The 72,089-nt window shown below is 34.6% G+C and overlaps 1 protein-coding gene and 1 long non-coding RNA gene across 2 annotated transcripts; both read right to left on the minus strand.

The window, feature by feature from the left end:
- Positions 1-12,752: 12,752 nt before the first annotated feature.
- On the minus strand, positions 12,753-13,295 carry LOC109185557 (nuclear polyadenylated RNA-binding protein 3-like). The gene has a single exon (XM_019335495.1). It carries the CDS (start codon positions 13,293-13,295, stop codon positions 12,753-12,755), a length of 543 nt encoding a protein of 180 aa, XP_019191040.1.
- Positions 13,296-24,166: 10,871 nt separating this feature from the next.
- On the minus strand, positions 24,167-46,232 carry LOC109185591. Its single transcript, XR_002054986.1, has 4 exons — positions 46,152-46,232; positions 32,932-32,937; positions 25,658-25,665; positions 24,167-24,177 (listed from the first exon to the last, which is right to left on the minus strand). It is a non-coding gene; the product is annotated as an uncharacterized LOC109185591 (long non-coding RNA).
- Positions 46,233-72,089: the final 25,857 nt, after the last annotated feature.

The raw sequence follows: 72,089 nt of genomic DNA on the forward strand, positions 1-72,089 counted from the left end.
AAAGCCACTACACTGGGAAAATGCCATACTCCAGCTGCCACCCATCCAACTTTTACTACTTTAATTTACACAACATTTTACGTCTAAAATTTCAAAGTTATTAACTACTTGGTCCCGAGTAGGATCAATTTTAGACACTCAATTTTTAGTTTTATTGTCTAGTATTTAAGGCATTTGCTAGATAGGTTGCAAAAAATTGCTATATGTTAGAATTCAAAGGGAGTTCTACATACACAACATAATCTTTGTACAATTGTCGTCATGATGAAGTCACAAGCAACAGAAGTTGATAGCATCAGGACTCTACAACGTCAAGAGTTTGGAGGTTGACATAGATACTGACATCAACGCACGATCTGGAAGCCTTTTAAGAAGCACGGACACTATGAGTGTATGGTAGAAAGAAAATCTGTGCCGTGTTATAATAACACTACCTTAAAAGCGTTATTTGCCCGGTAACGGTGCAGTTAGAACCCTGGCACGCTTTCGACAGGCTACACAGACCTACTACGGATAGCTTGCACTAGCAATCACACAGGCGAACCTCACTTATTGCTCAGACTTTAGAGGCATACGAGAGAGGAAGAAGGGAAATTGGAATATTCTTTTCCTTGCATTTAGACAGTGTTGTATTACCCCTTTATATACTACAAGATAAAGCCACCACTCTTTATTCTAGCCACAAACCAACGCATAACAAGGGGAGTGGAAAAAGCATGTTGCCACACTTTTGCACACAAATGACGGAAAAACTAGTTTGAAGCCGAAATAGTTGCTGCCTCGTTTGAATGGATTTCCAACAATCCCCCACACATTCAAAGTAGAGGCTAGAAGAAGGTAATGTCTGAGCAATACAAATGAGTTGATCTTAATGTCAGTGTTTGAGAACTTGAACTGACACGTAGTGACACTGAGTAATTTTCTTCCCGGGAGTGATGTGAATCTTGAATTCACTGGTTAGATAAATTTTGAACTCGAATGCACACACCAACTCAAAAAGCAGGTCCTACAAAAGTCAAACTCTTTGACTTCTTATGAACACCCTTAGTATTAAAGAATGTTACGTCTGTCTCAATATGGACTTCTACCCTGTCAAAGTCTATCTCAACATAAACTTTTAACTCTGACAAGTCTTATCGAATTACAGATTTTATGTCTTGTCAAGTCCATCTCAATATAGACCTTTAACTCTATCAATTCTATTTTAGTATAGACCACCATTAAGGCTTACACAGTAGTTAAAGACATAAATCAGTTGTAAGACTTTTCTTTCTATCAGAGGCACTGTTATTTGCAATGCAAATGATAGTTTGTGAATCACAAGGTGGTGAAGGTGTTGGACACCCCCACAACTGCACGGTTATCACCATGTTTCTTAGCCACTCAGCTTCTTGGGATAACCTCATTATCTTTCATAAGAGGCGCTTAGCCCTTTTCTACTCAAGTTAGGGATCTCTTTAGGTCTACCTCAACATAGACCACCCCAATTGAGTATAAGTCACCAAGAGCACTTTGTACTCATGTCATTATGCGGTGAATTCATTAGGTTTGTCTCAACAAAACCACCCTTTCTCAAAGAGTTATGAATTCATTAAGAGTTGTAGCTCAACCTCACAAGTACACACACTGTTGGAATGACCAACTAGTGTACTATTTTGTAACTCTTTTCATGGCTTCGTTTGACCACAGAAGTGGGATCCACCACGAATTCATTACCACTTGGACTTTAAGTCCTTCCAATGAGTCAGTGACTAATCCTCATAATTAGCCCTCAAGTAAGTTGATTCTCTTGATCAAACTTACTTGCACTTTGACGAGTACTTCGTTTACTCGTAAATAATCCCTTGAGATTTTCATGTTTAACATGAAACATTCTCTTTCATCATTATTCTCAATACCACAGAGAAACTTTTGATGAAAATATAAGGAGTTTATTACCCCCACAATGCAACACTTACAAATATTTTTGTCAAATGTATTTGATCTCTTACCCAGACTGATCTTTGATGCCCAACATTAGCTCCTTTGTAGACTGAGTTTTGCCGATTTGCTTTGTGGAGCATTATAGAAGCTTCGCACTCTGCCTGATACATGCTCAACAGTTGAATATATTTCAACAAACTTGGTTATGTCAATTGATCACAATTACCCTTTAACTAGGAATTATAGGTAATATGACTCAATCAAGAGTTTAAATAATAATATATATACAAATGCTCATTGTTAGTAAGCCATAGAAATAATGTTGTCTACATGTTACATCAAGTTGAACAACATAATCACAAGTTTCACATCATATTCTTATTATAAATTAATCTCATACACAAGGAATATGTCCGAGCTCATATTTATTCGGAAATATCTCTCAACAATGAGACTTCAGAGTTGCCACTTGCACAATTTTCCTTCCCTTGAGGAAATTAAAACTTATATAAAGCATTCATAGGATGCAGATCAATATTACTATTGCAGTACTTCAACAATTTCTATTACAAGGCTTTCATTGTTTAACAACATCTGAAAGTCAACCTCATTTTAGGTGAAGATCAAGTGGCGCTCTAACTAGCCTGCATGATCAATGCCCTACTTCTTAATTACTCCCAGGTCGAGTGGTGAAACCGAAGTTTACTTAAAAACCACCTTCCTAGACAGAGTATTCAAGAGTGATGACTTTTCCATGTTCTCATTAAATTACAATTGAAGCATATGATATATGCTCTTATTTTTATACAAATAATTTTAGTAAAAAGTTTGAGCAATATCTTTGCACAAATTATTTCAATCAATGTCATTAGTATTCAACATACTAAAGAAGCAAGTACTACTAAGTAATCAAAATCTAGGCAACTCAACTAGAATTCAGTACTAAGACAATCATACTTCATGCGAATTCTTAGAACTAGAGCAAATATAGTTACTCAAAAAATAACTACTTATTTAAAGAGACTCAATACTCATCTTGTTTTGTCAGATTGACTTTTGCTAGTTTTGCCCTTGTGATGGTAGCACTGGTGTGCTCGGTGTCCTTGCTTTCTGCATAGAAAACACCTTCCTTTGAACTTCTTGATTTTTCTACTCCTTTCGTTGTAGATGGTTCTGACACTTTGATTTTCAGTTTCATTGGCACCGTACTTTTCTGACAGTGATTCCCAAATGACTTTTGCCGATTCTTGTTTGACATAGATGTCGAACAAATCGTCATTCATTTGTGACAGCTGGTATCCTCTGGCTGCCGCATTGTCATTTCTAAATTGCATCAGAGTTACACCCGGTTCTTGACCCGGAATGTAATCTATTTTAGGACTGCTTTCTCTCGATTCTTCACCCGGAGTGTAATCAGGTTCATGGTTAGCTTTTGTAGCAACAAAAGGAGAGAACACCGTTGGAGTAGGTTTAGGTGCAAATGAATATAGCACGTAAACCAACTTTAACTGTTCAAAGAGGATATGCATTCTTTGAGCCCACCTACTGTAATTTTTTGCATCGAGCGCAGTGATCTTTGATAGATCGGGTATGACATAAGGTGTCATACCGCTAAAAGTTGACTGTTGCATAAATAACGCTTTTAAGGTAGTGTTATTATAACACGGCACAGATTTTCTTTCTACCATACACCCATAGTGTCCGTGCTTCTTAAAAGGCTTCCAGATCGTGCGTTAACGTTGTTCTTTTCCCCAACAATTAAAAGCGCTATTTATGCATTGTTGTGGAAAAGAACAACGTCAACGCACGATCTGGAAGCCTTTTAAGAAGCACAGACACTATGGGTGTATGGTAGAAAGAAAATCTGTGCCGTGTTATAATAACACTACCTTAAAAGCGTTATTTGCCCGGTAACGGTGTAGTTAGAACCCTGGCACGCTTTCGACAGGCTACACAGACCTACTACGGATAGCTTGCACTAGCAATCACGCAGGCGAACCTCACTTATTGCTCAGACTTTAGAGGCATACGAGAGAGGAAGAAGGGAAATTGGAATATTCTTTTCCTTGCATTTAGATAGTGTTGTATTACCCCTTTATATAATACAAGATAAAGCCACCACTCTTTATTCTAGCCACAAACCAACGCATAACAAGGGGAGTGGAAAAAGCATGTTGCCACACTTTTGTACACAAATGACGGAAAAGCTAGTTTGAAGCCGAAATAGTTGCTGCCTCGTTTGAATGGATTTCCAACAGACATAGATACTGACATCAAAAGCAGTAATACTTTATAGACAACAAGGGTTTGAGAGTAGTAAGGCTTTCTACAAGTCTATAAAGTGACGTAAAACTTACGACATCACAACAAGACTTTGTTGAATCCTGTTGGTAGAAAAACAATAATAATCAAATAAAATTGACTATTATTTTCTGGAAAGAAGGGAAGAAAAGATGAAGAATTTTGGCTAGTGTTTGGTGTTGGGTTTTTGCAAGAGTCAAGTGAGCACTCTTCACTTAAAACCTTATTTGCCACCTCCCGAAGATGCTAGGAGCGTTGTTGTAACACCCCGAAATTTTTAACTTTTGAAGCTTATATAATAAAGGTAAATTCTCATTAAATCCCAAAACATAATATAAAGAGTACGGGGTGCTATGCCACACCTGAGCTAGAGAACTCAGATGCACAGGCTAACTAACTAATATCCTCAATAATGTAAATGTATAAGCATGGCACGCAGGCCGAAAGGGAAACTATCTACTTCTACGCTTCAAGACTCTAGCGCGCTCCAGTGTCTACTCCTCTGTGCCTGAAAGCCAAATATATCTGTTCAGCGAGAGATGCTGGTAACCCACTTCAACGCGTTGAAATACAATACATATAGGCATATATATAGATATAAGAAAAACCATTTCGAAGCATGAAGATATATCCTAAGAGACTCTAGCTTTTCAAACGAGGAATAGACTCGACAGATAGGGATAAACACAATCAATAGTCATAACCAAGCATATACAGTTTACTAGCATGTATCCTATGGTCACGTTTTCATAACATTCGTAACGTCAAACCATCCATATCTCATCACATAGCACACTTTGATGGCGCCACAGGACCAATCGCATACCCATACATGAGGGTCAGCGCATATAGCTCTGACACGGCCCCGCAGCACCCTGCCCCGTATCGCAACACGGAGGGGTCGATCGCAACCGACCGATGAACCGCAGCTCATCATAATGTTTGATCGCAACCAAACAGTGGACCGCAGCCCAAGAGTAGTCATCTGACCGCAGCCAGGAATATGAACCGCAGCTCATGTAAAACGTTTGATCGCAACCAAACGGTGGACCGCAACCCGAGAGTGTAAATCTGACCGCAGCCAGCTTCTGAACCGCAGCTCAGGGAATAACCAATTTGATAGCAACCAAATTGGGGTATCATGCACACATAACACATAGCAAGCACATGCAACCCACATTAACACATTGGGAAGGGAAGAAAACGTATAATGAAACCTATGCGTGGCCATCCACAAACTAGGAATAATCCTAAGGGGTTCATACTTCTTTCACCTAGGCCAACGGGATACCAATTCAACTAGCATGCGATATATAAGACTCATTTATCCTACGAACGGTACCCGAAACATCAAACTAGACTTAGGCACGATAAACGGAGTCCGTTGGGACACCACGGGGGTCGGGGGAACAACAAACGGGGAAGCCGGGATCCTGAAGTGGGGTAATTTCCAGCGGGTAGCCGGTGGGTGAGGGGTTACCCGCCGGCTGCCCGCCGGTGGCACATTTCCGGGCAGCGGGTGCCCGGCGGGCAGTTGCCTGCCCGCTGCCGGCGACGTCCCTCCTGGCCGCGGGTAGGTGGTGGGTCCCCTACCCCCACCTACCCCCCACTGACTCTTTTTCACCAATAATGCCCCGGGAACCTTTGTGGAACCCGAAACCATGCTTAGACACTTTAAAACGCAATTGATGCCAACACGTAGACATTTAACGGATCAAAAGCGAGAAACATATGGCACATATCCTATCATGCTTTCTAAACATAATTAACACCCCAAACATGCGAATTCCCACCCAACACATTAAGAATAACATCATACGAGTTTCACGTTGCATCCTAGGGCTCTAATCACAATTAAATCATCAAGAACGTAACCCGTCTTTTAATCATCAAGAAACAATACAATTTATCAAGAATATCTCATAATCGTTAAGAATCCGAATTCCCCAAGAATATCACACAATCATCAAGAAACCCTTTTCATCATCAAGATTATCAAGATAAAACCATATCACCAATTATCAAGATCACATCATCAATATAAACAATTCATCAAAACACAAGAATATAGAGGGATGCCTAAGAGGGAGATCATAGCTAAGAAAATAGGGTTTGTTGAGACATGGGTTACCTCTTAGCCTTAATTAATTTCCTTGGCTATGAAGGGTCTTTCTTTAAGCTTTCTTCTTTCTTGATTTCTCCTAAGGGAATTCTTGGAGCTCCTTGTGTGGTGCAAGATTATTGTGGTGGGGGTTCTAGGTGCTTCCTATGTTCCCCTATTTATATATTTAAGAGTCTTAATTAGGGCCCAAATACTATAGGCTTGCTAACTCTATTCCTTTTAGGACTAGGGGTTGGGTTTAGAGATGAGGGCCCACGGACTATGGTGGGCCTTTTCCTAATTAATTATTGTAATTTAATTCTTTCTTTGGGTAATTGGTTAAGTGATTAATTGGTTTTAGGGATCGTAACACGGGGTGTTACAGTTGTGGCCTAGGCTTCCCAGGATAAAACTTGCTATGATTCAATGTTTGAGCATTCAAACAAAGAAACCGGCGAGCAAGACAATGGCTATGAACACAATATAGCTAAAGAAGGAGTAGAAGCAGAGAGGTTTTGAGGCTAAAAGATGAACTTTCGTGTTCTATTTTCTGTGTAAAAACTCTACTGCACAACTCTTCTTTTTATAAGGGTGGAGGACTTAAATAGCTTTTAATTAGGCACTTAAGGGCACCCCCACTACACCTGGTAACAGCAACCATTACCATGGGTTTCAATTCAAAATTTAAGATTAGAATTAATTCAAAGAATGAATTCCGTAATAGTAAGAATTGAACACCCAACAGTCACAGAAAGTAGTACAGGTTCGTGCAGGCCGAAACTTCCAGTTTCGGCCATGGCCCTTATACAATCTCGGCCCGCAAGGCCGAGACATAGGTTTCGGCCTGTGCAATTCAAAATTTAAGATTGGAATTAATTTAAAGAATTAATTCCTTAACAGTAAGAATTGAACACCCAACGGTCACAGAAAGCAGTACAGGTTCGTGCAGGCCGAAACTTCCTGAAGAACCCAGATTCCAAATGAACAAATTCAAACTTGAAAGGGATCTTTCTGATTCTTGAAGAATGAGGGGCAAAGGGATTGATCAAGAAAGATCTTTTGTTCTTATTAGAAGATCGTGATTGGATCCGCATATGTTTGGTAAAGAGAATAATCTTCTCCTTTGAGAATAATAAAAAATGGACAGTGTTCAATTGGAACATGAAAACGTGACTTAATTGGTCCTAGTTACTCTTCGGGGCGGAGTGGAAGAGAGAGGGGATTATCGAATGCGGAAAAGGATCCAATGAATTCGAAAGAATTGAACGAGGAGCCGTATGAGGTGAAAATCTCATGTACGGTTCTGTAGAGTGGCAGTAAGGGTGACTTCCAGTTTCGGCCATGACCCTTATACAATCTCGGCCCGCACCGAGACATAGGTTTCGGCCTTGGGTGGAAAATGATTCCAAAGTTTGGCATAACTTAGCCTGCAAGGCCAGCCAATTTCCAAACAACATTCGTGCCCGCGCACACGAGCTCAGGCTTGAATCAAGCCTTTTTCAATCTCTGCTATACAATTTTACAAGCTTCAAAAGAGCTCTTGTATATAAGGGGGGGAAATCTTCATTCCAAAGCAATGTGGGACAAAAGCTCACTTTTTCCCTTCATTTTCTAACTCAAATGGGTCTACTTTGAGAATCAATATCTCATTCACCCATTATCCGTTTTGAGCGTACAATATATCTATCTCTTCGTCTCACTACGAAGAATCCGAATCCACTTTGACCCGACCCAAATCAGAAGTGGAGCCCACTGATAATTGTATCACAAAATAGCCACTTAACATGCCATTTTATGCCATTTTAAGCTATTTTTTCCAACAGACTTTACGTACAACATCAAAGGTTCTTGAGAGTTCAAGTGTTTCTTGATAATATCCTCATTAACCTTAAGTTTTTTTACCTAAATTTATTTAACTGTTTATTGCAGTCGATAAACTAGATTACAAATTTGTGTAGTAAACTAATCAAATAGTTAATACTTGACAAAATTACAATTCCTTAAAATGTGTGTTCAAAGTATGCTTATTGACTCATTTACTAGTTTAGCAGTTAACAATTCAAATTATCAATTATGAAATGAAATTGAATCAAATAGAAAGTAAATGAAGAGCAACACACAGAGATTTGTTTACCTAACGCGATGCAATCCACATCTATGTCTGGGGAAAATAAGTCAGGTCGAACAGATCGAGCTTCAAAAAATTAGGCTTGGGCTTATATGTAAGCTTTTTTTTAGGCTATAGTATGAGCCTACAATTGGCTTGGTATGACCTTAAGCCTGTTTAAAAGCCTATTTATATGTATGCCATTAAAAAAATTTAAAAATATAATACTCGTTGTGCCTCAGAAAATATTAATGACAACAGTGACTGAGAAAGGATATTTATAAATTTACTTGAACAATCACAGCCTTGCAATCACAGGAGAGAAAGTGATCAGAAGAATTGGGGATTTTAGAATGTTAGGGTTTGATATATATATATATATATATATATATATATATATATATATATATATATATATATATATATATATATATATATATATATATATATATATATATATATATATACTCAGGTTCCAGTGCGGGTGAATGCTTCCCGTGCGGTTGTGCGGGTGATTAATGTGCGTGAGTTTTATACTTAATGTGCTTGACTCTTGCGCTTAAGGTGCGTGAGCTTTGTGCTTAATGTGCGTGAGTGTATAGTGCTTAATGTGCGTGAGTTTTGTACTTACGATGCGTGAGTTTTGTGCTTAAGATGCGTGAGCTGTGTGCTTAATGTGCAATGTGCGATGTGCGTGAGTGTGTACTTAACCTCTCACTGTTTGTGGTAGAGAGCCAAGTGGGTGAAAGGAGGAGATAAATGTATAGTTTCAGAACGGTATTGTTGTACTGGGTTATTAGCGTCCAACCCACCATCAACGAGGTTGAATTCTCGTTCCCTTCCTTGAGAATCGTTATTCTTGAAATAGTGGGTTGGTAGATAAATTGGTGCTGCAGAGGTGCTAATGCATACTTCTGAGAGCTGCGCATCCCAAATAGAATATTCTGGTGCCTATATTACAGATGACGACTTGAGAAGCGAAGCTGACGCCATTTCTTTCCAGAGATGAGACATTTACTGCTTTTAAGAACATTTATTTTTGTTTATGTGCTTAATGTGCGTGTGTTGTGTACTTAACGTGCGTTAGTTTAATGCTTAATGTGCTTCCAACCGCACAACTGCACGGGAAGCCTCAAATGCACCTGATCCCTTATATATATATATATATATATATATATATATATATATATATATATATATATATATATATATATATATATATATATATATATATATATATATATATATATATATATATATATATATATATATATATATATTTATTTATTTATTTATTTATTTATATATGTTGGTCCCGGTAGTGTTAGAATGAGAGTCTAGAGGGAGGGGGGGGGGGGGGGGGGGTAAATAGACTCTTCTCGATTTTAGGCAGATAGCAATCTTTCGGGGTTGTAGCGCAGCGGATAGATTAAGTTGATTTTAGTTGCTTTGCACAGTTTGAAGTTTTAAGATAACTTTCGGTTTGGACGAATGATAATGCAATGCTAGAAAGTAAAGCACGAAAGTAAAAAGATAGAGAGACGAGAGTTTTTATAGTGGTTCGGCCAACTTTGCCTACTCCACTCTTCTTCCACAACTTATGGAAGGTTTGCACTATCACTCGTTAGTACAAATATACACGAAAGCTTCTTTGATCACTAAGCCGGACAGCTTCCTGTAGGTTTTTCAACTCTGCGAGTTTACTCCGCCTCTATCAACGTCTTCTTCAGAGTTGAGGTTGGTAGAAAATAAATTCTGATTTCTCCAACACGGTAAAGTCTTGACTTAATGATGGATGATTGCTTCGTACAAGATGCAAGACTTCTTCAAGGTGGAAGATGAAGATTGATGAACTTCTTTAAAAATCTTCACGCCTTGAAAACTGGTTCACAAAAGCTTGGTAAGGAGGTGAGCTTGTATAAGAGCTTTTGCTTGAGAGTATTGATCGAGTGAAAAGAACCAGCACCTTCTAAGTTGATGAAGGTGGGTATTTATAGGTGTGGAAAATTTCATCCGTTGGAGGGAGATGATATTTCAAACCTATTATCCAGTGGGTAAGGACCAGGGAGCTTGGCGCAATAAATGCTCCATTAATGCAGTTTGTACCATGTAGCCGTTAGAGTCATGAACAACCTTAGGGTTTTTTGTCTTTTAGCTTATGAAGGATAGTACAACTTCATTTAATGCTCCTGGGTATATGTGTCCCACACTTTAAGGTCCTTTTTGTCCCTATGATGGTTAATCAACTCAGACAGTAGAGACATTCTTCTCGTTATGGGAGAGAATGAGTGTCTTGATAAATCTTCATAAAGGTTACTGTCTTGTCGAGATGGTTGATAACCTGAGGTGATCTTTCGTTGTTGAAGCCTTTGATTTCGTGCTCTTTGTCTCTTTTCGCTTTGGTAGACCTAACTAAGAAACATAACTCGTTTTCGTGTGTTTGTCTAGCTTAACACGAATTACAAAATGAGTTATGGCAACTTTCGTCTAGAACAAAAGCAGTGATAAAAAAATAACGAAAGTTATGGGTCAACATTCTAAGTCACATTGGTATCATCAAAATCCTAATACAAGAGTTCCTAACAATTTCCCCCTTTTTGATGATGCCAAAACCTATACTCTTCTTATAAGGCTGGTAAATGTCCCATAAAGGATTCTTTATTTCAAAACAGCCATTATTGAGAGTTTACAAGTCATTTCTAAAGACAATACAAATTGTTGATAAGATACTGACAAGTAACTTAGACAAACGACACGAAAGATGTAACAACGAAGAATTCATATATAGATAAAAAGACTTACAAAAAGTTTAAGGAGAGCAGAATGTAAAGTATTTTACATTTCTAACAGTTTCGCCTTCTGCAGCTTGGCCTCCTTTCGTTCACGGTTGTCTCTTTCTCTTTGCTCCTTGAACATTCTGTCATAATCAATATCTTTATTGATAAGATCTCTGAAAACCTTGATTGGGTTCTTCTTGACTAGGTCTTCATATTTTCCTTTGATATTGAGGCTTGTATAGTTGTTGTAAGCGTCGAGAATGTTTTCTCCTTCTACAATGCCTAATTTCCACCAAGAGATGAGATCGAAAGATTGCATTCCTTCTGTGTAGCTTTTTCTAGATTCGGTGTGAATTTTAAAAGCTGCACTGTATATGACTCCTGATTCAGATTTCTTGGTCACTTTCGTGACATCTTTGATCAGCTCCTTTACTCGTTCTCTTTCCCGAAGTTCGTGCTCTCTGTCTAGTGCTTCCTTTTCATGCTTGTCCCATAACTCTCTGTTAGTTCTCTTGATCCTTTCGTTTTTGAGAGCTTATGTGGTCTTGCCTTGTATGGTTATCTCTTGTCTTCATCCAGACAGGAACATTGCATCCTTCAAAGCGTTTTCCGCTTCCTTCTTCATAAGGCTTAAATTCAACAAAATTTCCCACACCATCCATTGTTACAGTTCTATCTCTCATAAGCTTTTGCCTGAGGTTCTTCTTTTCTCTCTTAGAGAGTCCACTGAAGTTGAATTTAGATTCAGAACCGAAAGATTGGCGAGGCTTCCTAGAATGATGTCGGGAATGTGAATGCTGGTGATCACGAGACGAGTGATGTCTTGATTGTGAAGGTTGGTGATCACAAGACTTGGAAGTTGGAGGCAGAGACTTTATTCTTCTTCTATCAGAGTCTCTTTGTGCATCCCTATGATGATCATCATCCTTATCATCAGGATTCCTCTTTCCCCCTTTTTGGCATCATCAGCACACGTAGTAGGAGCTGGGGGAGACAAATTGCTAATAGCAATCAAAATGTCTTGCACATACCCAAGAATCTGGAGCGAATACTGACCCATTTGATAGGAGTTATCGTGTGCAGTCTCAATCTTTGTACATGCTAAATCAACTCTCTCTTTGAGACTGTAATGAGAGTGCTTGATTTCATGTTGTTGACGTGCCACCTTGTTCACAGCAGTTTGAAGCTCATGAAGTTCTTTCGCCAGTTGAGCTTTATAAGATCTTTTCGGTTGAGCTGACGGTTGTGATTGAGGTTGAGCTTGAGGTGGAGGACGAGATTGAGCTTGAGCAGCCAAAAGTTGGTCTACTTTCTTGGATAACTCTTCCATGGTTTGGGAATCCTTGCGGCGAAGGGACAGATATTCTTGGTGCATAAGTTCGGCTGTATGAACCGTGCCCATCATTAGGTTCATGATGCGACGTGGAGACATTGGTGGAGAATCGGCTTCAATGTTTGTGGGTGAAGTATTCATTGGTTCCTCTCGAGGTGGTGCATCCTTTTTGCCACCACTGGCTGAGCTGATAAGAATAGGTGTGGCATCTTATCGCTTGATAGGTGATTTGTCCATGTGATCAATATGGGGGACGATGGCACGACATAGATCTTCAAGATGTGCATTTGAAATATCTTCAGCAGGAGGAATTCCAATCTGAGGGGAGGCTTCAAGCAATCCACTTGCTGTTGAGATCTCAGGCCTAAGTGATGCTTCCCTTTTGTCATCACTTTTTGAGGATGAATGTTGAGATGAAGTTCTTTCGGGTATTTGTTCATCAGCAACTAAGAGAGGAGATTCACTATCATAATTCGGGTTACCCCTATTGTTGTCATCATCATCATTGCCTGAATCATCATCTGCATCTTCATCTTCAGCATCATCTTCATCATCATCTTCAGCATCATCATCATTTTCATCATCAACATCTTCAACATGGTCATCTTCTTGGTTCTGTTCATCTTCGGGATCAATCTCCCTTCCTTCATCATCTTTCAATCCGCTGACATTGCACCCCGGATCATTTTGATGAGTTCTTTCCAATTCAGTTTTAATTTTGGATAGGAGAAGTGCATATCGAAGTTCCTTCATTTCTTCAACAAAGGCTGGATCTAAAGGCGGCTTGTTAAGCTCAATGCAAAGGGGTGCCTTTTCTTTCTCGAGAGAGCGATTGGTCACTTTTTAGGAGTACACTCGTCTGATCGTTTCAAGACGCAGTGCTTCATAAAAATCTTTCGTGCCGATCCACTCTAAGGCAAATTCTTCCTCATCCTTCATTACTTCAGATGTTTCAAGAAGTGTATTTAACGGAGATGTGCGCCACTTTTGCCATTGCATGACCCTATTGAATTCATTCTCTATAGATTCCCGAAGCAGTTGATCCCTTGTTGGAGGGATTGGTGCAGCTTCTGGTACTGTCACAATTGCTTTCGGGTCAACAACATTTTCAGCTTTCAAACAGTTGTCCTCAACTACCGATGCATGTTCTTGTGTCAGAATATTCGATACCTGTTCTGCAAGGGTAGGTTCTTGTGGAAGGGAAATTTCGGTGGGAAAAACATCAGCAGCAATCGGGTTAGCAATCACTTCTCTCGTCTCTTCTGGAAAACCAGGTTTTTGTGGGAGACTTAAGTGATTGACCTCCGTTTCCACAACAGCAGGTTCTTGTGTCGAACATGGAGATAGTCGCTCTGCTGAGATGGGTTCTTATGGATGGAGGGTTTTCGGAGGACATGCGTCTGAGGAAGATCTATCCTTCCTTTTCTTGGAAGCTTTCGCCTTATCTTCCCCCTGAGAAGATGCTTCTTTTGCCTTTTCATCCAACTTCGACGAAGAAGGGGGAACAGATTTTGCTTTTACAGGGGAGCGAAATCGTCCTGTTGATTTTTTTCCGAGAGTGGAGAGAACGATATTGTCATCATCATTCGAAGAATCCTCCACAACAACTGGATTCGTTGATGGAACAGGTGGTGTTTGTGTCGTCCTTTCGTCTGGAAGCTCTGTTGTGGACTTTGGTGGTGTAGAGGTCGGTTGCTCTTCAGGTACTTCTTTCGTCTTGACACGAGACGAACTCTTTTCTTTCTTTCGTCGTTTAGGCTTTGGTTGGTCATCTTCCGAATCTTTCGCCTTCTTAGACTTGCGTTTGGATTTGACCAATTCCAATGGTATCTCCAACTCCAACGCTTTCTGCTTGTCATACCCCGTGGGCTTATACTTCATGTGGCACATCTTCTGTCTAGGCCTAACTCATGCTCTTAGGGGGATATTCTTCGTGGTAAGGAGATGACTTACCAAAAATTCGAACCCCATCTTCTTTGAGATATCTCCTACAGATGTTCTACCATGTGTGATGACATGGAGAAGGTTGTTGAAGATGATTTTTGACCAATCTATCTTGTGTTCATTAAGAAATGCGTGCAGCATTTTTAACTTGTCCTTTGTCACGTCGTCTGTGCCCGACGTCTTGTGCTCTACGATCTTATTAAAGATATCCACTGTGAACTCGTAGTCCAATCGGAACCATTTCTTCTTTAGGGGCCACGAGCTTGTGTTGGGAGCTTGCTTATTTTTGATAAATCTATAGAAGTCATTCTGATCATAGTGGTAGAAAGCGAAGTTCGACTTTTATGACTCATCTCGCTGAGGAAATTCGTAGGCCGTCTGAAGATCCTCCGATGTGAGTCATAAAAGTTGAGGTTGGTAGAAAATAAATTCTGATTTCTCCAACACGGTAAAGTCTTGACTGAATGATGGATGATTGCTTCGTACAAGATGCAAGACTTCTTCAAGGTGGAAGATGAAGATTGATGAACTTCTTTAAAAATCTTCACGCCTTGAAAACTGGTTCACAAAAGCTTGGTAAGGAGGTGAGCTTGTATAAGAGCTTTTGCTTGAGAGTATTGATCGAGTGAAAAGAACCAGCACCTTCTAAGTTGATGAAGGTGGGTATTTATAGGTGTGGAAAATTTCATCCGTTGGAGGGAGATGATATTTCAAACCTATTATCCAGTGGGTAAGGACCAAGGAGCTTGGCGCAATAAATGCTCCATTAATGCAGTTTGTACCATGTAGTCGTTGGAGTCATGAACAACCTTAGGGTTTTTTGTCTTTTAGCTTCTGAAGGATAGTACAGCTTCATTTAATGCTCCTGGGTATATGTGTCCCACACTTTAAGGTCCCTTTTGTCCCTGTGATGGTTAATCAACTCAGACAGTAGAGACATTCTTCTCGTTATGGGAGAGAATGAGTGTCTTGATAAATCTTCATAAAGGTTACTGTCTTGTCGAGATGGTTGATAACCTGAGGTGATCTTTCGTTGTTGAAGCCTTTGATTTCGTGCTCTTTGTCTCTTTTCGCTTTGGTAGACCTAACTAGGAAACATAACTCGTTTTCGTGTGTTTGTCTAGCTTAACACGAATTACAAAATGAGTTATGGCAACTTTCGTCTAGAACGAAAGCAGTGATAAAAAAATAACGAAAGTTATGGGTCTACATTCTAAGTCACATTGGTATCATCAAAATCCTAATACAAGAGTTCCTAACAATATATATATATATATATATATATATATATATATATATATATATATATATATATATATATATATATATATATATATATATATATATATATATATATATATATATATATATATATATATACACACACACACACACACACACACTTGAGGTTATATTGTAAATATAAAACAAAAAATATAGGGTATATTTGTAATATATTTTTTTTATCTACACTACTCTCTTCATTGCCATCTTCTCCTTGATCTTCTTCTTGGGTTACAGTCCTCAGCTTCTTGTGCGGTATGCGAAATCTATCAAGAAGAGTTCTTTTTTCATCAAAAGGCAACTGACTCAACTTGGCAAGGGTATGGTACTCATTGCAATCCACTCGATACAGATCGTAGAACCTCAAATTCGGGGCATTCAATATCATCCTCCCTGACTGCTCAGCTACCTCCCCAATCAAGCGTACACCCTTTTGCAGAAAAATCCAACTCAACAGCTTTCCATACGCCATACTTTTGCGGGTAACATTGTTACAGAATTCCATATGACTGATCATGAGGGTAGGTAACTTGAATCTAATTCGGTGCTTCAGAAAATAGGCAAACGTACATTCCAAACTATCAACACTTTTTCCTTTATTCCTACTCGGCAATAAGCCAATAAGTTTTCACTGACAATCAAGGTTAAATTTCTTTGCTCTGGTCAAATCGAAACCCATGTGTATTAATTCATAAGGCCGTATACCATGCATGTAGAGCACGTGGCAGCATGCCAGATGCCCGCCATGTGTTCCCCCTCTGTTCCCTTATAATTAGAGCATTTATTGCTAGAAAGGAAGGACTTTTTAGATTCTCACCTAACCATAGTCAGCTCGGGACTTTGTGACCCATAGTCACTTTTCCCGGAGCTCAGCCACTTCAATCAACAAGTAGATTCGTACAATAATCATACTATCCAAATCTGACTACCTATACTTATCCACGTACCCTGGTGTATTTACCACATCAATAACAAAGATTGAAGATGCATCACATGCTTGTTTGAATAGGAAGTGATACGCACGGAAAAACCAATAATGTATCACTCTAAATTATATAAATTTAACTCAGACAACTCTAATTACGTTTACCATTATGAAGGAACATAATCCTCTTGGTGCTGGGATCGATGATATTACAATGTGAAGTAGCCAAAATTTGTCAAATTAAGCGGGCTTGTAGGGTTCAATATAATATTAGAACGGCATGTCACTATGATATGATATATATGGGTTTGACTTAATTAAATTAGGTATTATTCTTCCCAAATTAGGTATTATTAGGGTGGCAATTCAAAGATACACGGTGGAGATATCATAGAGTCCATGGCTGATACCTACCCTCACACCTAAAGTGTGTGAATATACATTGACATTGACGCATGCTGCATGACTACATTACATCTCAGGGCGGATTCAAAAAATTATCTAAGTGGTGACATAATTCAAATGACTTAAATGTTAATGATAAAACATCAAACACCCATAATATAGTTCAAATACAAAATACATTATAAATTACAATACATTGTTTATGATAGGTTACATGATAGTTAAGGATAGGGGTGTAAACAAAGCAAATAAAAAAAAAATCGATTCGTGATTCGAATTCGAATATGTTGATTCGAATTCGAATATTTCGAATACGAATCCGAATTCAAATATTTCTCGAATGCGAATACGAATTAGAGTGTATTCGATTCGAATAGTATTTGAATAATTTATGCTATTTAAATATAAATTTTTATTACATTTTATCTTAATTTATTAGAGAATTTTGTAAAACAATTAAGTTAGGCATTTCGAATTCGAATATTCGAGTCGAATTGAATATATTCGAATAAACTGGTCGAATCGAATACGAATCAAATTTGATATTTGAATATTAAACGAATACGAATATTCGAATATATAGTCGAATTCGAATCGAATACTGGGATATTTGACTCGATTCGATTCGTTTACACCCCTAGTTAGGGACAGAGCCAATACTATACTTGGATAGGGTGAAATTTTAAAACATTTTAATATGATATAAAAATATTTTTGACAAAATATGAAACATAATCAATTAGATAAAATAGTTTGAATAGAAAAAACATTATATCCATAAATACTTTAATTTTAATTTTCTTTTAGCTAAATCAACTTTAAGTTTTTTCTAAATTAATTTAAATAAGAAGAAGTATAATAGAAACTTACAATCACTACATTAACTAAATGATTCACAAAAAAGTAGATTTTAAAAAACATTTAATTTATTAATGGGTTAGAAGGATTAAAATAAAGAAAATTAAAGAACCTAAAATATATTTCATGACATTTTATGTCATACCAAGGTTGCAACCAACTAAGCTACTCAAGTATATAGTAATTTGTCCATAAATTTTGATTATGTGTGTGTGGATCGAAAGGGTGAGGGGGGCAATTGCTCTTATTGCTTCCATTGTAGATCCGTCCATGATGACAGTAAATGTAGTTGTAACAAAGTTATAATTACATGATTGTAAACTTGTTTAATTATTGTTTATTCACTTTTATAATAGTATCAAATTTGATGAATTATATTTTGGAGTTAAAATTGATAAAAAGTATCAATTTGTCCTGGGTACGTCTATTTTGTCAATTGTCTTGTGCATGTGAATATTGACACGTATAGGCACTATATTTTAATTTTATATGTCGTGCCAACTAGCAACTAATTAGGAATAGAAGTGTATTTGGCACACTATTCAAATTATAAACTCCATAGTTTATAATTTATTGATTCAATTAAGAAATCTGCAGCTTTTCTTCTTCCTGCTTATGCCATTTTGAGTTAAAAGCATATCATAAACCGAATAAATGATGCATCTCACACTGATTATTGAAAGAATTTTATAGTAATTCATAAGGTTTGAGTCTGATCTTGAGTAATGCTTTTGAGTTTTATTTATTTAATTACTAATCTTTTTTATGCGCGTTGCACAAAAATATATATCTTATATTTATATTTTTAAAAATAACTAGCAAATCCTTACTAATTAAAATCTATATGAAATCAAATTTATTTATTTATTATATTAATCCAATATATAATGTCTACAAATATTATTATCATTAAAGAATATAAGAAAATATATGATGGATGCAATAATAATAATGAAAAAGATAACGGAAGTTATAACAGTAGGGGTGTTTTTGTTCAACAAATTATATAGTACAACTATAAAAGCAGAATGTACAAAATGATTAACACTAAAAACGTAGACATAAATTAAGGATATAACTTTGATTGAGACTTATTATGATTTTAGATTTATTTTTTACTAAAGGTCAAACTTCTATTTCTAAGTTAACATTTATGATGGAGTTAATACTCATAATCTCATATATCTTCTTTCCAAAAAGGTTGAACCCAACCCGACAGAGCTTCTGGGAGGATGTAAATCATGGTAATTAACTCGACTGACCATGAACCACATAGGCTAGACATTTGTTTTCTGCACACAAGGAGCCCCCCTCACTTTGAGAGGTTATTCTCACACTGCCGCTGGTGAGACTCAATCCCTGGTCATTCTTTCCAACTTTTACCTCTATGACCAGTTGAGCTGCCCATGCGGGCTAATACTGATATATCTTTGCCTAATATCATGTACGTTAATTGTGCTCCTTCTTTCCATTTGAGGGGTGGAAAATTAAACTCAAAACCTGATCTGTTGGAAAATATGGACGAAACTACCATGCATGTTACGTTGTTGAATAAATGAAAGCATATGTTTGAAAGTTGTGATATTATATTAGACTAACCCCATCCTAAAATTAAAGGAAGGGGCTTGTAAGTCGACATGGTAATTTATTTTTCAATTTTTATTTTATTTTATTTTTTATTTGTCTTGCAAGCTTGCTAATTTGGCAAGTTTGCAAACAAGTAAAAAAACTGCAATTTTACAACTTTTGTATTTGTATTTTATTTTATTTTTTTTAATTATTATTGTTAAAAAAGAGAGTTGATCGAAATTATTAATGGAATTTGAAATTGTGGTTTACTTTTAAAAATGAGTTATAATTTAGGGATTAGGGATGCAAAAATAAAAAATAGTGAAAATATTACAAATTTAATAATGTGAAAGTAGTATCTACTTTTGTAAATGAGATACACTTATAGGGATTTAATGCTCAGAAAGTCAGAATAGCCTCCCAAAGTTTTAAACAGCTACTCTCCATTGGGAGAAGATAGTATAAAAGAGATGAAAACACACCCACTGCTCGAGGAATAAGCAAAGAATTTATGGCAAGGAGGAAATGTTTACTTGTTTAGGCATGGAAGAGAGAACGAAGGATTAAGTATATTTAATGCCTCTGCAAGGGTGCTGGCCGGATTTATATTGGATCGGAGTAGTGATACAACAATTAGTTAATGGCTGCACTCAAAATTGATGTGCATGAAGAAATCATCGAATAGTCAAAATTAGGGTCGTTTCAAACAAAATAGGGTCTAGTATGTGCAATATTTTAATTTGGGCCCTCTTATATATATATATATATATATATATATATATATAAAATTGTGCTCAAAATTAAGGGAAAACCAAACAAGCTATTTTAGTAGATCATAATACCTAAAATTGACCAATGGATCCAAAATTGAATGATATTTTAATAATGAATTTATGAGTTAATAATATGCAAAATCCATCCTTAATGCATGCTGTTATGAATGTATAATTATTACAATAATTTATGAATATACGTAACATACTTGGATTTGCATATTAATATATTATGCAATACTTCAGGCAATTTAATATAAACCTCAATATTAAATTAAAAATTCAAATAGCAAATTTAAAACTAATTAATATTTGCTCAAATTGAATGATAATTTAATAATAACTGAAAGAGGAATTAAATTGATCGATTAATCTAGCAGAAGTCTAAATATGATGAATGAAAACTGAAGCAAGCCCAATAACTAAAGTAGGCTTAAATTTTATTTTATTTTATTTTTTATTTTTTATAAAACACTGGACCAGGTCTGCCCAAAATGGGCCTGACTCGACACAAAACATTATATTCTATCATCATCATCATCTTCTTTCTTCAGACAAAGCAAAAACAAACCCTAGCAGCCATGTGGGACGTTTGAAGCAACGAGGGAGAATAGCAGCCACCCGGAGCCGGAGCCAGCGACGGCGCCGCCTGGAAGAGGAGGAGATAGCAGCAGCGAACCGGGAAGCCAACCCGCCTCCGCCGTCTTTCCTTATCGCGGCACCAACGCCATCGCCGGCAAAACCCCTTTACCCGTTGTCGACCCTTAAGAGCAATGTGAAGATGGAGGAGCATTAGCCCGTCGCCTGAAGGAAAAGGACAAGCAGCGACATGGCTGGAAAAACCCAACCTCGCCTCTGCCGTTCGCCCTGGTGCAATGCCAACAACCGCCGCCAATCGACATCAGCCGCGTGTGATCAACAGGCCGACGATCTACAACACCCGGCGGTTCCTCAGCGTCGTTTGCTCGTGGTCGTGGTCCTCACATGCTTTACTCAATGGAATCGGAGAGAAAGGTGACAAAAACAAACGAACGGGAAAAAAACTATTTTTTTTTTTTTGGGTACTGTAACCTCTATTCTCACCGGCAGAAAAGATCGCCGGAAAATCCGAAACACCGGCGATTCTCAAATTCCAGTAGTTCATAATAAAACACAACAGATAATTCCACGAATCCAAAAGGAATTTAAATTGTTCTTTAATGCCAAAAATAATTTTTAGCAGTTCAAAAAATAATCCTTTCGAAATATACCTAAATTATTATATCAAAACTAAATAGATATATGCATATTTCGAAAGAATTAGAATGAACTAATTGAAACCAAAGCATATACAAAAACTTAATGTGTATGAAATTAATGTTGATTTTAGGCAATAACAATCAATCAGGCAGAGATTGTAAAGGCAGGCTCTAATACCAAATGTTAGATATAGAATAATCTAACTATACTGAACTATAGTATACGAGAGATCTGACCTCGTATAAGAGCGGAAGCGTAGCCGTGTTGATCTCCAGCCACAGTTGATATTCCTGTTGTGTTGCCTCTGAACGGTAGACCGTTAGTCATATTTTCCTGTTGTGTTGCCTCTGAACGTTAGACCGTTAGCCATATTCTGCCTCATACCTGACTAAGAACCCTAGATGGTGTATTGGTGTCTACTGAGCAGTATGAGTACCGTGACTGAATGTGCTATATCATCAATCCTCTTGTATCCCATCAATCTAGGATTATATTAGGCATAGAGTTTGGTGGACTAATAACTTCTAGTTATTCAGTCCAGCCAGACCACTTAATAAGCCTCGTCCACTTGCACCACTTAATTAAGGCCCTAATATATAACATACAATATATATATTATTAGGGAAAATCTTACAATCGATACCCATTGTTGAGCTCCGTTGAAATGGTTTCGGGGGTCGAGGGGGGCGTGCGGCTGAGAGAATTAGCACGGCTATATTATGAGGTTTTGGTTATTTATATTAAAATTTGGGGGAATTGACTAAGAAATAAATCCACATCAGCTTATTATTGGTGCCATGTCATCAGGTAAACGAAAACATGTAAAAAATTCTAAGTGAAAAAAACTTAATGGTATACGTTATGAAAGGTCAAGGTGCGGCTTGAAGAATCGGATATATATAGTTCATGGTCCAGATTGACACTTTAGCCTTCAAATAATTCTTTCTCTGCTTCTCTTTTTGTGTAGATTTTTTGAAAAAAAAAAAATACCAGAATACAACACAAGAGATGCATACTGAAAAATACGCATATATAACACTATCTACAATAGATATGACAACAACATATATAAGATGTCCACAGTTGGGATGGTTCTCAACCCATTCAACTGCCCGTATAGTGGACCTCAGTCCTATATCATATCAATATCCCTGACCGATCTTAACCGGCCTAGTTAACAATTGGGATGGTTCTCAGCCCATTCAATTGCCTGTATAGCCCAATTGGTCTTAACCAAGTTGGGGTCATGCATCACGTAACACACAATAGCACATAATGACACATTGTTCACATAGGGAAGGGGGAACATATAATTAAGCTTACATGTGATCATTCACATTCTAAGAATAGTTCCTAAGGGCTCATATAACTTCCACCTAGGTCCACGGGTTACCAATTCAACTAGCATGCAATTCCTAAGACTCGTTTAACCTACGAATGGTACCCGAAATTCCAGACTAGACTCAGGCACGACAAACGGGGTCCGTTGGGACACCATGGGGAACGGGGAACATCAAACGGGGAAGCTGGGGACCCGGGGTGGGGTTTGGAACAGCAGGTAGCCGGTGGGTGGGGGTCACCCGCCGGCTGCCCGCCGGTGGGTGCTGTTTCGGGCAGCGGGTAGCCGGCTGCACGGTGGCTGCCCGCTGCCGGGCAGCGCCTCTTTGGGTAGCGGGTAGGTGGTGGGTTACCCCACCCCCACCTACCCCCCACTGACTCATTCATCACAAATTCGTCCCGGGATCCTTTGTGGAACTCGAAACCATGCTTAGACACTTTTAAACGCAAATAACGACATCACATAAGCAATTAATGGATCAAAAGCAATAATCATGTAGGACTTATCCTATTATGACTTCTAAATATAAACAACACCCGAACATGCGAATTCCCACCCAAATATAAATCAAGAACATCCTCAATACAAATTCCCAATCCAACCTAGGGCTCTAATCCCACCCAAATCATCAAGAACATATTTTATTCTTAACATCAAGAAAATATCAAGATTCGTCAAAAATCATCATATCATAATCAAGAACTTCTTTTTAACATCAAGGTCATCAAGATTTCCAAGAAAGCATATAAATCATATTATCAATCATCAAGAACATAACATAATTATCATAGAAGAAATCAATCAAGACACAAGAATATAGAGGGAGGCCAAGGAAAGAGATTATAGCGAAGAAAATAGGTTTTGTTGAGACATGGGTTACCTCTTAGCCTTAATTAATTTCCTGGGCTATGAAGGGTCTTTCTTAAAGATTTCTCCTTTCTTGATTTCTACTACGGGAGTTCTTGGAACTTTCTTGTGTGGTGAGGGATTATTTGTGGTGTGTGTTCTAGGTGCCTTCTATGTCCCTATTTATATAATTAAGAGTCCTAATTATGGTCTAAGTGGCATGGGTTTACTAATTCTATTCCTTATAGGACTAAGGGGTTGGCTTTAGGGATAAGGGCCCATGGACCATGGTGGACCATATTAATTAATTAAAGAGAATCCTAACCATAATCTGAATAGTAAAGGTATACTTTCTTTATTCCTAATAGGCTTATGACTCTAGTTTAGGCAAGGGTCCATGATGCGTGGTGGACCACGTTAATTAATTAAAGGGATTTCTAATCAAATTAAATCCTTTTTAATTATTATTAATGGAATTAATTAAATAATTAATTCGAGATTAAGGGCCGTAACACGGGGTGTTACACTCTCCCTCCCCCCCCCCCCCCCCCCCCCCCTTACAAGAAGCTTCGTCCCCGAAGCTTAGAAATCATTTTGGGGTAAAGAGCCCGAATTAGTATAGTAGTTCATAAGGAAAGTATTATATGGGAAATATATACACATACACATATAAATTTACTGGGTTTGAGCCTAACTATTGTGCTTGCAAAATGTACCGAATAACAAGGTCACGAATATGCAACACAGAATATGTAAGTTCTACGGGTGACTGGTATATAACATAGAAGTCTTACATGTGGCATGTCCCTCATTTAATTATTTTATAATGATTCAACATATAGGATCACGAGTTGTACCGATCATATAATTATTTATGTACCTAAATGAGAGGCAAATGCCACGCGGGTGCAGATTCGGATAGCCGCATAATCATTATAAAGTGTATATGCACATATATCGACACAGGCGAACCTCATTTACGAATGGATGCTGACGTTTAATTACGTAGTGTAGCATGTTGTGAGCCTAGGTGCCGTTCAAGTAGGATCTATGTCTATTCTTTGTGCTTAGCAGATTATTCCAAATATTCACAGTTACAAAATAACAAGCCTAACATGTATGATAATTAACTATTTATGTTATATGCAAAACCTGCAAGTTGGCATGCCTATATGTGTTCAATTGTAATCATGCTATATATGCGATTTCCTTAAGTCTATAGGTATAGAGTGTGAAGGTATGTGGATTTATTTCAAGTATTTAAATAATAACTAGTCCTATGGAATCATAAAACACACATGTGTATTATTCCACACGTTATTCTAGTGCATGATTAACAATTAAATTCGCGTACTTAGTATCGTGGCCTAACCAAACTTTTGTCATATAAATTCAGGAAGGTCATAAATCATATAACAATTATTCAAATAGCGGAAATCAGGTTCTGAGGAAAAGATTATAAGTAATTAGGAGGAAAGTTCTTGCTTTTTATGGGGTAAATAAATTCTGGGGAGACAATAAAATTAGGATCTTTATTTTGTATATCATGGATTACGGTGGGTGATCACATAACAAGTATTGGCACTTATATGCAGGTTGTTTGTAATTAATAATATTGCATATATGTATAGTGGGATGTCCTATAACATACAGTTTTTGTCTAACATGCTTTGTATATATACATAAGTGCGGGTAAGTGTGTATTTTAACGTAAACATGTGAGCTATGTGATTTGACATGTAATGCACATGAAAAATATAAATTCCGACCTATAGTTTGGACCATGCAATTTGCATACAAATATTTTAGTAATTACGAGTAAGATAGCCTAGGTTCACAGGTACTAGAAGTTCTATCTTGAGAATTTAATCATACAAGCACTTAGGAAAATTAGTTTTATCTTGGTGGTAATTAGATTTTAGGTAGGCATAACTCTTACCTCTAGAAGCCCGGGATACCCAAGCAACTTTAGAGTTGAAGACCCTTGGTTGCTAATTCCTAACTTAATTGATGACCTGATGATGAGGCTAAAGTTTTTAATTATTTAGGGGAGGTAGGAGTGGTAACACGGAGGTCATGCGAGGGGGAAAGTAGAATTAGGGCTATTCCAGGGTATGTGTATATATATGTATATATGTAATAGTGATGTAGTTTGTACGGAATGATATTTCAGGGTTAGGATATGCTAAGGTCAAGCTTATAGGTGTGCGTAAGATTATTGTAGCTAGGGTGCATGTGTATGGTTTGGGGGCTAGGGATTTATTGTATATAATGTAACAATTTATATGGATACGTATGAATAGGGGAGGATGTTCTATAGGTTTACAAGTTTATACACATATATAGAGATTTAAGCGTATAGGGATGTACCATACGTGGCGCAACCATTTTTAAGATTAGGCAAGTGATTTAGGATTAGGGTGTAATAAAAATGAAAATAATAACAGCAATAATAATAATAATAATAATAATAATAATAATAATAATAATAATAATAATAATAATAATAATAATAATAATAATAATAATAATAATAATAATAATAATAATAACAATTCGGTGTAAGTGTAGCATATGAACGTAATTGGGGTTTACTACATATCTTATATATATATATATATATATATATAATAGGAGTTTTAGGGGAATATATCTAGGATAGTAGTGATGTACCTATTTATGTATAAATGTTTGTTTTAGGGGGGTCCTTATCTTAGTGGTAAGGGTCCTAAACAAGGTATGGGAAGCTTGTGGTCTATTATGCAACATGGACCAAGGTCTAGAGGGATAGTTTTAAGATAGTTTGGGGCGCAATATATTTTCCCACGGATAATTTCTAGATGACCACTTGTTTTAGGTTTCTACCGGTTTCACTTAGATTGTATTTCGGGTCGAAACTTAATACGCAATGTATCCGAGGGTTTAGATTTCTAGAAATAGGATTAGTCCCTATAATTTCTATGTAACATATAAACAAATCAATTAGGAAGATAATTTGATTTTCATGTTCAAGCATTAGATTATTATTTATATGTTTAAATACATAGGAAGTATCATGGGAGGCACACACAGGCACAATGGATCAATAAAATGAGAAGTCAAGAAAACATACCGGACCAGTGGGCGCGAGGTGGGCGGTCGACCGCCTGTCAAGTCCCCACTGGAATGTGGCAGTGGGCACGTGGTGGGTGGTCGACCTCCTACCAAGGCCCCACTGGAACGTGACTGTGAAGGAGGAATCATTTCGGGAAAAACCCCGAGAATGCACAATTTTAAGTTGAAGGAATTTCATACTTATGTGAACAACGAAAGGGGTTTGAATACATGGAAAAACTCATGGGATCACGTTATTAATAAGGAATATGGGAGACTTCAACTAATTATCATAAGGATCCCACACCCCATTCTTCCCCTTCTCAATTAAAGCTATGTTCTCCAAAGTTTCCCTTCATGCAACTCATGTAAGTACTTATCGGGCTATTTAGTGAGTTAACTATATTGGTTAATTATGATAAGGACAAGTGAGCCCTTATAAGTTGAATAAAATTACTAATTACAAGTTCCAAAATACTTTATCAAGTAACAGATATCCAAATAATGCATGTTTGATAAAATAGTTAAGTAATAATATGCAGTTCCTAACACGGTCTAAAGTTAATTAGGAACATATGTTTAAGCAAATAAACAAGTATGATAATCAAAGAGTGATAAGCAACAAAGCAAGTAAAAGCATGCAATGACATCTCAAATTTCTAGGGCCAGTATGTGGAATGAAGAGTTAGTGTGTTGTACCCTTACCTTGATGTGATAAGCGAAGGGGAAATTCTTTAAATTAATGTGGGGTAAAGTGAGGGGAGGTTATGTGATGATAGGTAGGTTCACAATCTCACCGCGCGTCCTAAGATTCCTGAATCCTATGTGCCTAAATACCTACAATTCAAGCCTAATGTCATAATGTCTGGTCTTAAGAGTCATATCCTAGGGTCAAACTTAGGCTCTGATACCAACTATAACACCCCGAAATTTTTCAATTTTTAAGACTTATATAATAAAGGTGGATTCTCATTAAATCCCAAAACATAATATGAAGGAGTACGGGGTGCTATGCCACACCTGAGTTAGAGAACTCAGGTACACACTCTAACTAACTAATATCCTCAATAATGTAAATACATAAGCATGGCACGCAGGCCGAAAGGGAAACTATCTACTCTACGCTCCAAGTCTCTAGTGCGCTCCAGTGCCTACTCCTCTATGCCTGAAAGCCAAATATATCTGTTCAGCGAGAGATGCTGGTAACCCACTCCAACGCGTTAAAATACAATATAGGTATATGTATAGATATAGATATAGGAAAAACCATTTTGAAGCAGGAAGAGATATCCTAGGAAACTCTAGTTTCAAAACCGGAATAGACTCGACAGATAGGGATAAGCATATCAGACAATAATAACAACATCATAAGGAATACGCATTTACGGGCACAAGCCACTTCTCAATTCCAATCCACATCGTCATCCAATCATCATTCATATCACATAATCATCGATGGCGCCACGGGACCAATCGCATGCCCCGAACATGAGGGTTAATGCCTATAGCATTAACACGGCCCCGCAGCACCCTACCTCAGTACCGCAGTACGAGGGGAGTTGATCACAACCAACCCTTGGAGAACCGCTGACGAACTCAACGTCGGACCACGATCCGACACACCGCTGACGCGCCCAGTCGGTGGACCGTGATCCCCTTTACAAGGGGGGACTTACGACCCTACACACCGTTGGTGCGCACGATCGGCGGGCCGTAGCGGATCAAGCCCGACACACCGCTGAGCTAAACTCAGTCGGTGGGCAAAGATCCTCGGAGACTACGGTCCTGCATACCGATGTCCCACCACTCGGTGGATCGTAGCCAGTCGTAGCCCTACACACCGCCTGATTACTCAGGTCGGTGGACTACAACCTTCCTCGGCTTGTTGGCCCCATACCGCCTGGCGCATCCCGGTCGATGGGTCATATCACCGAGGCCCATGTGGACCTTCAGTCCTATACATAATCTTTATATACCTGACCGGTCCCTACCAGCCTGGTTAACAGTTGGGATGGTTCTCAACCCATTCAACTGCCCGTATAGTGGACCTCAGTCCTATATCATATCAATATCCCTGACCGATCTTAACCGGCCTAGTTAATAGTTGGGATGGTTCTCAGCCCATTCAACTGCCTGTATAGCCCAATTGGTCTTAACCAAGTTGGGGTCATGCATCACGTAACACACAATAACACATAATGACACATTGTTCACATAGGGAAGGGGGAACATATAATTAAGCTTACATGTGATTATTCACATTCTAAGAATAGTTTCTAAGGGCTCATATAACTTCCACCTAGGTCCACGGGTTACCAATTCAACTAGCATGCAATTCCTAAGACTCGTTTAACCTACGAATGGTACCCGAAATTCCAGACTAGACTCAGACACGACAAACGGGGTCCGTTGGGACACCATGGGGAACGGGGAACATCAAACGGGGAAGCTGGGGACCCGGGGTTGGGTGTGGACCAGTGGGTAGCCGGTGGGTGGGGGTCACCTGCCGGCTACCCGCCGGTGGGCGCTGTTTCGGGCAGCGAGTAGTCGGCGGGTAGCCGGCTGCCCGGTGGCTGCCCGCTGCCGGGCAGCGCCTCTTTGGGCAGCGGGTAGGTGGTGGGTTCCCCCACCCCCACCTACCCCGCACTGACTCATTCATCACAAATTCGTCCCGGGATCCTTTGTGGAACCCGAAACCATGCTTAGACACTTTTAAACGCAAATAACGACATCACATAAGCAATTAATGGATCAAAAGCAATAATCATGTAGGACTTATCCTATTATGACTTCTAAATATAAACAACACCCGAACATGCGAATTCCCACCCAAATATAAATCAAGAACATCCTCAATACAAATTCCCAATCCAACCTAGGGCTCTAATCCCACCCAAATCATCAAGAACATATTTTATTCTTAACATCAAGAAAATATCAAGATTCATCAAGAATCATCATATCATAATCAAGAACTTCTTTTTAACATCAAGGTCATCAAGATTCTCAAGAAAGCATATAAATCATCTTATCAATCATCAAGAACATAACATAATTATCATAGAAGAAATCAATCAAGACACAAGAATATAGAGGGAGACCAAGGAAAGAGATTATAGCGAAGAAAATAGGTTTGGTTGAGACATGGGTTACCTCTTAGCCTTAATTAATTTCCTTGGCTATGAAGGGTCTTTCTTTAAGATTTCTCCTTTCTTGATTTCTACTACGGGAGTTCTTGGAACTTTCTTGTGTGGTGAGGGATTATTTGTGGTGCGTGTTCTAGGTGTCTTCTATGTCCCTATTTATATAATTAAGAGTCCTAATTATGGTCTAAGTGGCATGGGTTTACTAATTCTATTCCTTATAGGACTAAGGGGTTGGCTTTAGGGATAAGGGCCCATGGACCATGGTGGACCATATTAATTAATTAAAGAGAATCCTAACCATAATCTGAATAGTAAATGTATACTTTCTTTATTCCTAATAGGCTTATGACTCTAGTTTAGGCAAGGGTCCATGATCCATGGTGGACCACGTTAATTAATTAAAGGGATTTCTAATCAAATTAAATCCTTTTTAATTATTATTAATGGAATTAATTAAATAATTAATTCGGGATTAAGGGCCGTAACACGGGGTGTTACAGCCGCCCTCCGGGAACCCCCTCCACTTACGCGCTGAGAACGAGTGGTCGAAGCTCCTTTGTTTTCTCGCGGTCTGCTCACTACAGGTAGTTCATTCTGGATCTGTTTCTCTACCATAACCACATTCGGTCTCCTCATAGCATTACCCTCAGTCCTCTCTGCGCGAGCCCTTTGCCGCGACTCTAACCCGCTTCCTGACTTCTCCACCATCTCCTGCTCCGCACCATCAGGTCCCCCCTCATCGTCCCTTTCTTCCTCCCCTACTGCCAAGGCCGCAAATCTGGAAGCTGGAGCATATTGATTCCGGCCATGCGTCGCCGCCTATCTCCTTTCTTCTGTTCCTCGATTGGATTTTTCTTGTCTTCTACCTCCATTTCTGCTTTTTCGCCCTAGCGCAATCATCCATGCTCCAAACGGTTCTGCTCCGATTGTAACTCCACGTGATTCCCCTGGGCCTTTGATTTCTGTCTCTCTGTTTTGAGGATTATCGCGTGCATTCTCAGGTCTGACTGCATTGGGGCATGCATCAGGTGTATGCCCATAAATGCCGCACGTGAAACACACCAAATGGATGCCCTCATAAGCCACCGATCTCACACGTCCCTTATACTTGAATTTCGAAATCAACGGCTTTGATATATCAACTTCGACGCATATTCGTGCGAACATCCCTCGTGACATCATGTTTGTGGCTTGATCAACGCGGATCATTCTTCCCACCCTGTTCCCCAATTTCCTGAGAAAGATTAGACTATAGTACTCAGCAGGTAGACACGGGATTCTTACCCATACTAAGACCTTCTCTGTGACGTCTGAGAACGGATTGAAGTCCGGCATCCATGGTTTGACGATCAGATAATGGTCCATGACCATCCATGGACCCTCAAACATAGTATGTTCCAAGTCTTCTACCGCTCCAAACCACACTATGAAATACCCGTTGTCAATCGCGATTAGCTCCATCTTTCCTATCGGTTTCCACATGGACGTTAGTTGGCGCAATAAGTACGTGTACCCGATCGATCTGCCCATAACTTTAATGATAATCGCCAACCTCTATGGCGCCCTGATCTGTCGAATCTCCGCCTTCGACAGACGTATTGTTGGACATAGAGGATCATCATCCTCCTCGTTCGACATTTCCTCCTGGTCCTCGTCTTCCTCCGCGTCTGCGTGCCCCGGCGTCGTCTCCACATGGCCTGTCACGGTTTGAGCATATGTCCGCCCTGCGACCTCCGGAACCTGAGAAACAATGGGAATCGTTACTGGGTTCGATGTTTCCCCCTCACCTGTTACCTGCATGGTCAGTGGCGCCATCGGTGCCCCCATGTCCTCAATTGGTATCTCCAAAACAGCATCGACTTCCGCAGAGAAGCCCGTCATAGGATCCATCGAGGTGTCTACCGCCTCACCGAAGGTGGTTTTGGCCTTTTTCGTGCTTCGCTCAAGCAGATCGCGGTCCTCTTCCGACCGTTGGCTAGAGAGCGTTTCCCTGTTCATTTTCGTGAAGTTAGATTTTAATTGATAATTTATTTACCTCTTACATACTAAGGAATTATAAATGATGTTTGAATATTAGATATAAGATCTCGTACATCATACGTAGAAATTGCTAGTAATAATATAAGATGTATTTCACGTATTATTTGTATATGTTTAGTCTTATTGATTCAAAATTTCTTGTATATGTTTTAAAGATTATTATAATATCAAATTGTATCGTTTCATTTTCGTTAGGTTTTAACCTAATTAGATATACCCATTGATGTTAACTATATAATCTGGGGTATAGTTAAGTGGAATGAACTCATCTATTCTTAATCAATTCAAAAGTCAATAGATTGATTCTCTATCTTTTGGATGGAGCAATTTTAAATATCTAACCCACCTTAGCTTAAGTATAGAACAATTTTAAATCTCTAAACTAGTTGTCTCATCTTTTAGAGGTGCTTACAATTCAATAAATTAAACCGATTAGTTATTGTGTGCAACGGTGGATATCTTGGATTACACTCATGATAACTATACATATGCCCTACTTAACAATCTCGCAAAATTATATTTTGAATATATATTATACATACATGTTACGAGACAATAGAGTAGTCAATATATATATATATATATATATATATATATATATATATATATATATATATATATAATTGCAATTCACAGGTCACTATATTCCCTCAATTTAATCACCATTATATTCATTTCCCCGGCCATGTGGGCAGCATACCATCTAGTTGCCTGCCTAAATTAATTAAGTCCCTTTTCTTTATTTTGTTTTCTCATATTCAGGATTATTACAAAATTAATAAATATAATATATCTATTATATCGGTAAAATATATAATATTAGGTTTAAAAATTTTCACATAGGGTATGCGGCAACTGCCCGAGAGGTGATTTGTAACAAAGTTTACAGGGAACAAAATAAAGTAATCTCGCTAATATAGCTAGAAACTTAAATCTTGGGTCAATGTTCTTGACATCGTTTCCCCTTCTCTTGACCTGACATGATGGCAGACATGGTGGGTGCGATCGAGTATCGCGCTATTTCTTTGTAGACGCCTTATGTCGGGCCGGGGTGTCTCCCTCCTACAGTCCTACATGTACCTAAAAAAAATAATAAATAACAAGTTTGTCATGATTAATTCAACCAACACTCCTATCATTTACCATTACTTCATTTTTTATAGTCCATGATTTTATATATGCATTATTGCATCTATCCCTTAATATAATCTCAAGATTTTGTATACAATATTTGAGAACGTACAAAGCTGGCAGAAAGTGAGTCTGGCTGGCCACTTAGCTAATTAAACTATACGCTTAACCACTGTAGTTATCGATAATGAACAGTTTAGACCAAACCAATTTCCAAGGCTTGACCAATCTTTGTTGAAAATGTATGTAATGACATTGTTTTTCTCAAATTATACCTTTTTTCAAAATGAGTAGATCTGATCTGTTCTGTTGTCCTCTCCACTTTAATTCATTTTCTTTAATCATTTCTTACAAAAAGGCCAAATGCTGGTGGTGCACATAAGAATCTGTCTACTTTGAACATGATTCCTGCATTGTCCCCGTCGAGTTTCAAACATTAATTTCTTGTCCTAAATACTACCTATTGAATCAGTGAGCTTAGCCCGTGCCTGATCTCTTTAATCATTTCTACAATCATTGCACATGCCAACAATATTTCTTTCTCATGAACCATCCCAGATCATGCATTCACCCATGGCATCTTTAAATAACCATATATATATATATATATATATATATGCAACATCTATCTCTATCATATCAAACTTGCTATCTTATTTTTGCAGTAATGGGATTCCATCACTGGGGGCGCCGGTACGAGAAGCTTGGTTGCGAGGAGGAGGAGGGGGAGGAGAGGCGGGCGCGGCCGCGGTGGGTGGTGAGGAGGGTGAGAGGTTTAAGGTTGACGGGGTCCAGGTCCAAGAAGAAACTGAAGTACTGGAAGGCTTTTTCTGTGGTGATTTTGCCAAGGAAGATTGCTAGAGTGTATGGGGAGATAGCCAAAAGAGTGAAGATAATGGAAAATGTGTGTCCTGCTATTGTCTTCTCATCTTCTCAATGGGGACTTCCTGTTCTTTGTCATTCCACTCTTCTTCTCCCAAAATGTTGAATCTTTAACCACAAGAGTTCTCAAACTCTGCCAGACAGAGAATTTTGGAGAATGTAAATTATGGTCACTCAATGACTCAGCAGACAGGCCAAATGTGGTGTATTTAGGCATTTCTTATTCCATTCTAAATTGTAGAATCATGGAGTTGCCTTTCTTTTAATTTGATAGGCCGGACCACCTTAATTATCCAATTCACCTATATATGATCGAAATTTATATGTATGATTGATCAATTATGGATGCATGGGATTATATTATAAATTCTTCGTGGTGCAAACTTTGATTTCAGCATATATATACTTCAATTTGTTTCCATAACCAACATTTCTTAGTGAATGCTTGCTAAATAAAGGGATACGACTGCAATATGCAATGTTTATTTTCGCCAACAATTACAGGAGGTTAATTAATGTGATTGATTTTTTGTACAATATACTTATAATTTGTGGATGAATAAGTCCCGAAAAATACAAATTAAACAACCGATCAGCGAACGTGAGGACCAAGGTTACCGTGAGAATTTGATACACTCCTGACCTCTTGGTATAGTAGGGATGATCACAGTTCGATTCGAACCGAACTATATATACACGGTAGAAATCAAACCAGAATTGGAACGGTTTTGATTCAGGTGTAGAATCCGAATCCAAAATTTTCTGGTTCCAATTTGATAAAATCGGGAACAGAACCACTGGTTCCTGTCCCAAACTGGAAAAAAAAATTCACTGCTACTAAAGGAGAAGCTAATGACTCTTAAAAAATACAACAAAAAAAAAGGTAAGAGAATTACGTGTACTTTGATTCTTATTGAAATTTCAATAATATACGCAGGCTACTTAATCTTGGTAAAAAATAAAATAAAATAAAATAAAAAAAGTTCAAAAGTTGCTAGTTTCGGAATCGGAATCTTCCTAAAAGGTTCCAGTTTCAGTTTGCCCTTTTTCGGAACCATGAATCGCCGGATCGAAACCAAAATCGAACAGTGATAACGTCTACCTAAACGTGAGAGAACCTCTATTCTATATAATTCAAAATTTTCAAAAAAGTGTTTCAATTTGCCATTTTTCGGAACCATGAATCACCGGATCGAAACCAAAATCGAACAGTGATAACGTCTACCTAAACGTGAGAGAACCTCTATTCTATATAATTCAAACTTTTCAAAAAAGTGTTTTAATTTGCCATTTTTCGGAACCATGAATCACCGGATCGAAATCGGAACCGAATTGTGATTACGTCTTCCTGCACATGAGAGAACCTCTATTCTATATAATTCAAACTTTTCAAAAAAGTGATATATATATATATATATATATATATATATATATATATATATATATATATATATATATATATATATATATATATATATATAGGGAAGGGATCAGGTGCATTTGTGGCTTCCCGTACGGATGTGCGGTGAATTAATGTGCGTGAGGTTTATACTTAATGTGCGTGAGATTTGTACTCAATGTGTCTGAGATTTGTACTTAATGTGCGTCATGTTAATATGCGTGAGTTTTGTACTTAATGTGCCTGAGTATTGTGTTTAATGTGCGTGAGATTTGTGCTTAATATGCGTGAGTATTTCATAATTACGAGCTCAGAAGGAAGCAGAACAGAAACTCACGCACATTAACGCCCAAGCTTCTTGTTACTTCTTCCTTCAATTTGGACATGGATTCTGGATTATCAGCTACCTTCAGTGCAGTTGAATGTTTATATAGATGACGTACGCACAGTAAAATTTGCACAGCAGCTAAGTGTGGATTTCTGTGGTATATTATTCCCATAATTCTTAACCACCATAGCCCGCCTCCGCATCATCATCATCACGGAGGGGACAATGGCTACTGGGGATGGGGAAGAAGCTGACATCAATATTTTCTGCTGCATTTTACACATTCACGCACATTAAGTACAAATCTCAGGCACATTAAGCACAACACTCACGCACATTGAGTACAAATCTCACCACATTAATCCACCACACATCCGCACGGGAACCTTTCACTGTATATATATATATATATATATATATATATATATATATATATATATATATATATATATATATATATATATATATATATATATATATATATATATATATATATATATATATATATATATATATATATCTAAAAACATAATAAGTCTCAACTCTCAATTGAGGTTATATCCTTGATTTATGTCCCTCTTTTTGTATGCAAATAAATGTGTACATTTTACTTTAAATGTTGTACATTCTAATGTTATTTGACAAAACTACCCTTACACCGTTATAACACCGTTAGTTTTTAATTCTAACATTGATAACACATCAATATTACCATACACCTATATCTATCATATCTTTTTCTTATTTTTTAATTATCATTTTATTAAAATCATTATATATTAAGTTAATACTTAATTATATTTTAATTCAATTTCTCTGAATGATAAATTATATATGTGTGTTTACAAAATACATATTATTTGTGTATATATAATTCAAATTATAATTTTTAATTATTTATATTTATCAATATTTTAATATTGGGCATGAATTTTCGCGCATCGCGCGTACAAAATGCTAGTATATATATATATTGCTGGAAGCCAACATACCGTTTCCAATGTGAGAACTTCTTTCAAGCCTTAGCTTCCCAACCACATTTTTTCCAACTCAAATTAGTACATACATTTTGAGAATCAATTGATCATTTACTCATTATCTTTAGTATGTGTATAATATATTAATTAAAGAGTTAATATCCAAAATCGTCATCGACTATAGTGGTTTTTCTCAATTTCGTCCTAAACGACTTTGGTGACCTAATATCGTCCCAAACTTTTGTGTTTCGCTCAATTTAGTCCAAGATTTTTGTGTTTTTGCTCAATTTAGTCCATCATTTGTTATTATGTCCATTTGGTGTTAAATAAATAGACAATTTAGTAATTTTAATATTGGCATCTCTTTACTCATAGACATGTGAACTGCGAAATCCCTTTTTTTTTACGAATTACTCCAGAATTACTCCTAAAACTGCAAATATAAAATTTGATTTGCAGGTCCGGGAGTAAATATGGGTGTAATTCGTACAAGAAAGATGATTTTCGCACTTCACAAGTTGAAAGTAAAGAGAGATCAATATTGACATTACTGAATTGTCCCTTAATTTAACACCAATTTGACGGAATAACAAATGGAGGACTAAATTGAGCGAAACACAAAAGTCTGGGAAGATATTAGGTCACAAAAGTCGTTTATGACGAAATTGAGAAAAACCACTATAGTCGAGGACGATTTTGGGTATTAACTCATTAATTAAATTAAACATCTTAATTAAAAGAATTCGAATCTACTTTAACCATATCCAAATCAAAAGTTGATCCCACTAAAAACTATACCTCAAAATAATCACATTAAATGTCAATTTTAACTAATTTTTCCAACATAACTTTCATATAATAAAAAAGCCGGGTCCCTGATGCCACTATTTTAACCCGGCCCAAATCAAAAATTGATCCCACTAAAAAGGACCGTTATACCATGGACCTGAGTCGACTTTGCAAGGTAGACTCGGGTCTAAAATGCACAATATAATTTACCTAAGGAATATTCACAATTTACATACTAAATGTACACAATTTGAATTGTGAACATTTAGTATGTAAATTGTATATGTAAATTTTGAACATTCAGTATGTAAATTGTGTATTTTGGACCCAATTCCGCCTTACAATGTGGACTCCACAGAATAATTTGTCACTAAAACCACATGATAAATTTAAATGTTAATTTTAACTAATTTTTCGAATAACTAATTACTTTCGTACTATAAAAAAAAGCCTGGTCCCTGATGTCACTATTGAACAAATTAAAGATCAGAGTTATTAACGCTACATACCCTTAAATTAATTAATGAGAGGTGTATATATATATATATATATATATATATATATATATATATATATATATATAATATATATATATATATAGACCTACTACACTGAACATGCATGTGGAACCATCCAATAAATAGCATTGCAATGATATTGATGAATCTAGTGGAATGACTAAGCATTGATATTATTGCAGATTTGCAGTCCCATTCTCCAGTGTTCCCTTTGGCAGAAACAAATATTAAGGCAGCTCAAATTATTTTGATTTGGTGGGCATCATAAATGACACTATCTAGGCCCCCATGTTGTACCGTCAAGGCTTCTTCACATTCTGATCTCAGAGCAGTACAGGTGATCCATGGCGATATGCATGTCCCCTGGCCTGGCCCCCTCCCCACTCCCACACATGCTTTTAATCATACTAAACCTCCAAAACAAGCCAATAATAACAACATTAATGATAGGCATTTAAGTTTTGAAAGAGAATTACTAAATATATAATAGGGTGTTTGGTAAATAGCTGTTAGCTGATTGGGTTAGTGAGTTTGACTAGTTGACAGCATTAGCTGATTGTAGAAAAGTGTTTCGTAAATTAGCTGTTAGTTAATAGCTGGTTACATGCAAAATGACTTTTTCAAAAAGCTGATTGAAAAAAGTTATTTTGAGCAGCTTTTTGAATTTTAGCACTTTAGAACAATAAATTGTTACAAAAAGCTAATTAATCAAACACTCCTAATCATGTATGTTCATTGCAACGTTCCTTGTACAGTTTGAAACAGGCACCGCGAGCGTGGTTTCACCGTTTGTAGGCTTTCCTATTATTAGTTGCCTTTCGGGCTTCTAATATAAGACCGATGCGTCCCTTTTTGTTTACTCACAGGGCTCTATGCAAGTGTGTCTCTTAGTCTACGTTGATGATATTCTCTTCATGGGGAATGATGCAGGCCTGGTTTCTACGTTGTTGGCACACTTTCTACTGCTTCTAAAATTCGTGATCTAGGTGACCTAGGCTTTTTCTTGGGATTTAAGTGGTGAAAACACCTGATGGTGTTTGTTGCCCCAGCAACGATACATGACTGATGTTCTACAACGTGCTGGAATGTCTCAGTGTAAGCCTTTCGCAACACCCATCCCGGTGTCACGTCATATGGAGGACTCGGACGAGCCTTATTTAGATCCGACACAGTTTAACAGTTTGGCTGGGGTTGCAGTACCTTACGGTGACCAAGCCTGATCTTTCCTATGTTATCAATCGGTTGTGTCAGCATATGCATGCTCCTATGGTGGCTCATTGGGCGTAGTTAAAGAGGGTTCTGAGGTATGTGAAGGGCACCTTGAGTCTTGGCATACGTTTGAATAAGTCCTTGTCTTTAGACTTGCATGCCTTTTCTGATTCAATTCTGAGTGGGCTGGTTGTCCTTCTGATCGTAAGTCAACTAGTGGGTTTGCTAGTTTCCTTGGTTCTAATTTGATTTCCGAGGTCTGTAAGAAGCAAAGGACGGTTGCTCGTTCCTCTACTGAGGCAGAGTACAAGTCTCTAGCTGATTCTACTGCTGAGGTAACATGGTTTATCTCTTTATTACGTGAGCTTGGTATTGGTTCTGTTTCTTTGCCAAAATATAATTGTGGTGTGATAATCTTGGAGCAACATACATGTGTGCAAATCTGGTGTTTCATGCTCGAACTAAACACATAGAGATTGATTATCACTTTGTACGTGATAAAGTAGATGCAGGTGAGATTACGGTTCATTTCATCTCCACGAAGGATCAGGTTATTGATATTTTTACAAAGCCGCTGGCAGCTTCTCGTTTTTCCTATCTTCGTGACAAGCTTTAGATTGCCTCGCTACCTCAGCTTGAGGGGGAGTATTAGGACAGTGTATTTGTGTTGTATTAAAATTCTATCATGTATGTGTGTATTTAACATTATCTGCTGTAACTATTCTACGGTTAATGAAACACAAGTTCTAATCAAAACAATAATGATAGTAACGTTACAACACATTGATTCCTCAGCTCAAAACCAATAATTGTAGTTATTACAATAACAATAGCAATAATTATTATGTAATAACAGATCTGTAACATTATTACATTACCAATAATGGTTATTAAATGTTACAAAATAGTATCATTATTAACATATATATGTTTTGGATCAAAAATGAAATTATTTCAAAATTATGATTCCAAATCATATTATTTCAAAATTCAAAACTAATGACGACAATAACGTTACAAACTATTGATCCATTGGTTCAAAAATTCTATACTCGTTATTACTGTAATAATTTCTAATAATTATTGCATAGTAGTAATAATAACATTAGAGTTAATACCCAAAATCGTCCTCGATTATAGTGGTTTTTCTCAATTTCGTCCTAAACGACTTTGGTGACCTAATATCATCCCAGACTTTTGTGTTTCGCTCAATTTAGTCCTCCATTTGTTATTCCGTCAAATTGGTGTTAAATAAAGGGACAATTCAGTAATGTCAATATTGATCTCTCTTTACTTTCAACTTGTGAAGTGCGAAATTCCTCTTTCTTGTACGAATTACACCCAGAATTACTCCCGGACCTGCAAATCAAATTTTATATTCGCAGTTTTAGGAGTAATTCGTAAAAAAAAAAAAAAAAAAAAAAAAAAAAAAAAAAAAAAAAAAGATTTCGCAGTTCACATGTCTATGAGGAAAGAGATGCCAATATTAAAATTACGGAATTGTCTATTTATTTAACACCAAATGGACAGAATAACAAATGAGGGACTAAATTGAGCAAAAACACAAAAGTCTGGGACTAAATTGAGCGAAACACAAAAGTTTGTGACGATATTAGGTCACCAAAGTCGTTTAGGACGAAATTGAGAAAAACCACTATAGTCGAGGACGATTTTGGGTATTAACTCAATAACATTATAATCAATTTTCTTAATTGTAACTGAATAACATTTAATAACAATAAATATTATTAGTAAATGTCGCATAATATCATCATTATTACCATGAATTTTTGGATAAGAAAATTAAATGAATTTCAAAACATGATTTCTAAAATCATAACCATAATCATAATGGCAATTAAGACTCAGAAAGATGCAATATCCAATTGCCATAAAAAATATTTTTCTAAAATCGTGATAAAAAAATCATACTCCATAAATTAAAAAATAAAATACTATAGAATTATGACAAAATTGCAAATTTCCATAATTATAATGAATAGGCATAATAAACACATTATATTATAACAATTAGGAGACATAAAATGGAAAAACAATTGTTGAAACCACAATTATATTCTTTTAAAGTATTTTCAAAAAGTAATAAATTCATGCCAATATTGAGTTGCAATTAAAATTAATAATAACACTAAAAAATCCATAAAATAATGATAATATATTCTTTTAAATAAATCTACGGCTCCAGACCAGGCAAATATATATCATGTTGATTAAAATGGTAATAATGAATTAGCAAAACTTGGTAAGCTAGCAGCATAATTAACGCAAAGTAGGTGACAATCAGTTATCATTAGTAATAACGTTAACCTATTGACGTAATTATTGGCATAAACATTTATAAGTGGAAAACGTAAAAGTTATAAAAAAAAATACCTTAATTAATGCAAAATCGTGAGCCTATCTAAAGCTGCATTATATTACCCAAACGACCATCTCGTTTGCTGCTTTAATGTTCCACATTATTCTTGCCAGAAACCATGGAGGAAAGGCAAGAATGCATGCCGGAAAATGAGAAGTTGCACCTGAGGAAAGGCAAAATTGTGTTGGACAGAGCCTCGGGTCCGAGAGAGCGACAGAAACCTGAGTCCAGGAGAGCTATGGGGTATTCATCAAGGTCTCAAAAGAGCATGTGATTTAGGATTCTGTAAAGTGGTGATCGAGTCTGACTGTGCCATGCACAGCTATTAACTACATGAACAATAATGATGATGTCGGGGGTTCTAAAAGGAACCTAGTTGACATGTGCAGAGACATGAGAGAAGGGAATTGGGAAGTCCGCTTTAACCATATTCCGAGGGAGCAGAACAAGGTGGCCAATGCGATCGCCAAAGGAGCCTTACATCAAGAAGCGGAATCTCGAAACATCAACCATGCGCCGCAAAGCATATTGAGACATCTGCGCGAAGACGAGATTGTTGTGTGTAAATGGTACGTAAATATGAAGACCCAAGCTGATCTGTAGGTGTTTTATACGAACTGGAATTGGATAGAATGAAGAACAACGATCTGTGGCATGTCTAAAAACACTACCTTAAACTTAATATTATATTTCAAGTGACGGGTCGGCAAGTTTTCGACAGGCGACACAAATTAGTAGTAATGCTCAAACGATAAATAAGATGGACAAACGAAGAAGAAGATTGCAAGAAAAATGCTCTATCCGTTCGTTTTTCTCTGCTCAACTGGAGGAGTACGTATTTAACTATTTATACTATGAGGCTTCAACAAATTCCAGCATGTAGTTTATCACTTGTAAATATTTTTCTCAAAAGGACCAACACCTCATTCATCTTCAATTGAGGTATTTATAGACTCCCTTGGATTTGTTCATTGGATGGTGACAGGATAATGGTGCTGGCACCCTACCCGGATCATAAGCAGCATCTGACCCGACACCACATGGAATGGTGCTGGCACCCGACCCAGATCATAAGCAGCATCTGACTCGACACTACATGGAAACCCAACGGGCAAAACTCCAACGGGCAGAATTTCAACGGTTGTCACCATTGATGAGAGAGAATTAAAGGATTAGCTCCCCATTTATGCTTCATGTTGTTACCGTTAGCAGCTTTTGTATAAGTAGGGGCTCCCATCAGCTTGGAGGGGGACGTTCAATACTCTGGACAAAGACACTGTACTCTCGATACTGAGACAAAAGCAATACAACTATTGTTACTTTCTTATAACGTTATTATAGTATTATTACCGGTAACATTATTACCGTCAGATGGAAACAAAATTCAAAAGGATAGTCTCTATCCAATGTGTAATAACCAGTGGTTTGCGTGTTGCGTTGTCCATGTCAAAATTTTCTAGTTGTTGTTTGACTTTTAGTTCATAAATTTATTTGCTTTTCAACTTGCTCTCTGTCTTAGCTATTTTATGAAAATCCTCTTTGATATGTGCACCTAGGTATCTGTGTGGTGATAATATACCCAATCACTATACTGTCGGTGTGATTGTGCGGATTGTAGTGTGACTTGAACGATTGGTACTAGGTTACTTCTCTATTTGGACTCTTAGGTTTCTGCTTAACTTTCACTACAATCACCTTCTCGGACAACCTTTCGGATTGGGTGACTTTAAGTCACCCCAATTATTATCCAATTGATTTACCTTCTAGTCCCAAATAAACCATTCGATTCTTATTTGGCATTATTTGACCTTTAGACCTTCCGAGTCTTCAACTCTTGGACTTTTCGGTCTTGTACTATTTAGTCTTGATCTTTCCTACTGGTGACTCTTCGATTGTACACAATCCCATTGTTGACTATCCAATTATTGATTGTCTAGCACCTTTACTATTTGTTTCTATGAACTATATATCTGGTACAAATTACTTTCCAATTAGTTCTACCTTATCGATTGAACAAATATCCGATAAATTTACCTTATGGGTAGTGAAGTTCATTCCTAAGTTGAAACTTTCGGATGATACAACGAATAAAACCTAAGTCTAAAAATTATAAAGAGTTGGGGACATAATTTTCTAACATGTTTGGTATCATTAAAATGCAATACATTATACAAATAGTTCCTAACAAAAGGGAAGGAAATAAAGCCCTCCTCTCCATCCATAGTTACGATGGAAGCAATCATGCTTCCTCAATTGATGGGGAGTGGCTGAGTCTTGTGATTTGATGGAGAATGAGGTGGTTGCCCCCTCCTAGGATTTGAGAACATGGTAGCCTCATCCATTCTTGTTTATTTTTACAATTTTTATTAATGTATATATAATTATTTCACTTTTGCTCCTACGACTTAGGTCCACTTTTGGTGCACAACTTTAAATTTTTTTAATTTTGGTGCCTAACTTTGCTTCTTTTTTTTTTATCAGTTTTGGTCATTTCGGTCAAATTGGCAGCTAAATGTTGTCAAATTTTATATTTTTAAGGGTAAAACTGTCAACGTAAGAGAAAGTCTTAGTTATCTAAACAAAAGAGAAATTAGAACATTTCACCCCCATTATCAAACACTAAATCACAACATAAAATTTCATACAACTCTTATAATAAACATACACATTCATAAGCTTGAGGGCGACTGCGCTGAGGAGGATTCCCCTGGCACAGTCGATGTTCAGGGCGTGCTTGACAGATGACCAGTCCTAGACGGTGTTGACCATGCACTTTGTCATTTCCAGTGAAGCAGAACAGAGGAGTAGAAGACATTTCCTACGGCGAAAAAAATGAAAACGGTGGATGACAAGAATTGTAGTATTTGTGGGATGGAAAGAAGGTTGGGAATGAATATTCCCGAGAATGTCATTCTCAAATGATGGACAATTTGGAATTGAATATCATGCGATCAAACGCAAGCACACATTTGCAATAAGAAGCTAGAGGAAAGCATTGTGTGCAAGGAGTAGAAGAATGCAAAGAAAAGCAATGAAGTTAGTAAAATGGTGTTAGGTAAATTGGATTGCCTATCCCTTGTGTATGTGAAGTGAATTAACCTAGGAGTGCAACTACATGGTGAATGAGTCTATGTGAGATGACTTCCAATGCCTTTCACCTCTCGGCTACTAGGTTTATCATAGGTGTAGAACCACCTTTAAGTGACTACGTTCCTTATGATCATTCCAACGAACACCTTGTCTACATCTCATTCCCATCTTCGGCCTCTCGAAACATAAAGAAGGGAATTGCAAGGGGGACAAGTCTAGGATTAAGGCACAATCTCTTGCAAGCCTATTCTTACTCAAACCCCAAGCATGTGGTGCGCACTCACACACAAGAGTCCATACAAACTCCCCTTACAACAAGACGTCAACACAAGCCACAACTACCTAGATCAATTCGTACACCACATGCACAATGAAATATGGTCCGCAATTCAAAAAGAGATTTCTAGCCAAGCATTGTCTAGATTGCAATATAAACACAATTGAGCAAGGTAATACAATTATAAGATGGAATTGAAGATGAAAATTGCATGAGATTACCAAGCTAAATTGCTACAATCTACTACATTACAAGAGAACAATCAATGCATGGAGGTAGAGTTGTCAATTCTTCCTTCAATCCTTGAAGATCCTCTTGCTTGGATGGAGAATTGAGATGAGCTTGATCTAGAAGATGACCTACTCTAGAGAGAGAGTTTCCTAATCTACAAAGCTCTGAAATTACACAAAATGAAAGTTAGATTGTGAGTCCCTCTATTCATCACGCCAAAGAAGCCTTTTAAAGTTGAATTTCTGGTGCGTGTATGCACGGGTGTACGCTCGTACGCCCCTGTGTACGCAGTCCATTTCCCGACTTTTCTCATCCACGGCTCGTGGATCTTGCTCGTGGGACTTTAATTTCTATTTCCAATCCACGATGGTCCACGAAAGTGGGCCCTCGTGGATTGGTTGCTTGGCGCCTTTAATTTCTCCATTGCATTCTTCCTCGGTTTGCTTCAGTTCATGCCATTGTGTATGCCTTTCTTTAAGCTCAAGGCCCTTCAAAACATTAAAGTGTATATGTTTATGGGCATTTACAACACATTAGCACATTTCATAGCATTTACACCATAAATCATTCACAATTAGCTTCAACTAAGCACAACGCAACCCTTTAATGACCCATAAAAGGTTGTATCTTTGGCACTTATCACTAGACAGGGGGTGATGGAGTTTGTGAATCCTGTGGCGGATGTCGCGAAGCTAGGCCCAGGCACGAAATGCTAGAAACAGAAGTAAATGGATTCAAGGTCGTAGAGGAGGAAGAACACCGAAAGAATAGAGAAGAATACGACATGGATTAAGATAATGATATGGATTTGCCAATTGTCAACGTTATAAATCCCATAGATCTGTGTCTAATCTCAGCCCGTCTTCCCCATTATTCTCATCAATCAAACAACCATGCCGATACGTGTTTTCTTGAATGAAAAACTAAAAAGTCTCACTTTTGATAATATATTCCTCAAAAATATGCACTCACCCACGAGTTCAATCATCAAAACACATGATTACGGAGTAAAAGACAAGCAAAACTTGCCAGAAAATTATTGATTCTGGCATGTACACTTACTGGCAGCTCACTTTGGGGGAGGGGAAGAAATGTTCTGATTTTACAGTGGTTTTGTTTATATATTGAACATCTTTTTTTGGATTGACAATTTTTACCCTTAAAAATATAAAAGTCGGCAACATTTCATGATCAATTTGACCAGAAGGACCAAAACTGAATTTTAAAAATCATATTAGGCACCAAAATTAAAAAAAAAAAAAAAAATTAAAGTTGTGCACTAAAAGTAATAGGACTTTAAAAGTTGTGTGATTAAAAGGGAAATTAATTTTTGCCAACCAATTTAAGAAATATGTTATTTTGTTTTTTAATTGGCATTCCATAGCAAAATATCATTGAAGACTTGTTTACATGTGAATAATGCAAATTGCACCAATTTTGTAAGAAAAAAAAATATTGTGTGAGATTGTCTCACATATAAAAATACTTCATTTTAACTAAAAAGTATTACATGAAACGATGTGTATCACATAAAACTTATGCATGTTGTAATGTTAAATACGGAGTAGTTCACTTGCACAGTGGTCCAATATCACAAACAACAAAATATTCAATGGCATATTTGACGGTTTTTCCTTTTATTAGTATTTTCATCATATAAATTTTTAAAATAATTACAATGGTTGAATTCCCAACCATAAGGCCCCATATCTCGGCTTGAGCATTTGGAAGGATGTAAATCAGGGTAACTCAATGGTTCAACGGACAGAGCCAAATGCCGGTGTGCACAAGAAATCTGCCTACTTTGAACATAATTCTCACACTGCCGCCGCCGAAATTCAAATATTGGTCTCTTCTCCCAAATACTGTCTACTGAACCATTGAGCTAAGCTTGTGCGGACATAATTACAATGGTAAACAAACTGCAAGCTGACACATTCATATATGTAACACTGTTTTCATTCCTTCCTTAATTCCCACTAATGTAAAGCCAAAATGATATGATGTTCGATGAAATTTATTATATGTTTATTATAATAAATATTACAAAGATGAATTGGGGAATCGATCCCATTCTAATTCTACGCACCTTTGGAAGCCAAATCAGCGATGGACGATGACAAGACATAGGACTCTCCGAACCGAGACGACAGAAATTTAAAGCCTCTGGTCTTGAACTTGAAATGGATCATCTTCTTGACCTTCTTCGCCGCCGCGATGCCTCGTCGTCGCCGTCGTCTCCACCGCCTGCCGCCGTCCTCACCATCTTCCTGCTCTTCTTTGATCGTCGCCAGCTTCATCTTTAGTATCTCCTGGATGTCCATTCTCGATTCTGTCTTCCCCAACCCCAAATTTCTCCGACTCGTGCATGGAACCACCCAAAACAGCTTTCTTGATGATCTTAAAGTCTTCATCATCCTCCTCTGATCTTTCTTCTTCGATCTTCTTTTTGTTCTTCAAATCAATGAATCACCAGAAGCTATTAGAGAGAAGAGTAAGTTGGAAGATTTTTGCTCTGATATATCTTTACAGCTATCTTGATTTTATCATAATAATAACGTAACGTACATATATATTAAGTTATATTTGATTTATTTAATAATTAATTGGCATACAAGTTTTAATTCTCATATCATATCATATATCATATTTATAATATAATATAATATAGTAGGTAACTACCAACTAGCCATTCATTACCTACACCATAAATACAAAAGTAAAGAACGTCATAATACACAAATATCATCCTGCGGAAAGGTTTTGCCAAATTTTCAAACTTATTATTATTTCATAACTAGTGAGTGGTCTATTGTGTACCAAAAAAATCTTTCGGCATGCGATTTTTCGAACACCTTAGGTGTTTGCTAATGGTAGCCTTTGCTTGGTTTACCGTTCAATCGAGCTGGTCCAATGAATTTGTCTCATGCTCTACTTGTTAAGGCTGATTTTTCGAAATTTGTGGTCTTCCGAAATAGTAGTAACCTCTTATGTTGAAATTAACTAGTGTAATTAAATTTTTAGAATTAAAATATTTAATTCCAATTTTAAACTTAGAATATTGACACCATAGATGAAAGAGAAGCAAGTGAGAGAATGCTAAAGATCCTCCTGCAAAGAATGAGATTTCTGTGGTCTCAATGCAAGATAAAGATAACAATTGATTGTTCTTTTTTTCTTGCATTAAAAACCTCTTTTCATTTTATTTTTTTACTTTTTTTCTTTTTCTCTTTCCTCCTCATCTCTCCTACTTGGCACCTAAAAAACTACACCAAAATCTCCAATGTTGAGGATGCCCGGCCCTAACACCTTTGAAGGTAACTAATTGCTAATAAGGTTTTAGGATAGTGTTAACATCACATACTCATTTATTTAGCCGTGATCGATCATTGTCGCTTGTATTTTTAAAATTCTCCTATAAGTTTTTCATATTAAGACCATAATTAGAGCATCCCCATCTATAGATTTTGGGTAAGTTTTTTTTAAGTTTTTTTTTTTATAAAAGCGCACTTATGTGAAGGGGAGAGAAAAAAATCTCAACCGGGCACGTTACTGACGCTTCACTATTTTTATTTTTATTTTTGGTTTTCAATTTTTTTTCTTTTTCTCTCACAATCCATCTTCTCTTTTCTAAATTCTAATCACACATGCAAAAATTTCTCAAAACCTACCAACTATAGATCATGCCATCATGTAGTCTAGATTGTCCATCGTATTATGATTAATTATTTTTAAGTGAGTTGCTGACCAAATATTATAACATCCCAACACATTCTTAAGAAGAAAATGAAATGTAACTACTTTTTTTTAAAAGGTTGAAATGTAACTACTATGAACAACTTTGTATGGAGAAATATTTTGATCCGTTCATAAATGCATAATCCACGTAATAAAACGTTTAGTTTGATTTGCCTTTCTACTATACCTAATAGGAAAATACTATATGAACTCTCATTTCTTACTTCCAACTTCTACGTATTCTCTCTCACAAATCTTTGATGTAGACAGTTTTCTTTAGAATCACATGATGAAAATATCCAATTCTTATTTGTCACGTCATAAAGTAAAAGTGGGGGAGAATAATTTGAGAGTACATGTAATATAACTCTACCAAATAAGTCATTAAACTATTTATTGGTCATTTAGTTTGGACCAATAAAAAAAAAGGAAGAATTTATTCTTAAATATGAGGAAAAATAAATTTTACCTTACTTGACTGATGAAAGAAAATCAATTCTTGAGTCTCCTTTTTTTTTTTTGAATGTTACTGGCTCTATTACATTGTAGTATCTGTTCATATACTTTCTCAACCTATTGAAACACAAAGAACCAATAATGCCTCCTTAAATATTTTATTTTTCATATTTTTTTAGAGAAAAAAATATAACTTAAATTTTTATGTTACCTTCACATATATATCTCGATTATGTAAGAATATTTGAATCTCTATACTAATTATTTCAACAATAGCTAAACAATAGAATCACTATCCCAAATAATTTTTTGATAGATTTTTTTGTGAAATATTCTACATGTCTCAATTTTTGAGATAGTCGACTCAGGAGAATTTGGATCTTATGGTATATAAGCTTAGAAATATTTACAGTTTTGCTATAAAGTATTATATATAAAACACAAAGTATTGATATAGGTGCAATTATGCTATATAATGACTCTTTATGTACTTCAAATTGTCTATTACAGTTTTCTTATAAACTATAATTTATTATATATAAAGTTTAAGGTATTGATTATATTTACAACTTTGCTATGCTATTACTTGATTTCCTGATTATATATGCAATTCTGTTATATTATTACTTTATTTAGAGTTTTTTGCACTCTTGGCCCCACGATTATGGTGTCACTAACAACTTTGATCCACAACTTTTAAAATATGTAGAATTGGTCCACGACTATGACTTTCTTAGCAAATTTGGTCCTTTCAGTGCATTTTTCGTTCAATTTTTGTCGGAAAATTTACTTCCCATTTTAACATGGTAATATTGTCTTTTCCATCTCACAAACTAATGACATAAATAAATAAATAAATAAACACAACCAGTGGTAGGGTGTGATTGAAATTAAAATTCACCCAATTCCAATTCCACTTTCAGTTTCACCCTCCTCGCTAAACGCCAAAATTTTTTAGTTAAGCCTACAATTTCTCAATAATTTTTAGTCTAAAATTTCACAATACTGCAATTTTAAACTACCAAAGTCCAAGCCTAAAATTTCAATCACCGTACCATTGGATGTGTTTAATTAATTAATTATTTATTTATTTATTTATTTATTTATTTATTTATTTATTTATTTATTTATTTATGTCGTTAGTTTGTGAGATGGAAAAGACAATATTACCGTTGTTAAAATGGGGAGTAAAAATTTTCAGCAAAAATTGAACAAAAAAATGCACCGCAAGGACCAAATTTGCTAAGAAAGTCATAGTCGTGGACCAATTCTATAAGTTTTAAAAGTCGTGGGTCAAAGTTGTTAGTGACACCATAGTCGTGGAACCAAAAGTGACTAAAACTCCTTTATTTATTGTAAATTGTCTATTGCAGTTTTACTATAAAGTAAATTGTCTATTGCAGTTTTACTATAAAGTATTAATTATATTTACAATTCTGTTAAGAATTATGATCTATTTTTATCTGACCCGTTTCATAGATTTAGACTCGTGAAATCTCATGAAAAACCAACTAACCAACCCTAATTTTTATATAGAGTTAATTTCATTTTTTGTACTAGATTTATAGATGACATCCCATTTTTAGTCCTTTTTATTAGAATATCCACATTTGGTCCTAGTATTATTGTGGCATGATCATTTTTGGTCCTCTATCAACAAAATAGTTTTAATGCCATTAAATACAAAGTTATTCCGATCTTCAATTACGTATTTTTTCAAAAAAAAAATGTAAACATAAAAATATAACGATGTCAACTCACTTTGTATACAAATAATCGAAATGCCTTTGTATTTAACGATTTGCTTGACAGAGGATCAAAAATGATCATGCCACAATAATACTAGGACCAAACGTAGATGTTATAATAAAAAATTAACTATATATAATTTAAATTCAATTCCATTTATAGATAAGACACTCCCAGTCCTGAAAGAATCGTGTAAATTATTCTCTTCGGGTAGGCACCTGGATACTTTGTTAATAGAGTTAATTACCATTTTGGTCCCTCGACTATGGTGAAAGTACCAATTTGGTCCTTAACTATTATTTTTGACCAATTAAGTCCTCAATTATTAATTTTCTGTCCAATTTAGTCCTCCGTCAGTTTGAGTGTTAAATGACCGTCTCTTTTAAGGGTAAAATAGGACTTTCAATATTTTGAACTTCTAAATGGCGTACTGACTCAAGCAATCCAGTTCTCTCCTTCAGAGTGACGATCGCCTCCTGGACATCTTCGCAAACACAAAACCGAAACCAAATCAGACTTATCCAAACTAAAATGCAATAAAATAGCTTAGCTATGAAATTATGAATAAACAAACAGAAAATTCGTACCTCAAGTAAGGCGGAGGAGCAGGAGGGTTCCACTTCCTGGGAGTAGACGGCTTCTTCGCTTTCTTCGACTTCGTAGACTTTCGCCGGAGGATTCTCCGGTTCCTCCATGACTGGCTCAACCTCGATTTGTTGCTTCATCGCCTCAATTTTAGTCTCGATCATGACAGCTTTTCCTCGGTGGCGATTTCAGAGTTGAAAAGCAGAAATCGCAGATTAGTGTTAGGGATAGGGGGATTAAGGGAGATGAGATCGATGGAATCCCAGAAGGCGTCCAAATCAGATACATAATTTCCCATGGGGAAAACTAATAAGAAATTGGGATTCAAGCAGTTATGAAGAATTGTTTATTCTTCTTCTTCTTTCAAGCCTGGCTGCTGGTTCATCGCAGTTGCAGCGTTGAGAGCTTCAATCTCAGCTTTCGCCTCCTTCATCAACCAATCAACGTTGAGAGCTTCAATCTCGGCTTTCGCCTCCTTCATCAACCAATCAATGGCTTTAGTGGACCGGTCGTATCCAAGCCGGTCCTGAACATCGTAGAACTGGATTGCGGTGTTCGGCGACAGTCGCACACGGCGATCTCGAGTTCCCTTGGCGGTGCAGACCTTGCAGTGGGTATTTTCCGACCAGTGGGACAGACAACCCGACCGTCGCCGCCGGATCGGATGAGAGAAGATGAAGTAAACTCTTATCTGGGCTACGGAGATATGAGAATGGATCTTCAGAATGAGGAAAGTGAATGCCCTTTTTTACCCTCAAAAGAGACGGCAAGTTAACACTTAAATTAACGAAGGACCAAATCGGACAAAAAATTAATACTTGAGGACTTAATTGGTCAAAAATAATACTCGAGGACCAATTTGGTACTTTCACCATAGTCGAGGGGTCAAAACGGTAATTAACTCTTGTTAATAATCAGTACTCCGTAATTACTAGTAGTTGTAGGCATAACTTACCTGTAAATTGTAATATCCGTCGACCCAGGCGTTTAATGCGAAACTTCTCTCTCTCTCTCTCTCTTCAATTCAAAATCTTTTTACTTCCCAAAAGTTTTTTCCAATCCTCTTTCTACTCTGTATCTCAATCATTGTGTTTCAATTCTTCATCGACTTTCTCGTTTAATCATATCACACACGCGATTGGAAATTTGGAAACTCCATGTTTGTTTGTGCAGCAATTGCGATGATTATGTTTCTGTGGAGCAAAGATATCGTCTCGGGGGTAATACACGATGAATTGGTATGATCGAATCGCAATTCTGAGTTGTATCATTGTCGAATTTTCTTGAATCAATAATGGGTGGACCGAAAGAGAAAGATGAGAATGGGAGAAAGGCGTGTTTTTTCAGGTTGAGAAAGGTGAGGGGGAGGTTTCGCCGGCGAAAAGGCGGCGGCGGCGGCGGCGGAGGTGGCGGAGGCGGTTGCTTGAAGGTGCCGCGGACTCCGGATTCGGGAGGTGAGTCACAGACAAGTGACCCTAACGGTCCTAATTTCAGTAGTGAGATGCTGAGAATCTTGATTGAGAAGAATGACTTTTACTCCAAAGAATCCAATCCTCATTTGGATAATAAACATGCGGCTCCTTCTTGCCCTCACCACATATCAGAATGAATTAGAGGAAGTGCAATTCAAGTATGAAATTAAAATATTCTCTGATCATGCATATACATACATACATACATGTTGTAATGGTGAGATTGGCGATCTCATTTTTTTTTTAGTAGAGATTGTGACCAAATTCCCATTATCTTGGATTGATTCAAGGGTGAAAGAGGCTATAGATTACATATAATAATAGCACAAAATGTTTGTGAATGCCAATTGCCAATCTTTGATTTGTGAATTCTCTTGAATATCTGGATGAGCAGCAAGAAATTAAATATGGTGCAAATTGCAAAGAATAAAGAATTGATGAATCATGAATGTGAACAGTTTTGCAGGGGCAAGCTAAGTCTATGAATATACTGAGTGGGTTGGCAGCCATAGCTCATGGGATGAATCTTAATAGGTTTATAAACCTTACTGAATGAGACTCAATAATGAAGAAAAAAAGAAGTTTTTGAGATTCAGAGCGTAGTTTATGTAAAGAATAAAGAATTGATGGCACAAATTTTTTGACAAGTGATAGAAATATACCTCAGATTTGCAGTAAAATGATTCTGTCTATGCCTTTGTGTAAAGTTACATCCTTTTTCAATAGCAGTTTTGAAGTGGAATACTCCTAGGGATGATGGCAGTTTTGAAGTGGAATACTCTTAGGAATGGCAATTTTATCCGCAGCTTATGAGTTCTTCATATTCCTGTTCTAACTGGTATTAAAATATTCACACGATTTGAGTAATGGGTTCGAGGATGGGGGGAAATTTTTTTATATATAGGGTCTGGTTCTGGTGTGGTATGAGCCTCAAGTGCGGTAGTGTGGACTAATTTGGACCACTAAATATACTATGATCAACGATTGAAAATCAATGTAAAGGGAAAAAAATGTGGTGTATTTAGATATGTTTGATGGTGATTTTGATTACTCTGTAATCTTGGGTCTGGTCCTATTGATTATTCTGAGAAAAAAAAAAAAGGTAGGGAAAATAATTTTGAGAGAATTTATTCTTGTCTTTGTGGTTCTTTAGAGTTTTTTGCATTTTTAGTCCCACGACTATAGTGGTACTGACAGAATTGATCCACGACTTTTGAACCTTGCAATTTTAGTCCACGACTATTGATTTTTTTGCAAAAATGGTCCTTCCGGCCATTTTTATCGTCAAAATTTCACCGGAAAAAAAAATTCTCTATTTTTAGCCGGGTTAAATTGACATTTTACTTATCTCAAAAAATTAAAAGAAAAAATTAATATTTGACTACATACAATATTACTGAACTACATACTACTGCCCCAGGCGGCGGAGTACATGTACCACTCCAATGCTGCTGCCGGATAACCCAACTAGCCCGGGGAACGCCACGGCCGCTCCACCGCTTACTGACAGCCCTGCCTGCTCCAGGAACTCCGCCGCCTGGGGCTGTAGTATGTAGCCCAGTAATAATGTATGTAGTCAAATATCAATTTTTTTCTTTTAACTTTTTGAGATAAGTAAAATGTCAATTTTAACCCGGTTAAAAATGGAGAATTTTTTTTTTTCCGGTAAAATTTTGACGGAAAAGTGGCCGGAAGGACCATTTTTGCAAAAAAATCAATAGTCGTGGACTAAAATTGCAAGGTTCAAAAGTCGTGGATCAATTCTGCCAGTGTCACTATAGTCGTGGGACTAAAAGTGCAAAAAACTCTGGTTCTTTAATATGATTATTGTTCTAGTTCTAGTTATAATATTCACCAACACAAATGGATTCATACATTGCATGCCATGTTAATTTGGAACTAAATTTAATTAATCCATCAGTATTGAAACACAAGATTTTTAGTAGTTACATTTTCACTTTTATCCGACAATTATCCATGTGACCATTTTGTGTTGTTGATCTTTTTAAGTTGATTAAATTTAATTCAACAGATTTAAAATGCCCCACATTTTTTTTTAAAGGTGAAATTTTGGTGAGAGTAAAGAAAATTTTAATTGAATTTGAAAGATCAAAAGTGACCAAATTAATAATTGATAAAAAAAAAATATAACACTCCATATTATTTAATCAAGAGATTACACGTTAAATATACTAGGACTATATTATTCGTGTTAGACTAGGATTCTATCTAGCATCTAGGATTCTATCTAGCATCTACGTTATATTATTCGTGTTAGACTAAGGTTCTATCTAGCATCTATATATTTGCTCTTTATACTCTCAGATATTATTATTGAATACAACACAATTATATTCTCATATGGTATCAGTTAGCTAGGGTTACATTAGAGAACTTGGTTTCAATACTATTCTCGTTGAACCAGTCTTCCATAAATCGAGCAGCAGCTCCTTTGTTGTCTACACTTATTAGAGAGTTTGTATGGCCCATTGAAGTTCCATGGGTAGCAAACCTATTAAAGCTACCAAAATAATATAGGCAGAATTCTAAATATTAAGTTTTCTTGATCCACGAAATCAAGTAAAGACAAGAAGACTGAGGTTCAATTCGAGGTCTGCTCTGCTGCTACGTACTGCTCAGCGGATGGTGTCGAATCAAGATACACCGTATGAGAAGCAGTCTAGTCGATGTGATTTTGATGATTCGTGTCAAATTTGTAAATGTTTTGGTCACACAGGAGCCAATTGTTTTTGGCGCTATGATAATCCGTGTCAAATTTGTAAATGTTTTGGTCACACGGGAGTTAATTGTTTTTGCCGTTATGAAGATCCGTGTCAAATTTGTAACCGTTTTGGCCACACGGGGGTCAACTGTTTTCGGCGTTATTCAGGGGCTCCGGGTTTTCAGGCTAATGTGGCCGTCTCTGGTGATAATGGTGATTCCAACGGTCCTCATCAGTGGTTCCCTGACACCGGTGCTACAAATCATGTTATGCCTGATTCTTCTTTGATGACTTCTGCGACGAGTTATGATGGCCTGGATACAGGTTTGCCTATTGTTAATGTTGGTTCCGCTTCTTTAGCTACTAATTCTAGGTCCTTTAAGTTACATGATGTTTTGCATGTTCATGGTCTCTTTTCTTCTTTATTATCTGTTCAGCGCTTTGCGAAAGACAATAATGTTTTCTTTGAGTTTCACCCTCTGACAAAGGAAAACGAGAGGATTTTCCCAATTGACAAGAGGAACAGACATTGGGAAGATCACTAGAATTAAATGTACCAAAAGACGAGATGTTAAAATTTTACGTAAGACTCGAGAATGAGGATGCCCCAACCGCATGTGCCAAATGTAAGACGATCGCGCAGCAACAAAAGCAGCAGGAGCTGAGGAGGACGCAGGCCATGTGTAGACACCCCCAGGCGCATGTCCCTTAAAAAGAACCTTCCTGGTCAAAATGTCCTTCACATAGAAATAAAGGGGGTCAAACTCAAAGAAAGCATTATTGTCTTTTGCAAAACGCTGGACAGACAATAGAGAAGAAGAGAGACCAGGGACATGTAAAACATCATGTAACTTAAAAGACCTAGAATCAGTAGCTAACGAAGCGGAACCAACATTAACAATAGGCAAACTTGTACCACTGCCGACTCACAGAGTCTCCGGGCCATCATAACGTGTCGCAGAAGTCATCAAAGAAGAATCAGGCATAGCATGATTTGTAGCACCAGTGTCAGGGAACCACTGATGAGGACTGTTGGAATCACCATTATCACCAGAGACGACCACATTAGCTTGAAAACCTGGAGCCCCTGAATAACGCTGAAAACAGTTGGCTCCCGTGTGACCAAAACATTTACAAATTTGGCAAGGATCATCATAGCGTAAAAAACAATTGGCTCCTGTGTGACCAAAATATATACAAATTTGACAAGGATCATCATAGAGCCAAAAACAATTAACTCCCGTGTGACCAAAACGTTTACAAATTTGACACGAATCATCAATGCCACGTCGTTGACTGGACCGCTTCTCATACGGTGTATCTTGGTTTGATGCCATCAGCTACTGCTACGAACATGGATATTAGAAAGGAAAACCCTAACTACCTGATACCAGATTGAAGCATGTGTTTCATCTCAACTACTGCCCTTTTAAAAAAGTTATTGTATAAAATATAGAGTTTCATGTTCGAACTATATTAAAATGTATATGAATGATATGTTCAAACTTTATAAAAAGAATTAATTCAATAATTAAGTTGTAATTATAAAATTTTTATTTGATTTAAGTGTGATATTAATTATTAGAGTTATGGTTTAGGTATTACTTGTACTCACAAAATCCCCACGGGGTAGGATAGAGTATGAATTTCATTACCCACATAGGTGTAGGGAGTGGGTTGGGGAATGCGAGTGTGAGGTTCAAGAATATATCTCCACCTCGCGCCTTGCCTCATTGTCATTCTTAATTATACCCCTTTTGTTTTAGTTTTATCAATATGTGTCAGATTTAGTTAACAAAGTCTAATACAAATAATCTAATATTTAATTTTACTAGTATTGTATCCGTGCTTATGTTAAGTAATGTTACTTAAATATTAACATATATAATAAATTGTAAATAACAATATACTTAATAATAAAATAAAAATAATATACTGATGTTTTGAATGACTTCACACTTTTATTTGTAAACTGTATTTGTTTAATTATTATAAACTAACTGAAGAGTTATTTTATTTACATTAGAAGGTTTGGGCATTTATATCTCTAAGGAATAAGGGTCAAATAGGCCATCGAACTGCACCCAATAATACAATTAGGCCATCGAACTTTAAAAAGCTACAATTGGGTCCCTGAACTAACCAATTCTATTCAATTAGTCCAATTTGTAGGTTTTTCAAGTGGTTAGCAGGTCACCAATTTTCAAAATATTTTTTTTAAATTATTATTTAATATTAATAATTAAAATTTAAAAAAAAAAAAAAAACACAAACCAGATCGCCGGAGACGAAGAAGGTTTCTTCGTCTCCGGCCATGGAGACGTCTCCATGGCCGGAGACGAAGAAACCTTCTTCGTCTCCGGCTATGGAGACGAAGATAAGTTATCTTCGTCTCCATAGCCGGAGGCGAAGAAGTTATCATCGTCTCCATGGCCGGAGACGAAGAGACTCTTCGTCTCCGGCCATGGAGACGAAGATAACTTCTTCGTCTCTGGCCGGAGACGAAGGAACCTTCTTCGTCTCCGGCCAGAGACGAAGAAGTTAACTCCGTCTCCATGGCCGGAGACGAAGAAGGTTTCTTCGTCTCCGGCGGAGACGATAACTTCTTTCTTTTTTTTTTTATTTTTTATTTTTTTTTTTAATTTTGAATAATTATTTTAAATAATAATTTTTTTAAAATATTTTAAATTAGAGGTGGCCTGCTAACAACCTGAAAAACCTACAAATTAGACTAATTGAATAGAATTGGTTAGTTCGGGGACCTAATTGTAGCTTTTTAAAGTTCGGTGGCCTAATTGCATTATTGAGTGCAGTTCGATGGCCTATTTGACCCTTATTCCTATCTCTAACATATTGAAATTAAACCATCACAATGCAAAAAATCAAATCAATCAATTTAACTAAAAAAAATAAAACACTAACACTCTCCAAAAAAAAAAAAAAAAAAAAAAAAAAAAAAAAAAACATTCACCAATGTTACTTAAATATTAACATATATAATAAATTGTAAATATTAACATACTTAATAATAAAATAAAAATAATATACTGATGTTTATATTCATTATTTATTTATATTCAGTATTAATTACATATATTAAAAAATTAGATGGTTCTTTCTAATGTAAAAAATATAAAGTAATTTGAATCGAATTACTTTTGGCTACATAATTCAACAACCATAATTAAAAAAAAAATACAAAGTAATATAAGAATAAAACTCTAAGTTACATGATGAGATCATAAACTATATAAAACTGTATCTAGTTTTTTTTTTTTTTGAAAACGACTGTATCTAGTTTAAGACTAAGACTGTTATTTTTTACATGAAAATTGTTTCCACTTTACACTGACTAAGATGTTGTTTTCATTTATCATTGTCTTAAGAGTTTTTCCCCTAATATCATTATTACCAAACACCATTTTATAATAGTTTTTTAAGTTTCCCTATGAGATATTTAAAAACTATTTTTGTTTCCCTATGAGATATTTAAAAACTATTTTAAGTTTCCCTGTTAGATATCTATTATCTTACAATTTACCGTGTCTAAGAGTTTTTTTCCTAATAGGAGCCATGATCGAAACTACGGTGGCGAACCTAGGTAGTTCGTTATGGATGCTAACTCTATATATATTTCAACTCCAAAGTGTGAATGCATTTTGAGTGCATTAATTATGTGGGTAGATGTATTTATACATATTTTTTTGATAGATAATAAATTAAGTTATGGTTATGGTATTTAGATAATCTATATCTATATATATATAAAAGTAAAATCCTCCTAACAAATTTCCCCCCAAAACTTTTGTAGTAAAGTTTATTTGGTAAGTAAATGTCAAATGGAAATTAAATAAATCTATTAATTGTTATATTACATAATTGGTAATATTATGTATGGTATTATATTCTATAATATAATTGAAAATATTATTATTCAAATATAATAAAAATCTTATGAAATAATGTAAGCATAATAATAAAATAATAATAATAATAATAATAATAATAATAATAATAATAATAATAATAATAATAATAATATAATAGAAACCATATAAATTTTTCCCCAAAACTTAGCGGCATTTATATAATATCCTAATTTTCTAATTTAATTAATTATCAAAATATTGAAATTATATATTATATATTATTCATTTATGTGTAGACATGCTTATTACTGTATATAAAGTAAATTAGGTAAATATATTCTTCAAATATAAATTAAGTATCTATATATAATTTTTTGGTAAGCAAATGTAAAATTGTAACTCTAATTTTAATTGGTAATTGGTAATCTATATATCTATATCTATATCTACATATATATAAAAGTAAAATCCTCCTAACAAATTTTCCCCCCAAAACTTTTGTAGTAAAGTTTATTTGGTAAGTAAATGTCAAATGGAAATTAAATAAATCTATTAATTGTTATATTACATAATTGGTAATATTATGTATGGTATTATATTCTATAATATAATTGAAAATATTATTATTCAAATATAATAAAAATCTTATGAAATAATGTAAGCATAATAAAATAATAATAATAATAATAATAATAATAATAATAATAATAATAATAATAATATAGAAACCATATACATTTTTCCCCAAAACTTAGCGGCATTTATATAATATCCTAATTTTCTAATTTAATTAATTATCAAAATATTAAAATTATATATTATATATTATTCATTTATGTGTAGACATACTTATTACTGTATATAAAGTAAATTAGGTAAATATATTCTTCAAATATAAATTAAGTATCTATATATAATTTTTTGGTAAGCAAATGTAAAATTGTAACTCTAATTTTAATTGGTAATTGGTAATTGGTAATATAATAAAAACCATAAATGTTACCCTTAATCATATCTAAACACCTATATATACATCACATTCTCTTCAATACAAACAGTACCAAGTTACGAAGAACCTAAGGGAATATTCTCTGCAACTGCATAGCAATGGTGTAGAGAACAGGGACCTTCAAGAAGAGGAGGAACAAGACCCATATTCTCTGCGTATCCAGAAGAGCTGTTGCACTACACCTACACATTTGGTAAATCTCTGTATCCTTTTTCAACTCTTTTTTTTTAATAAATAATAGAAAATCATATATACCATTGGTGAAATTTAAAATCTATCTACATATATTATATAAACTATGATTATATTGATCATATATATATGAACAGATACTACAATGTAATAGAGCCAGTAACTTTCAAAAAAAAAAATATTGATCATATATATCATATGATCTTCTTCATCATTAATCTGGACGAGTTTGCTCAACCCATTAAAAGGTATTTCTCTAATACCTTATCTCAATCCATTAAAAGTTGTTTATTATTGGACTTTGGGCAAGATTAAGTAATGCACTATTCATTGTGATAGAAAAAAAATTGACCATCTGATTATTAGTGGACTCTGAGCAACTAGATCTGCAGGTCATTTGCATGAGAGGGGACATCATTGAATGAGTTTGGACTATTAATATTTTTTTTCCTGATGTGACGGTCCTTCCAGCACCAATAGGAGTAACACAAGGATTTGGAGCCATGGCAATGTGTTGAGGATCGTGAGTAGTGCTCCTTGACAAAAGCCTAAAGCAACAACATATGAATATGATAGAGATTTAATTATTTTAATTTTTATTGATAAAGATTATTCTCTAACCAAACAATTAGTAATATTTACGATTTATTGAACCAACCTTCATATTTTTGGTCAAATGAGTACACATGATGGAATATATGTTCATTGCACGGAATCTTAATATTCATTGAGTTTCCAAATCGTATATTGCATAACAATTATTTTACCATAATATGAATTGTAACCAATTTAATAAATCTAAATATTAACATGTATGGTAATTTTATGTATGTTAATATTATTTCATATGGACGTAATAACTATAATATGATTTATAACCAATTTAAGAAATCTATATTGATAACCAATTCAAGTATGTATGGTAATTGTATGCATGGTATTAAAAATAATAATTACGTATGGTATTATATATAGTAATATTAGGTATGATATTATGTAATACGTAGTATTAATTAGGTTGTACATTTATTCTTTTCATATTCTCATATGGACGTAAATCCATAATATGGTATATAACCAATAACCAATATGGTGTGTGTATATATATATATATATATATATATATATATATATATATATATATATATATATATATATATATATATATATATATATATAATTTTTCACTCCTTATTATAAAATAATAATTCAATAAAAGTTTTATATAAGTAAATAATCTGTAATATTTATCTTAAGTATAATTTGTCAAATTAATCAATTTTAATTTGATAATGATTATTTTCTAACCAAACAATTGGTAATATTTATGATCTATTGAACCAATTCATATATGTTTTTTATCATCCAGACTAATTTTAATTGTCAAATTAATAATAAATTTTATTAGTTATTAATTAGCATAATATTAATTTATTATGCATAATTACTATATAAAAATAAATTACCGTTCAAATGAGTACACAAGATGATATACATGTTCATTGCACGAAATCTTAATATTAATTGAGTTGTCAAATTGTATATTGCATAAGAATTATTCTTACCTTACTATATACAATTACAAATTTATTTCGAAATTCTGAAAATTAAATAAGTTAGAAATCTAATTTTAAGTATGTATTTCCTGTTTTTTCATTTTTAATTTATACAACTAATTTATTAATTTATATACACAATTTTTTGCTACTTTTAATAAAATAATTCACTACATTTTTTTCAGTAAGTAATTCCTCTAAGCAAATAATCCGTAATATTCCTTGATATACTTTACACAATTTAATCATTTTTTATTTTTATAATTTCTAATTTATTAAATAATATATATATATATATATATATATATATATATATATATATATATATATATAATAATTTAATATAGATATAATTAGATAAAGCTTATTTTGTGACCAAATAATTGGTAATATTTACGATTTATTGAACCAATTCGTAAATGAGTCAATCTATACTATAATTAAAAACAAAATCCTATTTATTTGATTTTCCACCCAAACAATAGTAAATAGTAAAGGTAAATTTTAAAAAAAGAATGGAAAAAATGAACTTAAATATTTCACAATAATATTCTACATCATCCGTAAAATGGAATGGAAATTAGGTAAACTGAAAAAATAACTGAATATTAATAATTGACTGAAAATTAAAAATGAAAAAAGGAACATAAATTAGGTTAATTGAAAAAGGAAATAAATATTTATAATTGACTAAAAATAAAAAATGATCCATAATTGACTAAAATGAAAAAGGGAAATGGTCAAATTATTACATTTTAATTTTTTACAATAATATTACACAATATAGTACATCAAACCATAATTACGTCATAAATCTTTCACAATTTTAAAAATGGAACAGAAATATTTCAATAATAATATTTTACATCATCAAGTAAACGTAAATTAAAAATGAAAAGGAAATATTTAAATAACAATATTCTACATCATCAATAATAAAGGCATATTCTAATCAATAATAAAGTTAAATTAAAAATGCAATGAAAATTAAAAATGAAACAAAAATATTTTAATAATAATATTCTACATCATCAATTAAAAATGGAACGAAAATTGGGTAAAATATCACTACATCTGATATTCTAATTGACCAATTGACTGAAAATAAAAAAGAATAATTGTCTGAAAATGAATATGATATTACTAATTAACTGAAAATATAAAATGAAATGAATATTAATAGTTGACTGCAAATAAAAAATGATCTATAATTAACTAATATGAAAAAAATAAATGGTTAGATCATTGCATTTTAATTAAAAATTGATGGAAACTAAAATTTGACGGAATATTTCAACAATAATATTCTACATCATAGATAATAAAGGCATATTTTAAACAATAATAAAGTTAAATTAAAAATGCAACAGAAATATTTCAATAATAATATTATAAATAATCAATTAAAACTCGAACGAAAATTAGGTAAAAATATCATTGCATATGATATTCTAATTGACTAATTGATTAAAAATAAAAAAGAATAATTGGCTGAAAATGAATATGATATTACAAACTTACTTAAAATATAAAAAAATCCCTAATTGACTAATATTCTACAATTATATATTTTCACTCGAGTCACCCATCATGATGGACTGAAGGTGTTAGCTATAGACGATGATGGACAAGATTGTGTTGCTACTACCAATGTCGAAAGATGTTTCAATAATGTGTACATACAATCGTTGATATTTTTTTAAATGACAAATTTGCTATATGTCTAGACAAAAAAATATATATCTTCCATACAAATGAATTAAGATAGTAATTCATTCCTATAACTGAGTTGCTTGAGACTGAGCACATTTGACTAATTTATAAAAATTAAAAAAAAAAAAAAACTAAACAATGATAAGTAAAATCTCCAAAATTACAGCACCGCATGTGTACATCTACACATTAGCTATTAATTTGAACAATTATTTGCTCAAATTTAAGCAATGATAACATCAAATAGATAATCCAAACCATATGTTCAATTGCACTATATAATATTTGATGTTCTAATTTAAATAATTATATATTGATCCAAATATTCTTAATATATTACAACAAATCCATTCTGTGCATCGAACGGGTGAAAATACTATTATTCTAATAATTTTTCTTTCCTTCTTTGGTGTAATTACTATGCTAATGTATTTAAATATTGAAAGAGAATTCTATAAAAAGGATCCTTAACTCACTAAAATTCTATATTATTCTTAAAAACTAAACCCCCATTTCTTACTTACCCGCCCAAACAATAAAAAAAAAAATTACCAATTAATGATACTAATAATAATTAGTAAAAAAGTTAGTAGTAAAATAGAAAAAAAGATCCTTAATTCACAAAAAATAGAAAAGGAAACGGGATTCACTAATTAATTAAAACTAACAATAATCATTAAAAAAAAAGATCCTTAATTCACTAAAAATGAAAATATAAATGGAATTTACTGATTATGACTAATAATAATTGGTAAAAAAAAAAGAGTCTTAATTCAATGAAAATGGAAAAAAGAAACGTAAGGGTGTGAAAAAAAAAAAAAAAGTCATAATAAGGATAACAGTAAAAAAAAAAATTCTACCAAAAATTAGAATAATAAAAAAATTTTCTTAATTCACGAGAAATAGAAAAGGAAATGAAATTCACTGATTAATTAATAGTAATAATAATCAGTCAGAAAATAAGTAGTAAAATATGAAGAAAAAAAAAATCCTTACTTCACTAAAAATGGAAAAATAAACAAAATTTACTGATTAATACTAATAATAATCAGTAAAATTGAAAATAAAAAATGATTCTTAATTCAATGAAAATGAAAGATTTTTTAAAAAAGGGGTCATAATAAAAATAACAGTAAAAACAATCCTACAAAAAAAATTGAAAAAAAAAAGATTCATAATTTACGAAAAATAGAAAATGAAATGGAATTCACTGAATAATTAATACTAATAATAATCAGTAAAATTAAAAGTTAACATTAAAATAGAAAAATATAAAAGGATCCTTAATTCACTAAAAATAGAAAAAGAAACGAAAGTCACTGATTAATACTAATAATAATAAGTTAAATAGGAAAATATAAAAAGATTCTCAATCTATACCATTATTAAAAAGAAAATCCTTCTTCCTTACTTTCACACCCAAACAATAGAAAAAGAAAAAAAATCTATAATATAATTAAAAACAAATTTCTATTTACTTGATTTATCGCCCAAACAATAGTAAATAGTAAAGGTAAATTAAAAAAAATGATAAAAAAAAGAACAAAAATATTTCACAATAATATTCTATATTATCAATTAAAAATGGAATGAAAATTAAGTAAATAAATAAATATCTGTTCAAACATATTTTCTCAACCAACACCTTCACTAAAGCTCGATCTCATGACTTCCCACATAAGAGAGATCACTACATGCCATCTAAGCACAAGCTACTTGGCAATAAACATTAGATTAATTGAAAAAAAGGAAATGAATATTAACAATTGTTTGAAAATAAGAAAAGATTCATAATTGACTAAAATAGAAAAAAAAAATGGTCAGATCATTACATTTTAATTTTTCACAATAATATTACACAGTATAATATATCAAATCATAAATATGTCATAAATTTTACACAATTTTAAACAATAGAATGGAAATATTTCAATAATAATATTCTACACTATCAAGTAAAGGTAAATTAAAAATAAAAAAGAAATACTTCAATAATAATATTCTACATCATCAATACTAAAGACATATTTAAAACAATAGTAAAGGTAAATTAAAAATGTAGCGAAAATTAAAAATGAAATGGAAATATTTCAATAATAATATTCTAAATCATCAATTAAAAATGAAACGAAAATTTGATAAAAATATCATTGCATTTGATATTTTAGTTCGCTAATTGATTAATTGACTAAAAATAAAAGAGAAGTAATTGGATGAAAATAAATATGATATTACTAATGGATTGAAAATTTAAAAGGAAATGAATATTAATAATTGACTGCAAATAAAAAATTTATTCATAATTGACTAATATGAAAAAAATAAATGGTTAGACCATTGCATTTTAATTAAAATGGAAGGGAAACTAAAATTGAACGTCAATATTTCAATAATAATATTATACATCATAAATAGTAAATGCATATTTTAAACAATAGTAAAGGTAAATTACAAATGGAACAGAAATATTTCAATAATAATATTATACATTCTCAATTAAAAATGGAACACAAATTAGGTAAAAATATCACTCCATGTAATATTCTAATGGACTAAAAATACAAAAGAATAATTGACTGAAAATGAATATGATATTACTAATTTATTTAAAATATAAAAGGATCGCTAATTGACTAATATTATACCATTATATATTTTCACCGAGTCACTCATCCTGATCAATTGAAGGTGTTAGCTCTAGACGATGATGGACAAGATTGTGTTGCTACTACCAATGTCGTCTACAAAGAGGTTTCAACAATGTGTAAATAAAATCGTTGATATTATATTTTTTAAATGACAAAATTGCTATATGTATAGACAAAAAAAATATCCTCCATACAAATGAATTAAGATAACAATTCATTCATATAACTGAGTTGCTAGAAAACAAACACATTTGTATAATTTATAAAAAAAAAAATACTAAACAATGATGCAAAAAAATCTCCAAAGTTATAACACTACATGCATACATCTACACATTAGCTATTAATTCGAGCAATTATTTGCTTAAATTCATACAATGATAATATAAAAACACATAAATGATCCAACCCGTATATTCAATTGAACTATATAATATTTGATGTTCTAATTTAAATAATTATATATCGATCCAAATATTCTTAATATATTACAACAAATCTATTCCGTGCATCGCACGGGCGCAAATACTAGTAAATTAATAAATAGGTAGATAGATAGATATACAATAAAATACTTTCACATTTTAGAGGGAAATTTTTTTGGCCATATTTTTACTTTAATATATATAATACTAAAGTTAGAGATTCTAAAGTATCAATTAGCGATCATTCCAATACTCGAAACAAACCTAAAGTCTTAGGCTTTCCGTAGAATTGGACAACATAATGATTATCTTTTTTCCCATTTTCATTAAATTTACAAAAAGAATTACTCTATAAACAACAAGATAGACTTAGTAATGTTTCCTTTGAAATAGTAAGATTGAAGTCGTTAAATCATGCCAATCCTGTTGCATCGGTAACTCTTAAATGAAAAAAGATGGATCTGTTTGACAATAATTTATTCAAATAGTATTTTTATTAAGAATAAATAGTGACGAGGATTCACCTTCTACCTGTCATTGTGGATTTTGATCCAAAATGACATTCAAAGTATATATCTATAAACTATAAAGTAACATATTATAGTGCACGTAATTAAGAGATTATATGCTTATAAATAAATTGAATGTACATAATATATTAACTACATATACATAATATAGAGTTAGCATATTACGTATATTAATTAACATATTATGTATCTATATAGTTAACATATTATATACTTTTAATTTATTTATAAATATATAATTTATTAATTAAAGACACATAATATACGTATTACATACATACATATAATTTTTGAATTAGAGTTCACAACATAAAGTCGTCTAACAATTGGTAAACAACCACTTTAGTAAATTAAGAAATCGGGTGGTGAGATGGGATAAGAGCCAGAAAATACGAAGGGGAGCATGTACCAATCCTAAACATCTTAGCCAAATGCCACGAAATCAAGCAAAAGAAATGGCAAGTCAAAATCACCCATATTTATAGAGAGCAAAACAAAATCACAAACGCAATGACTAAGATAGTGATCACTATGAGAATGATATGACTATCTATTATCAACTGCTGGAACTTATCCATGCCCGCCTCCGTAAGGAAATTATAGGCAACCTTAGAGTCCGTAAAATTACGCATATGAGACAGTTCTGATTTCCCGAGTTCTCACCTAATCAGTATTATGATCCACACAGCGGCTGTATGGATCATAAATAAAAATATATTATTTATGTACATAAATTACATTATTTAAGTACTAAAAGTATATTGTTTTTTTATATTATCAAATAATGTACATTCAGTACACAATTAATGTACTTTTAATATATTAAAAATATACTTTTTATTCAAAAAAAATATATTATTTGAATACTGAAAATATATTATTTGTATAATGTACATTCAATACATAAATAACGTACTTTTAATATATTAATTTTTTTTTTTTTTATAGTTATATAGTATTGTGTGTAATATAATCCACATAATAATTCCCTCCCCTTTAAAAAAAAAATAAAAAATCGTGGGGTTTAACTTTAGCTCATGGGTCCATGTTCTTTCACACGTGAATCAAGCTGTGGCTCTAAATATAGTTTATCTATATATTCCAAATATAGTAAATACTACCCCGCCTCTTTAAAATAAAAAATAAAAACATGTGTCAGAGTATCTCAATGATTCTTGTTCATGAGACTAATCCTTATTCGAAAAATGAGTCAAGTTAAAATAAAAATTTAATACTTATATTAAAAATATAATGCTAATAAGGAATAATGTATTTATTACTTATATGAGAATGTAATATTTTGAAGAAAAATATAATACTTTTAGTTTGTTTAAAAACAAGTTAATTCTCAAAATGGTCTTTCCACTATGACATTTTCTCAAATTGGTTCCTTAAGTTTTAATTGCACCCAAAGTGATCCTCCGACTATTGAATTTTAAGTCAAAATTATGCTTTGTTAGTTTTAGTGTTAAGTGGGTGTTTAAATGATGGGTAAAACTGGCAATTCAATGTTTTACTATAGTCAGATGACTACTTTGGATGCAATTAAAAGTCAAAGGACCAATTTGAACTATCTAGTTAATATTTTAAAAGAAAATTTCATTTTTATGAACTATCTAGTTAATATTTTAAAAGAAAATTTCATTTTTATGAACTATCTAGTTAATATAATCCATGGTTGCAGTAGTCGTTAGGCGCTAGTCGAGTGCCAGGGCAGCGCCTAGCGCCTACGCGGTCTAGGCGGGCGCCAAAAAAATAGTGGCAGACTTGCAGTTTGACAATTTTAATGAGGTTGTTTTAACATTCAATCAAATAACACATCTAAATAAATGAAATAATGATAATTTATAAGTCATAACATCAAAACAATATTAAAAATTAAAAATACTCTGAAATACTCAAACTAGTGTTCGGCTAATTGAAAAAGTTGCTTAGAGTAGTTTTTTGAATTTTTGTCTTTTAGAGTTGCAAAAAGCTAATTAACCAAACATTTATATTGATATTTTAACTAAATCAAACAATTAGTAGTTGTCAAATAAGCCAAAATTGGCTTATAGGCCAATTTTTTTACCAAACAGGGCCTATATGTTCAGTCTCGGCTGCAGCTTCATTAACAGACCTTTCCTTATTTTTATGGCTCAGTCATTGCGACCTTTTCTTAATTTGAACTGGTCAACTATAAACAACCTAACCTATTTTATTTCTTTGTGGTCTTTTACTGAATATGGTCTTTACCGATCAATAACATATCTTCATGTAAGAACTTTTTTTTAAATACTATTGACTTTATTACAAGGTAATATCTATTCTATATTCTCTCTAATTAATGCAGTTCAAAGAGAGTCAATACCTTACAATCGAAGTTTGATCTTGTGACCTTCCTTAGGGGAGCCAAAAATATTAAAGAAAATTGAAACTACAACGCTTTAAACTATTTGGTACTCATGTAGTCCTGTTATAGGAGGAGAGATTAAAGATTTTTAATATATCACGTCATTTTATTTTATTTTTTTAATGGTTTAACAATCCATAAATAGATCTTACTTAATTAATAATATTTTAATAGAAAAATAATGAAAGAGATAAACGTTGATCTTGTATCTAACGACACAGAATCCTTTATCCTGTGGTAGTCGCTAAAGTGGAACCGCCGTGGAAGGGGCCCATTGCCCATCATTTAGACTTCTCTATTCCTCTTCTCCTGCTTATCTGGACTCTTGACAGCTTTTCTAAGCTCATCAAATTTTGCATTCAAGAAAAAATTGGATAGGGAGTTAAAAAAAAAAATACATTAAATTAGGTCAAGCAACTCAATTGAATATGTAAAAAATTGCAACATGAGCAGTTTAGTTACAACACAGGTAGTAGATTGTAAGTAAGAATGCATGATGGAGACTTGATGATAGTTGTAATCATGGTTGAAAAAATCACTAGGCGTTCCTTAGGAGCTCGGGTCCTAGTGCCTAAGGCGTCTAGGCGGAGATTAATCGGTGCCTAGGCCCTCGTGTATTTTTTTTTAATTTTTTATTATAAACTATTTAATACTTTAATAGTTAATATCTAAAATATTAAATCCTCTAATATAAAATAGCCCATAAGAAGCAGTGAATGCATCTTTGGCAAAAGTTCCCGCTCATGAAAATACGGCACCGTTTAGCATTACTGTATTTCTCTCTTTTTTGTTTTTTTTTTCACGGACATTGGTATTGCCAATAGTCACCGTCCAAATTCTGAGTTCAAATACTTAGCATTTACAACTTAGACGGCAGTCTTTGTGGGAAAGGAAACAGTCTTTTAGTATTCCAAGATTAATCCTGCAATGATATTAAAAGCCTGATGAATTCAAATTTAAACAAGATAAAACTGTTAGTCAATTCATATATAAAAGGAGCATTGTGTGTGACAAAAGCACCGAAACACCGATTGTTTAGAGATGAAGCAACTTACCAGATCAGCTGTCATAGGCAGGAAAAGGAAGCACCATACTGATGACAAAGGTACTCTTCATCCTTTCTCAATACTAGCTTCATATGGCTTTTTTATACACTGGACAGAGAAGTATTACTGCTTCATATTGCTTTTTTATACTGCTTCATCTGGCTTTTTTATACACTGGACAGAAACAACAATTAATTTTAGATCACTGAGACTTGAATCCAAATCCAAGATATGTAGTGATGAAGAAATAAATGGCTGCATGTCACCGGAAATGATATTTCGGCAAAATGACATTTCTGAACTGTTTTCTACCCTTCATTTCTTCATCTCAACTTTCACTAATGCTCCACGTGTATATCTATACCTAGGATGTCAATGACTCCGTCAGATCTAAGATTACCATTCAAATTCCAAAGAAGGCAATTCCCTCTTATGCTTTCTTACGCAATGACTATAAACAAAAGTCAGGGACAGGCATTAACTCATGTAGGATTGCTCTTAAAGAAACCAGTGTTTGTACATGGTCAACTGTACGTTGCTGCATCCAGAGTTAGCAACCCTACCGGTTTAAAAATTTTAATTGCCAACGAAGCTGAACCGGGTAGTACTTCAACTACCAATGTTGTGTACCACGAAGTATTTAATAATTTGTAATCTTATATCAATGATTATTAATTTTTGCCATTCATTTTTTGGTCTAAGAACTTGCGTGACAATCATTCATCTAAAATAACTTACGCATGTAAAGCAACTTTAGAAATTATTAGCTATGT

Source organism: Ipomoea nil, unplaced genomic scaffold (genome assembly GCF_001879475.1).
Source record: "Ipomoea nil cultivar Tokyo-kokei standard unplaced genomic scaffold, Asagao_1.1 scaffold1334, whole genome shotgun sequence".
Classification (NCBI taxonomy): domain Eukaryota; kingdom Viridiplantae; phylum Streptophyta; class Magnoliopsida; order Solanales; family Convolvulaceae; genus Ipomoea; species Ipomoea nil.

Bases quoted from the DNA above. Each gene is read 5' to 3' on its own strand.
- LOC109185557 (XM_019335495.1), bottom strand. From the start codon at position 13,295: ATGAAGGAACTTCGATATGCACTTCTCCTATCCAAAATTAAAACTGAA.